The sequence below is a fragment of the Lactuca sativa genome, chromosome 5 (assembly GCF_002870075.4).
Source record: "Lactuca sativa cultivar Salinas chromosome 5, Lsat_Salinas_v11, whole genome shotgun sequence".
In the NCBI taxonomy this organism is placed as follows: Eukaryota; Viridiplantae; Streptophyta; class Magnoliopsida; order Asterales; family Asteraceae; genus Lactuca; species Lactuca sativa.
Window position 1 is genome coordinate 291025297 of NC_056627.2, and position 72089 is coordinate 291097385.

The 72089-nt window shown below is 36.5% G+C and overlaps 6 protein-coding genes and 1 non-coding gene across 8 annotated transcripts; 3 read left to right on the forward strand and 4 right to left on the reverse strand.

Moving 5' to 3' along the window:
* Positions 1 to 1408: 1408 nt before the first annotated feature.
* LOC111910323 (putative pentatricopeptide repeat-containing protein At1g17630) lies at positions 1409 to 3891 on the reverse strand. Its single transcript, XM_023906149.3, has one exon. The coding sequence runs from the start codon at positions 3743 to 3745 to the stop codon at positions 1598 to 1600; it is 2148 nt and encodes a 715-aa protein (XP_023761917.1). The 5' UTR covers positions 3746 to 3891; the 3' UTR covers positions 1409 to 1597.
* A 1984-nt stretch (positions 3892 to 5875) lies between these two features.
* Positions 5876 to 7318, reverse strand: LOC111910324 (mediator of RNA polymerase II transcription subunit 9). The gene is made up of 5 exons (XM_023906150.3): positions 6926 to 7318; positions 6774 to 6836; positions 6468 to 6548; positions 6212 to 6270; positions 5876 to 6137 (listed from the first exon to the last, which is right to left on the reverse strand). The coding sequence occupies exons 1-5, from the start codon at positions 7202 to 7204 to the stop codon at positions 6080 to 6082; spliced, it is 540 nt and encodes a 179-aa protein (XP_023761918.1). The 5' UTR covers positions 7205 to 7318; the 3' UTR covers positions 5876 to 6079.
* A 12242-nt stretch (positions 7319 to 19560) lies between these two features.
* On the forward strand, positions 19561 to 22873 carry LOC111910325 (glyoxylate/succinic semialdehyde reductase 2, chloroplastic). 2 transcript variants are annotated; one of them, XM_023906152.2, is made up of 12 exons: positions 19561 to 19831; positions 20136 to 20214; positions 20303 to 20368; positions 20735 to 20810; positions 20902 to 20957; positions 21278 to 21362; positions 21531 to 21591; positions 21666 to 21718; positions 21798 to 21868; positions 21988 to 22060; positions 22338 to 22442; positions 22565 to 22873. In XM_023906152.2, the coding sequence occupies exons 1-12, from the start codon at positions 19672 to 19674 to the stop codon at positions 22721 to 22723; spliced, it is 1044 nt and encodes a 347-aa protein (XP_023761920.1). In that variant the 5' UTR covers positions 19561 to 19671; the 3' UTR covers positions 22724 to 22873. The 2 variants fall into 2 exon arrangements, with proteins under 2 accessions (XP_023761920.1, XP_023761921.1); XM_023906153.2 differs by lacking the exon at positions 19561 to 19831 and having other exon boundaries at positions 20129 to 20214.
* A 15141-nt stretch (positions 22874 to 38014) lies between these two features.
* LOC111910326 (uncharacterized) lies at positions 38015 to 40775 on the forward strand. Its single transcript, XM_023906154.2, has 9 exons — positions 38015 to 38611; positions 38903 to 39065; positions 39136 to 39179; positions 39274 to 39351; positions 39428 to 39581; positions 39659 to 39811; positions 39906 to 40016; positions 40136 to 40201; positions 40320 to 40775. Exons 1-9 carry the CDS (start codon positions 38325 to 38327, stop codon positions 40416 to 40418), a joined length of 1155 nt encoding a protein of 384 aa, XP_023761922.1. The 5' UTR covers positions 38015 to 38324; the 3' UTR covers positions 40419 to 40775.
* A 1505-nt stretch (positions 40776 to 42280) lies between these two features.
* On the reverse strand, positions 42281 to 42937 carry LOC111910077 (uncharacterized). Its single transcript, XM_023905868.1, has one exon. The coding sequence runs from the start codon at positions 42935 to 42937 to the stop codon at positions 42281 to 42283; it is 657 nt and encodes a 218-aa protein (XP_023761636.1).
* Positions 42938 to 47228: 4291 nt separating this feature from the next.
* Positions 47229 to 48423, forward strand: LOC111910327 (uncharacterized). Its single transcript, XM_023906155.3, has 3 exons — positions 47229 to 47585; positions 47956 to 48052; positions 48139 to 48423. Exons 1-3 carry the CDS (start codon positions 47315 to 47317, stop codon positions 48209 to 48211), a joined length of 441 nt encoding a protein of 146 aa, XP_023761923.1. The 5' UTR covers positions 47229 to 47314; the 3' UTR covers positions 48212 to 48423.
* A 2827-nt stretch (positions 48424 to 51250) lies between these two features.
* TRNAN-GUU (transfer RNA asparagine (anticodon GUU)) lies at positions 51251 to 51324 on the reverse strand. Its single transcript has one exon. It is a non-coding gene; the product is annotated as a tRNA-Asn (tRNA).
* Positions 51325 to 72089: the final 20765 nt, after the last annotated feature.

The window sequence follows — 72089 nt, forward strand, 5'->3', positions numbered from 1 at the left end:
TAAATACTTGGCCCGAATTATCAGATAATGAAACATTGAATTATGAAGCCTAAGCCCTAGGGATGAGCAAAGAAACCAACCCGGCTGGAACCTACTCGGGAACCGAACTTGGTAGAAAAATAGGAACCGAACCCGACCAGACCACCTGTTCTTGTCGTGTCTTCAATGTTGGAACAGGTCCTTGAGATATAGCAACATACGGTTCTGATTTTTGCCGGTTCTACCGGTTTTTACCAGTTCTACATGTTTTGGTTCCTACAGGTTCCAGTTCCAAAAATCCACAAAAATATCGTCCCGGTCCTGGCCCGACCGGTTCCATTTGGTTCCGGTTCCGATACCGATTCCGGGCGGTTCCCTGGTCCATATGCTCATCCCTACTAAGCCCAACTTTCTTTAGGGTATACTCCCGGACTACCCGTAATCAGTAGATACCCAAGCTCGTGCTCCAGCATCCGCCCTCCGCCCTCTACCAACTCGCCAAGAGACACTGACTCCGTCTGCGACAAGCCGGCACCCCACCGACACCCCTCCATCTCAGGTTTGATATTATTCTTTGAGTTTCTATGATTTGAGGCGTCATTTTGAGTTTTTGGGATGCAAGTTTATAAGTGAGAATAATATACTGTTGGCTACTCTTCCAGCTCCTCTTAAGTTCCCAGAAGTCAATCAGGATGAGGCGCCAAAGATGAAAAATTGCATCAAATAACAAAACTACTTTGTCGTATTTATTTTGTTTATTTCATGCTTATTGATTTTGTTTGAAAAACTCATGTAATCTGAAACCGAAATTTTAGAAGCTTGCATGAAAATTTTGATTTATTGCATGTTTATTGATTTGCTTTGAAGTTTGTATATATACTCTTTAAACTCTTTAACATCAAGTATTTGTTTTTATGACAACAATTATATGTATGTATGATCTGTGTGACGTGTCTTCTTCTTCAAAAAATCAAACAAACCACATGAACGTAAGTATAGTTGGTAATTGAATACACTTCACCAAAAACCAACAAAATCACACTTTAAACACAGTTACAACCTAATACGTACTCATTGAGTTGTTATTTGTAAGTTCACATAAGATGCCACATAATATTTTATATGAGCATAAATTTTAAAAAAGATATATTTTAATTTTTTCTATAATTGGTAGAAAATTGTAAATTCATTGCTTTGGTAGGTAAAAGTTAAAGTTCGTTTGTTAAAAAAAAAAAAAAAAAAGAGTTAAAGTATGTTGCCCATAAAGGTTAAAAGACAGAGTATGTTACTATTTCGTGCAATTTACCTTATAAGTATATTTTAACAAAAACAATTTGCACTTGCAATAATCATTATTATAGATAACCAGCTTCTTAAGTTTTGCTTTGAGTTAAAAAAAAAAATATTCCCAACAGGAAAACAACAACCCTTCTTAAGATCAATCCATGTCAAAGATTTCATATGTTCCAACAAAATTTTCATATCTACATCTTTTGGCTTTTTTTTTTTCATATTTCAATATTCTTCATGCGGTTATCTTCTTTCGACTCACAACTCAAAACAAATTAAACACCACCAACCCATTTATATACAGAATCAATTTTCCAAGTCATCAAAATCATTCAAAGCCCAAATGCCAAATATACCCTTCCTTCATCTTCATTTCAAAACTCAAAATTTTGATCACCATCTCAACTTCCTTCATCTCACTTTCCACAAACTCCCCTGCTGTAAAAATACGCACTTTTTTGTTTAATTCAATCCAGCTTTGACCTGGAGTTTTGGTCAAACCCTGTGCCCTAGCTGACACTCTCACTTTTGCAGACTCCTCCCATCTACCATTTCCAGCATACATATTCGAAACCAACATATAATTCCCAATTCCAAAACTACCCTCAAGTATCTTTTCAACACACCCATCATCCCAATCTATCTTCTTTTGCTTTTGCATTTGCATTTGCATTTGTATTCTACTTGAGTTCAAAAGAGCACCCCAAACACATACATTAGGTTCAATCTTCATCTTCTTCACAACTTCACTTGCTTCTTGAAAAAGTCCACCACGTCCAAGAAGGTCAACCATACATGTGTAATGCTCAATCTCTGGTTCAATCCCAAATTCATTTTTCATTTTTTTATATATCTCACGCCCCTCACTAACAAGCCCTGCATGGCTACATGCAGAGAGTAACGAAACAAAAGTAACCCCATCAGGGGTATATCCGTCATTCACCATTTGTTTGAATGTTTTTAAAGCACTCTCACCAAATCCATGCATCCCATATCCTTTAATCATGGTGTTCCATGAGCATAAATCTTTGTTTACTATGTTCTTGAATACTATATGCCCTTCTTTCAGGCTACCACATTTGGAATAAACATTTATCAACCCGTTTCCAACTAATAAATTATCATCAATTAACATTAACCCTCTAATAACATGACAATGTATTTCCTTACCATAAACAATTGTAGATAAATCTGCACAAATTGATAACATGGTGGATATTGTTACCACATTAGGCCTCACTTTTTCAACTTGCATTTGCCTGAAGAGTTTTAAAGATTCTTCATGTCTACCCTTTGAAGCAAATCCATTTATTATATCACTCCAGGTTATTACATTAGGCGTGATATTTCCTTCTGATTTTTTCAACTCTAAGAATGTAGAGAAAGCCTCATCACATAGACCAAGTTGAGTATATGATGAAATCAAACCATTCCAACTCTCTAAACTCTTTGTTTCAATCTCTGAAAAAAGACATTCAGCAGCTTGTAAAAAACCGTGTCTTCCATACATACATAGAAGAGAGTTTTTAGCAAATGAATAGTTTTCAAGACCTGCCTTTATGACATATCCATGAAGCTCCCTACCCTTATTAGAATCATTACATATAGACACAACCACAGCAAGTGATTCAGCAGTTGCTTTGATGCCTTTAATTCTCATTACATTGTATAATCTCAATGTTTCCTGATGATGACCACATCTAGAATGACTAGACAACAAAGATGTCCATGTCACAAGGTCAGGCTCCCATCCATCAAGTTCCATCCTTTTAAAGATCTTCAGAGCGCCACTGGAGTTATTATTGAAAGCAAATCCGGAAACCATAGTGTTCCAAGAGATGTGGTTTCTAACATGCATTTCATCGAACAGTTGGTGTGCAAGGGCCATTTGCCCAAGTCTGCCATAAGCGGCCAACAGTTCATTTGCAACGTGAAGGTTATAATGGTATCCCGTTCGTAAAGCATGGCAATGAACTAAAGCGCATGAATATCGATTGCCCGTCTTAGCGCAAGCTCTCACTGCCAAAGGGAAACTAAACTCATCAGCTAAAACACCAAGATGCCTCATGCGGGTATAAACCTCAAGGGTTCCTCGACAATGGCCATTCATGACATTAGCTCTTAACATCGAATTCCAAATAATTGTGTTGCTGAAAAGGCATTCAGTTGGGACAGCTTCAAAAACTCTTCGAGCATCACAGAGACGTTCGAATCTTCCATAGACAGATACGAGCGTAGAGGACAAGAACGCGGTTGACAAGCCACCCAATAGCACGATTTGAGCATGTACTTGTTTGAATTGTCTGGAGTTGGTGCAACCTCGTAGAAGATGATCGAAGTGATCAAAAGCTTCATTGAGTGTATATGGTTCAAACAGGGTGTGGCAGCTGTAGCCATTGGAAATCCAACGCCTTGAAACTAATGCACAGGAGATATGAAGGAAACGCCTCGAATTTGAAGGAGAAACAATGATCATCAAGCTTGTTGATTCTGAGTGAAAAGATTTGGAAACTTTCTCATCAAACAGTAGAGGAAATCAAAAATCCAAACTTGTATTTTCAATGTGTTTGACTGTGTAAGTTCAATCTATGTGCATGTGTGATTTTAATAAGTTAACCATGTTTTGCGTACACATTTAGGAATAAATCTTTTCTTTTATATGTAATTAACTAATATTTGAAAAATTATTAGTCCTTTTCTTTTTTCTTTTGTGTGTATTTAATCATAACCTTACATAATTTTTTTTAAGTGTTCAAAAATTATGATCAACAAACAATTTACTTTCATTTCACAGATTTTTATTTTTTAACATTTATATATATATATATATATATATATATATATATATATATATATATATATATATATATATATATATATATATATATATATATATAATGTGTGTGTGACAACTTCTTGCCCCAATTTTTTTTTCTACATTTTTGTAAATGTGTGAAACAGTGAGTATGAAAGTACGTTCCAAACGTCACTTGACAATGACAATATAATTTTATATATTTGAACACTAAAGTCATTTTTTTCTGTATTATCCCAAAGTTTTATTGGATATCGTCTAAGGTAGTACAGAGTATGACTGACTAGATTAGATTATAGGTTATAACACGGTTGAAACAGTTTGGAGTATGATTTACTAGATTATAGGTTATAACACAGTTGAAACTTCGTTCTCAAAATTTGCATAAATCATAGGTTTTCAAAATGATGATTGGATGCGCTTCTTGGATCACAAAGTTCGGTATGCTTGTTGGAATTTTTTTTATAAAGTTAAGTTGAGAGACATTTAAAATAGCTTTTAGCCAAATTTGGTCTTAACCGTAAATTTATAGGTCAAGTACATATGAAAAAAGTAAACATGCTAAATGTTTACAATTACAAAAGTTGGTTACCCTCACAGCTTTATTGGTTGCCAGAAAAAAATAAAAAATCTTTAATTACAAAAGTTGGTTACCCTCACAGCTTTATTGGTTGCCAGAAAAAAATAAAAAATCTTTAATTGTCGGTTATAATGATATTTTTTGAACATTTTATATAAGTTTATTGGTGAAATATGTAAATAAAAAATGATTGAAAATATACAATTAAAAAACCTGGTTACCCTCATAAATTATTCTATATATCAAAACCAATTTAGCAATAATATATGTTGGGTTTGAGACTTTGACCACATAACTTTTTATGTTTTGTAGGTTTTACCCTTCATTGACATTTGACTACTTTCACCATTAGACAAGGGGCATATGTTGTGACTACTTCCAGGTTCCATCATTAAACAAGGGGCATATGTTGGAAGGTTTTACCTTTCCTTTGAAATTTGACTACTTTGACCATTACACAAGGGGTATAAATATCTTCCAATAGCTCTACAAAGGCTAAATAATAATGTCCTAGAATGTTAACCCATCGTTGTGTGAGTAATAACACTACATCAAATTATGCTCCCGGGATAACATCACTCTAGTTATATTAATTTTTGAATACATTCTGGGGGTTTTGAGGGCTACCAAAAGTTCAAAATAGGAACCATATGTAAGCAAGCAAGATTGTAACAAAAAGTTAAAACCGATTTCATTTACACTATAGATACCCCTCATCCAAATTTGTTGTGGATCAAAAGGTTAAAAGTTATTGAATATAATGGTGTATGTTGTTGTTGATCCACTGGGGAAGGATGTATAATAATCATCTTATGCCAGATTTGGTAGTTGTAAGATTTTCTTTGATATTTTTGTAGCTAGGTAGTTTGTTCGATTTTTTTTGGTAAACCTCCATATTATATTATTATCTTCTATTACTTGTACATTTATATCTAAAATTTGTGGTTAAAGTAAGTTTATCTACTTGTATCTTTTGTCAAATCAAAGTGTTTTGGTGAAGTTGCAGAATACAAGGATGGTTGTTTTATAATATAGATTACAGAGAGCAATACAAGCTACCAAAAGTTTTAGACTAAAACATGGATATACACTAATTAAAATTTTTGACCTTTTTAAGACAAAACTATAGCACTTTTTTCTTATGATAAAATAAAACTGTATTTTCAAATTATTTCTCATTAGAATATTATACTTTTGATGACATGGCATAGTTAATGATAACATAATTTGATATGAATCCAATTAAAACGATATGGCATACTAGAATTGTTATTTGAGAAACATCCAATTAAATTCATTTCTCACATTTAGTGAAGATTTACACTCAAAACATCCAATTAAATGTAACTATTATTCATTTTTCTCAAGCAAGATTTTAACAGAGACACCCTACTTTCTTGATATACTCAAGTAACTTACAAATCAGACTTTGTAAGTTCTTCAACAGAATTTTTGTACTTTGCAATTAGTTCCCTGGAATCATAAAAACATAAGAATTAAAAAAATTAGAAAGTACAACTATGAATAGAATATAGCAAACCCCATACCTTCTTTGATTTAGCATTTGTTCAGCTTCATCAACTTTACGTTTTTGCCCCTCCACCGTCTAAAATAATCCCAAAGAAGAAAGATGATTCAGAAATCAGAATGATATCATTTTTGCTCTCAAAGAATGTTTCTCTCAATCGTTTGGTGGAGCATATCTAGCATGCTTTCATTCTACTTCATATTATCCGATTTGCATATAACAGATAGAACAAACAACAGATAACATCTCAAATTATATACAAGCAACAAACATACCGCAGCTTTGGTGGCAATAGATCCAGATATTGTGTTCAAGAGCTGCTGGCATTTCTCAAAGTGGCTGCTCAATTCAGTAACCTTCAACAAAAACAAAATGTCATGTGATTTATGAGAATAGTACAAACAAAACAGAACAGAACATTGGTAACTTTTAGGGCTCTGATTGCAAGTCGTCTCAGAAAAACGATCAACTTTAAGTACAATAGAGTAATGCATAGAAGTTGTAATAGCAGCATGTCAAAACACAAAACTTAGATCGCATTGGATTAAAAAAGGGGGGAATTTAATTTTAAGAACACTCACCAGTGTATCAAAATGCTGATCTCGAGTTCCATTCTCAATCGCATCTGCTAAATTCTCCACCAACTATAAGAATGAAATCAAGATGACTCGGCCAATAATCAAAATGCCAATTCTACGATTAGGGTTTAATGATATCGAAAAGAAGGGCATACGTTTTGGAGGTGGAAGTGCGAAGCCAGTGATTGTGAAGTCTGTTGCTGTTGTTGTTGTTGTTGTTGTTGCTGCTGTTGTTGTTGAGAAATCTGATACCGTTGTTGTTGCTGCTGTTGTTGTTGCAGTTGAAACTGTTGTTGTTGATGAAATTGTTGCTGCTGTTGAAATTGCTGCTGTTGCTGGAGATATAGATGATCCTGGTTGGATGGCGTGGTAGGGTTGCTATGAGTTGGCATGGTTGGGATCATATTCCAGTTTCCTCCACCGAATTGATCCATATTCAAGGCTACGTAGTCGAAATCACACACTTTCTGGGCTAGGGTTTGTGTAGACGAAGAAAACAACCGAGAGAGATGAGAGTGAAAACAGAAAACCGGTTTTATGATTTTGTTTAAGCAAATTTTTAGCTGTTATATTTTTATTATCTTTTTTACTACGACTTAAAACATCTTAAATTCTGTTTTCAATTTGTTTATAATTATACTAGCTTATAATCCGTGGAAACCACGGTTATAAAATTAATTAAACTTTCATAGTAAGAATTTAAAATTATTAAATAATTATTTTAAATAAATTATTAATTAAAAGATATTTTTTAATTGTATAAAATTATAATCATTAATTTAAATAAATATGTGAATTTATATCAACACATTAATTTTATTTTAATGTTGTTAATTTAATGTAATTAAAGTGTGAAATTTAAAATTTAAAATTTGAAATAGAAAATTAAAAGGTTGTCAAATGACATGCATTAATTAGGAGGCTTAATAGGGTGCCACATGGCAAAAAAAGAAGAGGAAATTACACGAATGGCCCTTATGGTTTAGGGTAATTTGCGTGTTTGGTCCCTAACTTATTTTTTTAACTCAAAAGGTCCCTACTGTTTGTTTTTGTTACACGTTTGGTCACTGTCTTACCTAAAAAAACTATTTTGCCATTGATTCTTTAAAATATTTAAATAAACAAACCCTACCCCAACCCCCTCATCTTACCTTACTTATCTCACCATTTTTTTCTATTTAAATAATAGTCTTTTTAGGTAAGACAGAGACCAATCGCGTAATAAAAACAAACAATAGGGACCAAGCGCGTAACAAAAACAAACAATAGGGACTTTCCGAGTTAAAAAAAAATAAGTTAGGGACCAAACATGCAAATTACCCAAACCATATGGACCATTCATGTAATTTACTCAAAAAAGAATAAAATATGCATTAATTAGGAAGTTTAATATGATGACACATGTCAAAAGGAGATTAAAACTATTCTTTTATTAGAATAGGGATTACAAATTTGTTTATAATTACATTACAAGTAAGTTAGTTAATAGTGCTAAATAAATATAAAATTTAAATTATAATTTTAAATTAAATAAATTTTAATATTAAAATAGTATTGTTTGCTTTTATTTATAAAATTATATCTCTAACTTTTAACATTATTATTATCAATTTAAAGTCATAATTTTTGAATACTTTGTATAAAATACTTGAATCTTAAATCGTTAATTAAAAAAATCCAAAAATTAGTTTGTAAATAGTTAAAGGTTATAAATTATAATGTTAAATACAAAGTCTAAGTTATAATCCCAAATTAACCGAAAATGTTTCTAAAACTATTTTTATAATCATTAAGAGTTTTTAAATAAGTAGTTTAACAATAAGCGTACAACAACAATATTTAAAACTAACATTAGATAAAAAAAAAATTATATTGTTACCTTTAAAAAACCGATGGTTTGTGTTTTATGTAATTACAATGATATAAATTAAAATGTTTAAGTGATTTTTTTTTAATTAACTAATCATAACAACTATAAATTACATTAAACCATATATTATATTTAATTTTATTCATGAATAATTTGTGTGTGAATACAATTAATCCGATTGATATTATATATTAATAGATGTTTATCTTATCATATAATTCAAAATAATCAATGTTTTATATAAACCTAGTATAAGAATTATTATATCGAAGTTAGCAACAATGTCATTGTTATATTTAAAAAAAAACCATATATTTGTAAATATTTCAACTATATAGTTCTATTTTCGACAACACGCGGATATTCGTCTAGTTTTATTAAAAAACAATTGATTTGTATATAGAAAAGTTCATGTCTATAAAGTTTTTTGAAAAAAACTCATTTTTTATTAAAAAAAAAGGGTAAATTACACCAATCGTCCCTGGTGCAGGTGCAAAAAAACACGTTTGGTCCCTATTTTCAAAAATTAACTTTGAGTGTCCCTTATTTGATTAAAAGGTGCATGTTTGGTCCCTACAGACATAAAATGACTATCTTGCCCTTTTTCTTTTATTTTCATTTATTTTTTCAAGTTTTTAATTTATTTTATTAATTATAATTATTTAAAAAAATCATGTGGTCCTTATATCACCCCTAGAAAAACCCATCCGACAAGCACCACCCAATACCACCGACAACCACCACCTAATACTTCCAACAACCACCTGTAATCAGCTACTCCGACGATCCTATATCCATAATCACGGTGATAAAAAAGATCAGCGATTAAAGCTTTTATGTCTGAAAAACAAACCTTAGAACAGAGTGGCAAATAAACACCGATTTGCTGATAAACACACACATATGTATATATTTGTGTTCATGATTGTTTTTGGGATGATGAACACCGATTTGAAGCTTTCCAAATCTACACAAGTACTTGAAGAATTTCGTTCTAAAGGGTTCGATTTGCAGATGGGTGTAGTTCTTGAAGGCGCAATTGCAGATTTACATATCCATATTGGTGTGAATATTCGATATGCAACTCACTGAAACCTCTTAAATTCAAGAAAGAGGAGATGTTATAGAAGCATATAGGTGGCGGTGGAGGAGCTTGATCTCAAAACCTAAGAAACCGATGACATCTGTGATGAAACCCTAGCTGACGTCGATGGCGGCTGAGCTCGATCTGTCAAAACCCTTGCCGATGTTATTGGTGCCGCATAAACCCTAGTCGCCTCTTGTTTTTCCGGCGATAGGGTAGCGAATCTCCATCCTCCAAAAGCTTCTACCTTTCCATTTAGATATGCACTCCAACAAGAGGCTAGATCCTTTGACGATACTGATGATGGAATGGTGACAGGTGTAGTTCGAAGAGGTTGATTATCGGTTGCTATACAAAGAGGGTGGCGATGGTGAATGAGGTGGTGGTTCGTGGCTATTTTTCAGGGAAATAGGTTGTGGTTGAACTGAATTTCGGTGGTGATTATGCATTCCAGTGGTGGTTGTGTATTCCGGTGGTGGTAGTTGTGCTTTCTGGTGGTTGTGGCGGTGCCCAAGTCTTCTTCAATGAAATTGAAAGAGATAGATTAAATATTAGGTTTAATAATTAATTAGAAAAATCAAGAATAAATGAAAATTATATTTTAAAGGGTATTTTAGTCATTCCATATCTCATAAGGGATGAAGCATGCAAATTTAAACTAACGAGGGACGAAACGTGCATCTTTTTACCATATAAGGGACGATCCGAGTTAATTTTTGAAAATAGGGACCAAACGTGCTTTTCGGCACCTGCACGAGGGACGATTGGTGTAATTTACCCTAAAAAAAATAGTAAAGCAAATTTTTGTCGGGTCATTTTCCCTTATGCTTTTGCAATCTGACATGTTTGTATAGTCCTTGAGTTAGTTGTTTGTTCTCCCTGTATAGTTCTTCTCGGCAGTGGCGAAGCTTGAAGTTTTGATTTGGGGGGGCAAAAATAGAATTTGTATAAAAATTGAAGAACAGGGGGGGCCAAAGTCAGACTTTATAGTTTTTGGGCATAATATGTAACTCTTTTAATACTTATGGATTAATTATTTAAAAAAATGGGGGGGGGGGGGGGGGGGGGGTGAGCTCCGCCAATGCTTCTCGGTCTTTGATTCTAACTTTTTCAGCCTTCAAACCTCACCAAGGAGATATACTCTGAAATCCAATACCTATAAATGAAAAGATAGTAAAATAACTTAAAATTTAAAACCCTAAGAAAAACTATGAAACTTATATTTCAGTCAAAATGTTTGGATTTGATTCTATTACTTGAAATGGCAATGAACAATTTTTTTTGCAATGTTCGGTAAATTGCCATATAATTAAAGAAAACATCATGTGAGTGGATTAGAGGTGTGTAGGCCGTGTTGGTAAATTTGTGAATCCTCATCATGACCCTTTCTAAATTTATGCAAGATTTTGTAAACTTGTTTTGGCTATCCAACATACCCATTCCAGGTGCTCTTGGACTTTACCTTGAAGATCGTGTTTCCTAGATAACTTTAGAAGATTTTTAGAATGTTTCAAATACTTTGGAATGTTCTTAAATGTTTTGTAGGACCTTCGAAAGTCAATATGATAAAACATTCATGCAGTGTCTTGCAGATAGTTATTGATAACATTGCCACATGATTATGATAGAGAGAAATTACAACGTTCTCAATGAAAAGCATAAAGGCTACAAAAATAAAGCGGATATAAATACCAGCTAGACAAAAACCTAATGGGATAAAGACTAAAGGGCCCATAAATATGTGGTCTAATAATATATAGGCTAACATCCCCCCTCAAAGTTACAATGTCACAACAATAAGCATTGAGAGTTCGTCACATAAGAACCGAAACCGAGAAGCCGATAGAGCCTTCGTAAAAATATTTGTAAGCTGCAAGGTTGATGAAACAAACAGAAGCGATATGATCCCGAGTTGTAGGTGATGACGGGTAAAGTGACAATCAATCTCAATGTGCTTCGCCCGCTCATGAAAAACAGAATTATTCGCAATTTGTATCGCACTTTTGTCATCACAATGCAGGGGAGTAGATGAAGAAATGTGAACTCCCATATCCGCAAGCAGCCTCCGTAACCAGATAATATCACATGTAGTCACTGCCATAACACGATATTCAGCCTCCGTGGAAGATCTAGAGACAACGTCCTGTTTCTTGCTCTTCCATGAAATGAGAGACTCTCCAAGAAATACACAAAATCCAGTAGTGGATTTATGATCATGACGATCGTCATTCCAATCAGCATCACTATAGGCACGTAACTCAAGAGAAGACGTCGAGGGAAATAAGAGGGTTTGAAACTGAGTGACACGAAGATAATGCGGAGTACAACTCCCCGATAAATAGAGGTAGGAGCAGTAACAAACCGACTGACAACATGAACAACATAAGAAATATCTGGACGAGTAACTGTGAGATAAACCAAACTTCCCACAAAAGCGCGATAAAGATTCGGATCGAATGAAGGAACACCATCAGTAGGAGAATACCGTTCATTGGTTTCAAAAGGAGTATCAACAGTCTGATCGTCAGAGAGGTCCGTCCATGTAAACAAGTCATATATATATATATATATATATATATATATATATATATATATATATATATATATATATATATATATATATATAGTTTGAGAAACAAGATACCCTTTCTTAGACTGAGCTACCTCAATACCCAAGAAATAACGTGACAAGCCCAAATCCTTCATGGCAAATCGATGAGATAGATCATGCTTCAAAGACTCAATACCAGCATGGTCATCACCAATAATAATCATGTCATCCACATGTAAGGACAAAAGAATTCGTCCTGCACTCGAGCATTTAACAAACAAAGTTGAATCATGATTACTCTGGATAAATCCAATAAAAGTAATCACTATGAAGAATTTCTTAAACCAAGCACAATGGGCTTGCTTGAGACCATACAAAGCTTTGCGAAGTTGGCAAACCTCACTCGGCTGGCGTTGAATTCGTGGGGGAGGAGTCATATAAACCTCTTCATGGAGGTCACCATTCAAAAATGCACTATTGACATCCATTTGAAAGATCTTCCATTGTCGAACGGATGTAACCACAATCATAGTATGAACTGTCGTCATCTTTTCAACTGGGGAAATGTCTCCTCATAGTCAAAACTGTATTGTTGGGAATACCCCTTTGCTACAAATTTGGCCTTGTACCACTCAACAGACCCATCAACTTTTGCTTTTATCTTGTACACCCAATGAAAACCTATCGTATGTTTCCCAAGAGAAGGGAAACCAAATCCCATGTATGAGTCTGATGAAGAGAAGTGAGTTCCTCAGCCATAACATTCTGCCAAAGAGGATCTAAAACAACTTCTCTATACGATTCAGGTTCAGACAGATGATGGATGCTAGCTATAAATGAAGAAAATGGTCATGAGTATGTAGAGTAAGCAAAATCTGGAAGCTTGGTGGACTTGACATGACGAGTAGATATCTTGAAGGGTGGTGGTGGATCTTCAATTTCAACAGTCGAAGGAGCAGAATCAGGAACAGGGAGAGTCGATGAAATCTTTGAAGAAGCGAATGTGTCATAATCTGAAGGATCAGGTGGCATAGGTGGGTCTCAGGCCTTTATCTCTTCATCAAAAAGATCAATATGCAGAAGATATAACTTTGTTACATTATGGGCTGTAACAGGAATCGAGTATAAAGGAATATGTTCCAAAAAAGTGACATGCTGGGAAACATATAACTTTTGACTCACAAGATCATAGCAACGGTATCCTTTATGTCCAACACCATACCCCAAAATTACACAAATAGCAAATTTCGGCCCTGAATTTTTCCTCTCAACATGAGGACGAAGAACAAAACAAGTACATCTGAAAACTCGTAAGGAAGAGTAGTCTGTTAGCTGACCATATAGCTTCTCAAAAAGGAGACATTCCTGAATTCAATGAAGTAGGGATACAATTAATCACATAAACAACAGTTAGGACTGCTTCTCCCCCAAATGCACTAGGGACCTGCACATACAAGAGCAATGAACAAACCGTCTCAACAATATGACGTTTTCGTTCTGCCACACCGTTTTGTTGAGGAGTGTCAGTACACGATGACTGGTGTATGGTACCATCAGAAGCAAGTAATTAAGTAAAATCATTAGATGTATATTTCACCCCCTAAGTCACACCTGAAGCACTTAATCACGACCGAATGTTGAGTTTTAACAAGAGCTCTAAAATTGTTGTAAATGCCAATAAAATCATATTTGTGTTCATGAGATAAACTCATGTATATCGAGTATAATCATATATAAAAGATACATGATGGGTTGACCCACCCTTTGTGGATACTGGTGCAGGACCCCACACATCAGAATGAATAATATCAAAAGTACCAATAGAACAATACATACTTTTATTGAAAGGTAAAGGAGAGATTTTTTCTAGTTTACAACCACTACAATCAGAAAGATCACTAGTGTTCAAATAACCCAAAACACCACTAAATGCTAGAGAACTCAAACGTGATACATACATATGTCCCAAACGAGAATGTCAAAGATAAAAATCTGACGGATAAGGACTCAAACGAAAAGAAGACATGTACAAGATAATTAAGGACCTAATATAGCCGAGAAAAAAACCGAATAAACCGTATTAGTATTCTATAACCCGAACGTATGTAAGTTTTTTTTTTGTTACGAACGATGAGGACAAAAATGTGAATCATGATTTTGATTTCTGTTGATCAGAGAAATGGGAGGAGGAATGCTTATTTAGGTCAGGTATTTAGAACCAAATAATCACTTATTTGGGTAACCCAAACCGAATAACCCGATAACCGAATAAGCATAATATTTGATACCCGAAACCCGAACCGAATTGCTTGTTCGGGCCTAATTCGGTGCGGTTTGGTTTGGGTTTCGGTTCGGTTCAGGTTTTCGTGCCAAATCCTCATCTCTGGAGGGCAAATACTATCTAAAAGTCTCAAAAACCTTGGGATCCAATGCAGATGGTGGCATGTTTCCAACAAATTCTGTGTCAACTGGTGGTGTAGGAGCAACAACAAATTGTAGATGACGAGGTGTCTATGGAGGAGTACCAGAGGAACGTGGTTGAAACTTCTGTTGACCATACCTATTTTGTTGTCCCGACTGAACCCCCCCCCCCCCCCGGTAACCCCCAAGTGAACGTATCAAACCTCCGCTCTGATACCATGATAACATTGACATATGATTATGATAGAGAAAAATTACAAGGTTCTCAATAAAAAACATAAAGGCTACAAAGAATAAAGCGGATGTAAATACTAGCTAAACAAAACCCTAATGGGCTAAAGACTAAAGGGCCCATAAACATGTGGGGTACTAATATATAGGCTAACAATTATAAAACATGGCAGAATATTTTAAAACCTTATAACTATAAGACTCTAGGACCTTCCCTTTGATGATGATGTGGAAGGTTAAGCTAGCACTTATTAATAGGTTTCTCAAATCATCCAAAAAGAACACTCCAAATTCTGTTGTAAGCTCTCAATCTCTCTTGTAGCAATACAATACAATACTATATATATATATATATATATATATATATATATATATATATATATATATATATATATATATATATATTCTACCAATAGTTTATAACTCTCTAAGAAGTTCAATTTGAAGTAAGCTAGGTGGCACACGATTTCTACTAGTTAAAGAAGTCATCTTGTTATAGAGTGTCTAAAGATCAATTACATACATAATATTATAAAAACCGTCGAGGCCCAACCATAAACACGGTAAAACAAGCCACCATGTTGTTTTGATTCTAAACACCATCAAACCACGATCATAACATTACAACCATCACACTTACACGACCAGGAACCAAAATCGCTAACGACAAAAGTGCAAATAAAATTTTGCATCAGTAGTAATAATCTGTAATCATAACACAAATGGTACCCGAGTTTCAAAAAATTTCCAGCAAAATGAGACCAAGAATTAAAAACACAAAAACCATTGTCATAGAAAAATTAAGATTTTCGTATGTTGATAGATTTAGTCTATATGTTCTTATAAAACGTCTATGTTTATTTTTTTCTACAAAAATTGTCCATATGTTTAAAAAATTATAAATATAATCCCAATTAATAGAAAATTTATGGATTAGGACCCCATAAAAAATTATAATATCACCTTTGTTTAGTTTAATAAATCTCTCTGTTCTAATAAAAGAAAAGTTTTATTCTCCTTTTGACATGTGTCATCCTATTAGGCCTTATAATTAATGCATATTTAATTACTCTTTTGTCATGTGTCACCATATTATGTCTCATAATTAATGCATGTCATCTGTCAATAGAGATGACAAAAAAACCCGTACCCGATGGGTACCCGAAACCCTAACCCGAGTTGACCGGGTAAATCCCCGAGTTGACCGGGGACGGGGATGGGGATGGGTATTACCCGAATACAAAAACCGGGGATGGGGATGGGGATGATTCTACCTGTCGGGTACCCATACCCGTACCCGAAACCGGCCCCGATGGGTACCTGATATATATATATATATATATATATATATATATATATATATATATATATATATATATATATATATATATATATATATATATATCCGATAAGAAATTTTTTTTGGTAGGAAGGTAAGAAAATTTTTTTCGGCTTATTTTTTTGGCGAACAAAACAAATGAATCATTAGATGAATCAATAATAATATAATTCACAAAAAAAAATCCCGAAAAAACATTTCGATGATTCATTTTTACAATGATTTTGTTGATATTCACTAAAATTGTCATAAAAGTGAATTTTTTTCTTAATTTACCAAAAAATGAATCATTAAAGTGTTTTTTCCAGATTTTTTTTCGTATGAATCATCTAATGATTCATTTTATTTTTTTCCTAAGAAAATATGTGTATATAAAAAAATTCTTACCTTCCTACCAAAATTTTCTTTCTTATTTGATCTTGATTCTCTCTCTCTCTCTCTCTATATATATATATATATATATATATATATATATATATATATATATATATATTATTTAGGTTCTTATTTTTAGTAATGCATAAGCAAATGTTCAGTAGACAATGTAAAGTTTTTTAACAATCAAACATATAGTTTTGGGAAGACTTTTTGTGACTTTTTTAGCAAAAAATGATTTAATTTGTAACCTTGAATGTTATTGTTCATGTTTGAAGACATTCAGTGATTATAGTGTTTTATATTAGTTTTGTTAGTTTTTATTTTGTTGGTTAAGATATAATTATGAGTTATTTTTCATAAAAGTTTAAAACTTTGTAACGGGTAAAAATCCCCGATTACCCATTAGGGATGGGGATGGGGATAGATTTTTAATCCCCGATGGGGATGGGGTCGGGTATGGGGATGAGGATGGAGATTCGGGTATGGGGATGGGGAACACGAAACCCGGTATACCCGTACCCATTGTCATCCTTATCTGTCAATCTATTTATTTTTCATTTCAAATTCAAAATTTTCACTTTAATTACATTAAATTAATAACATTAAAATAAAAATTATAAAATGATATAATTTTACATATTTATTTAAATCAATGATTATAATTTTATATACCTAAAAAAATCTCTTAATTAATAATTTATTTAAAATAACTGATTAATAATTTTAAGTTTTTACCATAAAAATTTAATTAATTTTTATAACCTATCTCCGAGGGATTAGAGCAAACGGTGTGGGTATAAGATTTGCTTGTTGTGGCTGAGGTGGACGCCCACAACCGCATTGCATCTTGTTGTACACCACCCCGACATCTAGTTGCTTCTTGTCATGGGGCTTCTTGTTGCTGTTACAACCTAAAGCAACGAGTAAAAATGCGAACATTGCCCTCTTTTTAGCTTTTGTCAACAGTCAAAACAAAAAATAAAAAAATAAATAAAACATATTTATTCTCAAAATGTTAATGTTACATCCTGTTGACCATTTCTCCACTTGGTGTTATAACACAATTTGCTTATGTACATATGAGATGAAAGAACTTAATATTGTAACGGGAATATGACTTACGAAGGTAATTAACTTTTCGGTATGTTCACATCTGGGTAACTATCTTTTTTTTGTACAAATCTAGGTAACAAACTTGTTGGAAGTGTTCACATATAACCATTATGACCTGCTATAGCAGGTTAAATCCTAAATGTGAACAGTTTCAACAAGTTCGTTACCTAGATGTGTACAAAAAAAAATAGTTATTCAAATATGAACAAAACGAAAAGTAAAAATTAAATTACACGAATGGTCCCTGTGGTTTAGGGGAATTTGTGTTTTTGGTCCCTAACTTATTTTTTTTTAACTTGGATAGTCCATACTGTTTATTTTTGTTGCGCGTTTGGTTCCTGTCTTACCTAATGAGACTATTGTGCCTTATTAATTTATTTTTTAATTAATTTTCTTATTTATGTATTTATTTTTTGTATATTTAAAAAAATTAATAGACCACCCTACTGTTTATTTTTTAATTAATTTATTTTTTTTAACTCGGATGGTCCCTACTGTTTATTTTTGTTACACGTTTGGTTCATGTCTTACCTAAAAAGACTATTTTGACCTTATTAATTGTTTTTAATTAATTTTCTTGTTTATATATTTATTTTTTATATATTTACAAAAATTAATATACCCCACATATCTGTATCTCCTCACCGTAATCCTGAAACCACATTTGAGAAATTTAATTTGAGTCTTACCGGTCACCATCTCATCTCTCATCCTTCCAAACTTCTATTTCTTTTCCATCTTTAGTAACATCGACGTCTTCACCATCCTTCTTTTTTTGGTATTTCAACTCTAGCGAACCAACACCATAACCTACAGTCTTTTCATCTTTAGTGGGTTGCGGTATTGATTCGACAGAGTTGAAAGACCGAAAAAAGAAGTGATGATGAAGACGTCGATATCACTAAAAATGGAAAATAAATAGAAGTTGAGAATGATGAGAGACGGGATGGTGTGGAGATACATATATGCGGGGTCTACTAAATTTTCTTAAATACATAAAGCATAAGTACATAAACAAGAAAATTATTTTAAAAAATAAATTAATAAGGGCACAATAGTCTTTTTAGGTAAGACAGAGACCAAGCTCGTAACAAAATTAAACAGTAGGGACCATCCGAGTTAAAAAAATAAATTAATTAAAAAATAAATAGTAGGGATTATCCGAGGAGATACAAATATGTGTGGTCTATTAATTTTTTTAAATATGTAAAAAATAAATATGTAAATAAAAAAAATTAATTAAAAAATAAATTAATAAGGGCACAATAGTCTTTTTAGGTAAGACAGGAACCAAACGCGCAACAAAAATAAACAGTAGGGACCATCCAAGTTAAAAAAAATAAGTTAGGGACCAAAAATACAAATTCCCCCAAACCACAGGGACCATTCGTGCAATTTAATTTTTACTTTTCGTTTTGTTCATATTTAGGTAACTATTTTTTTTTTGTATACATCTAGGTAACGGATTTGTTGAAAGCGTTTACATCTAGGATTTAACCTGCTATAGCAGGTCATAATGGTTATATGTGAACACTTCCAACAAGTTTGTTACCTAAATGTGTACAAAAAAAATATAGTTACCCAGATGTGAACACTTCCAAAAAGTTAGTTACCTTCATAAATCATATTCCCTATTGTAACTTGTTGCCTAAACCTAATGGTCTTGTAAATTAAACTAGTAACAGTAATAATAATTTACAATACAGCAAACGAGATTCGATTATTTTAAAAAGCGCTCTTCATCAATATAAAACCAATCAACTACCTCCGTTTACCACAAATATGCGTATTTTAGCCCCTCGACTTTTAATCCCTCAACCAAACATGGTAAAATGTTATCCTTGATTAGGATAGAAACTGCATTGAAATGTGTGAGCACATTGGCGCAACGAGAGAGATAACAAAAACAAGCCTATGTTGATTCTGGCCAGAGGGGCGAATTACAGTCACCACTACGCATCCATGGCAGCAAGCTTTTGCCCCGCACTCCCCCACCACTTGAAACCAACACCCATATCCAGATTTCCCAAAGTTTCTTTCTCTTTCAAAGTATTTTCTTCTCAAACCTCCGCAGGTATCCATTTTTTTTTTCAATTCTATTTACTTCATTGTGAATTTGGAATTCTTAATGAGTGCGTTTTAGTTGTGATTATCAGTGGGGTTTGATGACGGAGTAGAATTCAGTTTATACTTCCTCGTTCCTGATTAAATTCCAATTTTGCTTCTGCAAATTTAGTTGTCCAATTGTAATCACATTAACCAACATAATGTTTAATCTGGGAAAAGATGCTGCGAGGGGGAATTTGTTTAGCAGATTATGACTTTCAAAGCACACATCCAAACACCCAATTTCATCTATCTTTTATTTTGTATGGCAGATGAAAACCCTACGCGTGTGGGCTTTCTTGGTCTTGGAATTATGGGTTCTCCAATGGCACACAATTTGATAAAAGCCGGGTAAGAGTCAAATTTTTACCTTATTCAACTTCTGGTTTTCATAAAATTGTTATATATTTATGATTATATATTGATTGGCTTGTTGTAGATGTGATGTGACTGTTTGGAATAGGACCAAGAGCAAATGTGATCCTCTCATCGATCTTGGTGCAAAGTAAGGATTCATGTGCTACTTTCAATATATTTATAGCACAACTATTGTATTGATTTTCCTGTTCTTTATGCTTAAAAGATGCGATCTTTGTGAGAATATATTTGAACTACAGATACTTGTTTAGAGTTTAGAATTCAAGTAAAGGGAAGTTGCTGAGAATAGCAATGTACTTTACTTTCTTTTACCAATATAAGATGGTTCCCATCATCCCATGACTTTAAAAAGACTATTTGATTTATCAAGAAAAAACAGTATGAACATAAAAGTTAAGATAAGAACATCATTTTATGAATTCCTATTTTTCTAATTAATATCATTTTATGAAGTCATTTGATTTGTGTAAATATTTTTGTTGTATATGTGAAGATATAAGGCATCTCCTGGGGAAGTAGCAGCATCTTGTGATGTCACATTTGCCATGCTGGCTGATCCTGAAAGTGCAGTGAGTATGTCATATTATCATGGTTTTTTTTTTTTTTTTTAATTATTTTAATGCAATTTTTGACTAATTGTGATAATTGTTTTACAATCAGATGGTTGTTGCTTGTGGTGAACAAGGGGCTGCAAGTGGAATGAGTCCAGGAAAAGGGTATATATATGTATATTCTTATTGCTTGTAAATAAAAGCATATAATAATCCGTTATTTAGGTTAATATAATTACTTTTTAAGTAGTAAAGTTCTAATTTTGGATATAAAATACTCATCAATGAAGACAAATTAAGCAAATCTTGTGGACCAAAGTCAATGCCTTTAGTTTATGGCAACGACTTCATAAGGGCGAAAACGTAATATTAGAACGATTTTTTTACAAAAAAAAGGGTATATGCCACATTTCCCTTTAAAACAACTTTGTGAAGGTTTATTATTATTGAGTATTTTAGTTTGTTCTTTAAATGGATACTTGTAGATATGTAGATATATCAACCGTTGATGGGCCCACATCCACGTTAATAAATGCACAGATAAAAGAAACCGGAGCACTATTTTTGGAGGTGAGTAGTTCTTGATCTTTCATCCGTGCAAAAGACGTAAATGCCCTCCTCATCCTCATCACTGAAAATAAAAATAGTTCTAGAATGCTTTTTAGTTTAGAGATTCACAAACAACACAACAATTTCTATTTCTTTTAAATTTTAATTTTTTTTTTTTTTTTTTTTTAGGCTCCGGTTTCAGGGTCTAAAAAGCCTGCAGAGGATGGACAGCTAATATTCCTCACTGCAGGTAATAAAAAAAAGTAATGATATAGTTCGTTACATTTAGCCTCATTTTAAATTATATAAATGTCTTTTTTGCAGGTGACAAATCTTTATATGATAAAGTTTCTTCATATCTTGATATCATGGGAAAGGTATCATATTTATAATTATATAATTTTTTACTAAAATTTTTAAGAAAAATTTATATTATTATTTATGTTATTGGTCCAGTCAAGATTTTACCTAGGTGATGTTGGAAATGGAGCTGCAATGAAACTTGTTGTAAACATGATCATGGGAAGGTTGTTCAAATCCAATTTTTTTATTTTTTATTTTTCAAAATTTTCTTGTTCACCAATTTTTTTCTTTGTGTATTAAATTTTATTCTTTTTTTGTTTTTTGTATTCAATACCATTTGCAGTATGATGACTTCTTTTGCTGAAGGATTGCTTCTTGGTGAGAAAGTAGGACTCGATCCAACTGTCATTGTTGAGGTACTCTACTACTCTCAAATGTATTACCTATTTATGAAATAATAATAATAATAATAAAAAGTCAACCGGTCAACCCAACCCGTATTTTTCTTTTTTTGCCTGTTTGACCAAATCCTATTGATATACATGATACACCATCAGAATTCACAACCTGTCCGTTTTGTCACATATACCAAAAAGATTCAGTTTTTCATGTTATTTGCTTATTCAATATACTTTTGACCAAATGTAAGCAGACATTTAAAAAAAAATATGTATTTGGTGTTTTTTTTTGTAGGTGATTTCACAGGGTGCCATTAGTGCACCAATGTTCTCAATGAAAGGCCCTTCAATGGTGCAATCCAAGTACCCCACTGCTTTTCCCTTAAAGCATCAACAGAAGGTAAAAAAAAAATATTCGACAAATAAAAAGGAAAAATGAAAAGTTATGACTTAATGGGAAAGCCACTCACTTTCTTTAAGTTATTAAATCTATAAAAGTAAAAAAAAGAATTGTTGTTGTAGGATATGAGGCTTGCTCTTGGATTAGCTGAATCTGTTTCTCAATCAACACCAATTGCAGCTGCTGCGAATGAGCTTTACAAGGTGGCTAAGTCTCATGGCTTAAGTGACCATGACTTTTCAGCAGTTATTGAAGCACTTAAAGTCAAAATAAAAGATTAAAAACACCACTTAATACTTAATTAATACTCCTGTATGTTTTGTGTATTCATTTAAATTGAACGGAAAAGATCCTTTTTTGTATAATCGACAAGTATATGTGTCTCATTCAACTTCAAATGTGAGGGTTTATATTAATTAGACTTTTGAGTATATGCTTGTTTCTTTATAAAAAATAACTATCTTTTTATTATTCTATGGTAAGTAACATTTGTTAAATGTAACCTGCAAAAGAATTATTCCCCTCCGACAATGAATACACGGTGGTTTTTAACAGGTTGTAAGTAATGAAGTGGTTTTATGACGTTGGAGACATAAACTATAAAACTAATTCAATTATGGTTGGTGGTGTATTTAATTTCTTTTTGACTATTTCTACAAAATACCAAAACCTGTCTTCAATTATTATCACTTTTATGCTTTTGCAACTACAAAGCAATATGATGACATGTGACACAATAAAGAAGTTGGTTACATATACCTTTGCAACTCTCTACTTTTTAACAAGTTTTATAAGGTTCAATATAATTTTTGGTCATTATCATTCTTAAAGATACGGGTGGTATTTTTCTTGGTACATAATCTTGAGAAAGCTGCAAAAATGGTTCTTGTCGTTTGCTGGGTTTTTTTTTTTGGATTGGATCCGAAAGTGTCATTTTTATAAAATAAATAAATAATAAAAAAACCTTGAGGAAGTTGCAAAACTTGGTCTATGTAGTTTGCTGTTTATTTGTAGATTGGATCCAGAAAAGTGTCATTTTTGAAAAAAAAAAAAAAAAAAAAGGTTCTTTTGACATGATTATATTGTGGTTTTGGTCTATGATTTTAACATTATGTAATTGTTGGAAAAACATGCTTATAAGTTGTGATTGTGTAATAGTTTTTTACACTTGTTTTAGGTTGATGAGACTTATTAGTGAGTTGATTGAATAATAAATCTTATTTGTTTAACATCCTATTGAAATAAACTCCTCAACCAAGTTATAAAGTTAACCAATTATAACAAGCTCTTCAATCGGAACTAATCCGCTGTATAATTATTGAAAAAGCTATCAATAATTATGTGAGAATTGCCTTAATGTTTGTACAAACTCGAAAAACCAACAATTTTATCAATGGATTTTGTAATGTCCACTAACATCTATAACGAAGACGATAACATAATTCACTACTTTAGTCAATGGCTGATTACAAAATCAAACCACCACCATAGAAATTCAATAATCTAAACCCATATTGAGTGATCAAATTCAAAAGAAATATAACAACAAAAGTTTGTTCTAACGGAATTATATGGATAAAAAAAGCCTAATCAACAACTTCTAATATTAAACCTAGTTACTCACATGATTACAAAATCAAATGCTGACACCAATAATTTAGCCATTTAAGACAACTAAACCATCCAAAACTATAAAATATTATATGAATAAGATAATCAAAGACTTATAAATGGAAGAAAATCAAGTGTTTTGGTAGTAAGAATCCTAAAAGTTTTCAAGTCGTTGTCCCCCGCTTGTTTCTCTCGTGAAAATGTGGTGCTAGAAACCAAACCTCCTATTTTTTCCGGAAAAAAATCTCTTAAAATTTGAAAATCGATGTTTTGGAAAAATGATTAACTTGGTCATGGTACGCCTAAAAACTAAACTATGTCACTCAAAATTATAACAAAGAACTTCATGATATGGTCATGTCGTGCGAAGGCCAAAAACTAACATGGTCATGTCACTCCAAAGTATGTTGTCATTTTCTTAATTTCTTTAACAGGCATGGCTATGTCTAAAATGCATGGTCATCTCAACTCCTTTTCAAAATTTCTTTGACTTTTTGTCTTCCGTATCATGCTTAACATTCACACATTACTTTTTCAGTTTGTCTATAATTTGTCTTCAAATTAGCTCGTGTCACTCTAAAGTGATATTGTCCAAATTAGTCATATATTTTGGGGTAATTATCTTAATATTTAGGACTTGATTTATATATTTAAATATAAAAGATACATATAATGCTTTGTTTTGAATAAATTTAGGAAAAAACATGGCTTGGAGTAAAAGGAACAAATTGGAACCGAAAAGAGCTAAATAAATACTGAAAAGAGAGAAGCAACCAAAATCACGTCGTGACGAGAAAGTAGTCGCACAACGAATTTCTACGATAACCAAAAATCAAATTCGACAACGAGAAGATCGAAGATTGACTTGAATGCAAATAAGGCTTAGCGCCACGAACCATTACCCTTAGCATTGCAAAAATATGCCAACATAAAACACTATAAATAAATGTTTTCTCAACCATAATTCTTGTGTGCAACCCTTGGGGACTTCTCCTGAGAGATCAGAAGGTATTCTAATCGTCCAAAAACTCGATTTTGAAGGTGGATAAGTAATTTGAAGCAAAGATTTGAAGAATCAGAGCGAGAAGCATTATGATTTTGAATCGATTTGCTTAATAATCATGTTTTGTAAATCGTTTCTTATGTTTTTATGTTTTAGTTTATCGATTATGGGGTAAAACTCTAATGTTTTCACTAGATTAGATGTAACCTAGTGATTTGGTGTGATTCAATCGTACACATATTGGTTATGTTTAATATATTAAAAAATCCTTGTGTTAAACAGTTAAAGTTATGGCTTTTCTTATTTATTGCTAAAGTTAGTAGAACATAGATCATCTGTAACGTCCCTAAAATAAGACCCAAAAATCTTTTATTTTAAATTAATAAAACAGTAACCATATCGTTGTCATAAAACCAATGTAATCAAATTTTATCAATACATCATAATAATCAGAGTGAACCACAAAATGCGGAATCGAGTGGTGTGTGCTCTGCAATCCTCTCGGGCTCTTCCCTTTGAAAAGAGTAGTACCTGAAACATAAACTAAAAACTATAAGCACAAACTTTAATGAGTTCTCCATACCACATAACACACATACATAAATAAACACATAATGGACCCCGCCCTTCATCGGGCTCCGCTTGGTATACAGATATGTAAGTCATCGGGCCCCGCCCAGCATACATATAAACATATAATGTAACGACCGAAAAATACAACCAATTTTAATTTTTCAAAAACATCTCGATTCCATTAAATCTTTACAAAAAGGTTTTCAATACAAAACATTTAACGTGTTCCCAGAATCACAATACAACAAAATCATGAGGAGCGGTACGATCACGCATTCGCCTTGCCACAGTCTCCTGAAGAACCTAAAAAACATGAAACCACAACTGTAAGCCCGAAAGCTTAGTGAGATATCCCCAAAATACCAACCACAAATACCATACACGCATAACATGCCATAACATATCCGATCACAGAACAACCATGCACTTCGGGTCTACTGTGTGACTGGTCCGCCGCACCGGCCTACAGTCCACCTGGTCCACCCTCCGAGTCTATCCACATACATCGAGTCTGCAGTGTGATTGGTCCGCCCATTCCCGGGCCTTCAATCCACCTGGTCCATTCTCTGAGTCTACAGTATGACTGGTCCGCCCACACCGGGCCTTCAGTCTCTCTGGTCCACTCTCCGAGCCTTCGGCACATCTGGTCCGCCCTTTCGGGGCCTACAGCCTATCCGGGCCGCTCGCTGGGCCTTCGGGACAACCGGTCCGCCCTGGGTATCTTGGCCTACCGCACACAGCAGGACCCGCCTCAACCCAACTCCAGTCCAAACAACCATGTGCACATATACATACAATCATATAGCAAATCACAGTCAACAAGCAGATCAAACAGATCACATAGCATATCATCCCCTAACCAGGATACCGACCTAACAGGTCACTAGCATAGCATCACCCTATCTCTCAGGATACCGATCTCAAACAGGTCTCTATATACCATCCTAGCTCTCAGGATGCAAACATAACATAGCAACAACATAACAACAACTACCCGGATCTCAATCCGATAAGGGTCGGCCTTGGTGCCTTAGACCCTGTTGATATAGTGAGGATAACTCACCTCGAAACTGCCGACTGAACAGATAACCCGAACTGCTCCGATCACTGATACGCTCTCCACCACTGGACAACTGCCAATGCACTGAACTCAAAACAACAATCAACAATTACCAAAATGCCCCTGGAAACCACTGGTCAACCCTTGGTCAAAGACAAGGTCAAAGTCAAACCCTGACTGACCCTACTCGCCGAGTCAACCCGATGACTCGCCGAGTCCCCATACTCAGAACTTCCTTCCAACCGCGACCTAACTCGCCGAGTCACCCCGAGATTCGTCGAGTCCGACAACTTTGAGTCCACTCACACACAACTCACCGAGTCATCCCTTGACTCACTGATTCTCGACTCGACCAGAAAAATTATTGGGATTCTTCGACAAGACTCGCCGAGCCCAAGAACATACTCGCCGAGTCTAAGGCTATCTTCAACCTACTCGCCGAGTTACAGGCAATCTTCATCCTACTCGTCGAGTTGTTCATACAACTCGCTGAGTTCCAGGCCATCTTCAAGCAACTCGTCGAGTTCACCCATGTGACTCGCCGAGTACCACCGGTCTGAATCCATACAAAAGCACTCCAGGCCATGCAATTGCTCCAAAACATAGATCTAGCCTCCTACAACTCATCCATCACGTAAAGTGGCAAACTTTACGTGAATCCAAAGAGATCTATGCATTTTGCACATTAGGGCTAAGGTTTGGGACAAGATAGCTTCATCCAACACTCAACACAGGGACTTTCATGCATTCTAACTCTTCTCCATCCCAGATCTGAGGTAGCAACCTCAGATCTAGCCTCTAAACTCCAATACATCCAAAGAATATGATCTCCACATCCCCAAAATGAAGAATCTAGACAATAGCAGCTCAAACAATGGAAAGGTACCTCAAAAGGAAGCTCTAGGGGAAGATTATCCCGAATCCTTGCAAAGCCCTTTGATCCAAGCCTCTTCTTCTTTGGAATCTCTTCAACAACCACCTCTCCAAGCTCTAATTTGCTCAACAATGGTGCTTCTCCACGATTTTAGGGTTTCTGGAACTCAAGGGGGAACAAAGAGGCTGGGAGGAAAACATAATGATGTTTATATAGGGCTCAACCCCGGGAATTAGGGTTTTCTCCACTCAGCATCTACTCGCCGAGTCCATCTCACTGACTCGCCGAGTCGGCTACTTAACACGCGACCCAGTCGCGACTCTACCCGCCGAGTCCACCCATGGACTCCCCGAGTCACTCTTTCCCAAAATTACTCTTTTAGCCCTTCTACTCTACTCTTGGTATTTCGGGATGTTACAATTCTCCTCCACTTAAATTAGGCTTCGTCCTCGAAGCCTACAACACTTCAATCTCAAGATACTCCCACAACGCGCCACCTGGCCTTAACCTGGCCAAGTCCCTCAGGGCATACCCATCGAAACTCAAACACACTTTCTCTTTCCTTACGGTGTCCTGACCACCGTATCGAGCCGGGCACCGGCTGTACCCTCTGATAATCACACTCAACAATCGAGAATTACCCGAGATGCATTACTGCTCCAAATCTCAAAAATCGCTCGACCCATAAGGGCTACAAAGCCATGAACCATCGGATCCCCGATCCGAATCCCACTCTATCCATTCCGCGACGACGGAAAGACCTATTCTCAATCTCAGAGCAACTCCCACGAGTTCTCCTCTTGCATTCACATACACATGCTAAACTTCTCCAACACCCTCAGGTTGGGAAAAACCTGATACACTGATGATATCCTCCAACATCCCCTAGGATGAACCATTAATACATATCCAATACCCTGATCAGAATCACACTGAGAGCCCAAGACTCTCCCGCCGCATCCCTTCCGAGTCTCTTGGCTCTACACCTGCGGAATTCCCTCCACGACCTCAGCAGACATCCCAACCCGGATGTGCTTCAATTCCACTGCCGCAAACACGCTGCTCAGAAACCATACTCAAGTTACTCTAATCGTAACTCTACTCTGCTTCTTTCACTTCCGTGAACTTGCACTCCCTCTCGGAGTTACACACCTCTCTCACTTCCTTTTCCAAGGAATCCACTTGGCCATATTGCCACTCCAACAAGTGCCACGGTGCTCGCCCAACGCTACACCACCCTTTTAGCGTATCCACTATCCATCCAACTCATATACTCTGACTCTCATCGCAGGGACTCTCAAGCCCATGCACTATCTCCACTAATCAAGATCACTACCCGGGGCCAGACCTTCTAATGCAAACGCACTGCAACGAACACAATCCATATCCTCAAACTGATCCAACGATACCTGCAGAGTCTTCAACATGACTGGACCGCCTCACCAGGTCTTCAGCCCATCTGGACCACTCTCTCAGAACCTTCAGTCAATCTGGACCGCTCTCAGGGCCTTCAGTTTGACTGGACCGTTCTCCGAGCCTTCGGCCTGACTGGTACGCCTACCGGCCTTAAGTCTATCCGGACCGCTTAACTAGCATTCAACATTCCGGGCTATCCTCCCGGAAAATCTCCCATGCATACCGTTCTAGCCCTCGAGGGGTTCCGAACTCTAACTCCATCATATATACTTGATCCCGGCCTGCTCCTAGGCCCTCCACAATCAAATGCCCTAGGTCTGTATCCCGCCCCGCATGCTCGATACTCACTCCTATCAACCAATACTCTGGGCTGACAGAACACTTACTGAATCCCAACAGCTAAGCACTTTCGATTACTCATCGATCTCCCGGAGAATTCTCCAATTCTCCCCCACTTGGGCACTAACTAACAACCACCGGTCGCCATCACCGACCTCCAAGAACAACTCTTCCATAAAGAAAACACTTACACGCGGACTGCTTCCCACAAGCACAATCAACCTCAACGAGATCTTACATCAACACTGATCAACCTGCTCGAAAGAACTCAATCTGCATCTAACCACTCCTCAGAAAACAGATGCTACCCGGCCTGCAACCCAATGTCGGGTTCCCACTAGTAATCCTCATGAATGATAACCAACGGAATTCCCAAAACAATACCCCATAACCAAAACTACAACCCGCAAAAGACGAATACCACATCGAAAACCAAACAAATTACCAGCTCATAAACATAATACCACAAAAAAATCACAAGATAACAAAATATAAAGGAAGAAACATACCCGCAGCTGCATCCGGCACTGCTCTGACCTCCTCTGCTGCAAGCTGATAAGCATGACCCTGAGCCCTTGGGGGTTCCGCTCCACCCTGACCTCCACCTGTGATCCTCAACGTGGCCGGTGCTGGAGCCTGCACCGGTCCTGCAGCAAGCTGTGGACAGTTGAACCTCAAATGCCCAACCTGATGACAATGATAGCAAATCCTCAAATCCCGAACTGGCGCTGCCTGCTGACAATCCCTCGCATAGTGCCCCTCCTTTCCGCACTTGCGGCATGCACCACCGGACCTACAAACCCCGGTGTGACCCTTCCAACACTTCCCACAAGTGTGACTGCTCAGATCCCCCACTCTAACATCAATGGTCTTGGACCGTTTCGGCGCCGGCTGCGACTGCACCGGAGCCTGCCTCAGCTCACGCATCTGCAACTCAATCTCTAACTCACGCCGCCTAGCGGCCTCCTGCAACTCCAACAATGTCCCACACCTCTGCGCAGACACAAACTGCCTGATTTCCCTCTTGAGCATGCTCAGATATCGAGACATCTGAGCCTGCTCCGAAGCGAACTCTGGGCAAAACATCGCCCTCTTAGTGAACATCCTGGTGATCTCAGTCACCGACTCCGAATCCTGCTTCAGCTCAAGGAACTCCTGAGCCAATCTCTCCCTCTCAACCTGCGGAACATAACGAGTGATGAACATCTCTCTGAACTGATCCCATGAAACCGCAGCCCTCTGCGCCTCTGAATATGACCCCGTGGACAATCTCCACCAATCCTTCGCCCCGAGCCTCAACAGGTTCAGAGCACACCTCACCCTCTGATCAGCAGGGCATGAACATGTGAAGAAACACCCCTCCACGTCTGATAACCACCTCATAGCAACAATCGGGTCCTGAACTCCATCGAACGTGGGAGGCTTCGTATTAGCGAAGTCCCGATACTGAAATCCCCGACTAGATCCTCCCCCTGCCGCTGCTACAGCCGCTGTAGCCGCCGCGGCAACCGTCTCAGTGAGAGCCGCATAACGCTCATAAAAATACTCAACCATGGCGGTCTTAATCGACCCAAACAGCTCTGGCAACTCAGCCCGGAACAACTCAGCAATCTCATCACGTAGGATCTCACGAGTCATCGCATCCAGCTCACTCGTACTCATCTGACCGATAACCTCGGGCGGCACCGATCCGCCCGGAACTCTCTCTCCAGCTCCCGATCCTGATCCGGATCCACTCTCATCATGCCTCGGAATCTCCATACTGAAAAACACCACACACAGAATCTCAGACTCTTCCCACAACCTGGGATCCAACTCTCTCTCAACCCAACCCTAGAGATCATGGTTTCCCTGATACGCGTATGGGTCCTGTGCTTTCAGTAGTACGGGCCCATACTACCTTCCACACCTACCCATATTTGTATGAAGTACTACCACAATACCCTAGATAACATACATAACAACTATCAACCCTCACCACTAGAGGAACACTGAGAATCTCCCATAAGGGACCCTAGGCTACAGGCATCACAAATCAGGCAACATATCATGAAATCCTGAAGATCCCTAGCCTATCTCTAGCATGCTGTTCTATCAAAGCTCAAAAACAAATAACATGCATGGTATTTTGGGGTTACTTACTGGCTCCGGCTGATCGTACCTCCGCGTCCTCCCTTAATCATTTTGAAAACGATTTTGAATACTCTTTTGAAAACTCTCCTCGATTTGAGGCTGGAGTCACACGAATGTTCCTCCAATTCACTCAAACCAAGGCTCTGATACCAACTTGTAACGACCGAAAAATACAACCAATTTTAATTTTTCAAAAACATCTCGATTCCATTAAATCTTTACAAAAAGGTTTTCAATACAAAACATTTAACGTGTTCCCAGAATCACAATACAACAAAATCATGAGGAGCGGTACGATCACGCATTCGCCTTGCCACAGTCTCCTGAAGAACCTGAAAAACATGAAACCACAACTGTAAGCCCGAAAGCTTAGTGAGATATCCCCAAAATACCAACCACAAATACCATACACGCATAACATGCCATAACATATCCGATCACAGAACAACCATGCACTTCGGGTCTACTGTGTGACTGGTCCGCCGCACCGGCCTACAGTCCACCTGGTCCACCCTCCGAGTCTATCCACATACATCGAGTCTGCAGTGTGATTGGTCCGCCCATTCCCGGGCCTTCAATCCACCTGGTCCATTCTCTGAGTCTACAGTATGACTGGTCCGCCCGCACCGGGCCTTCAGTCTCTCTGGTCCACTCTCCGAGCCTTCGGCACATCTGGTCCGCCCTTTCGGGGCCTACAGCCTATCCGGGCCGCTCGCTGGGCCTTCGGGACAACCGGTCCGCCCTGGGTATCTTGGCCTACCGCACACAGCAGGACCCGCCTCAACCCAACTCCAGTCCAAACAACCATGTGCACATATACATACAATCATATAGCAAATCACAGTCAACAAGCAGATCAAACAGATCACATAGCATATCATCCCCTAACCAGGATACCGACCTAACAGGTCACTAGCATAGCATCACCCTATCTCTCAGGATACCGATCTCAAACAGGTCTCTATATACCATCCTAGCTCTCAGGATGCAAACATAACATAGCAACAACATAACAACAACTACCCGGATCTCAATCCGATAAGGGTCGGCCTTGGTGCCTTAGACCCTGTTGATATAGTGAGGATAACTCACCTCGAAACTGCCGACTGAACAGATAACCCGAACTGCTCCGATCACTGATACGCTCTCCACCACTGGACAACCGCCAATGCACTGAACTCAAAACAACAATCAACAATTACCAAAATGCCCCTGGAAACCACTGGTCAACCCTTGGTCAAAGACAAGGTCAAAGTCAAACCCTGACTGACCCTACTCGCCGAGTCAACCCGATGACTCGCCGAGTCCCCATACTCAGAACTTCCTTCCAACCGCGACCTAACTCGCCGAGTCACCCCGAGATTCGTCGAGTCCGACAACTCTGAGTCCACTCGCACACAACTCACCGAGTCATCCCTTGACTCACTGATTCTCGACTCGACCAGAAAAATATTGGGATTCTTCGACAAGACTCGCCGAGCCCAAGAACATACTCGCCGAGTCTAAGGCTATCTTCAACCTACTCGCCGAGTTACAGGCAATCTTCATCCTACTCGTCGAGTTGTTCATACAACTCGCTGAGTTCCAGGCCATCTTCAAGCAACTCGTCGAGTTCACCCATGTGACTCGCCGAGTACCACCGGTCTGAATCCATACAGAAGCACTCCAGGCCATGCAATTGCTCCAAAACATAGATCTAGCCTCCTACAACTCATCCATCACGTAAAGTGGCAAACTTTACGTGAATCCAAAGAGATCTATGCATTTTGCACATTAGGGCTAAGGTTTGGGACAAGATAGCTTCATCCAACACTCAACACAGGGACTTTCATGCATTCTAACTCTTCTCCATCCCAGATCTGAGGTAGCAACCTCAGATCTAGCCTCTAAACTCCAATACATCCAAAGAATATGATCTCCACATCCCCAAAATGAAGAATCTAGACAATAGCAGCTCAAACAATGGAAAGGTACCTCAAAAGGAAGCTCTAGGGGAAGATTATCCCGAATCCTTGCAAAGCCCTTTGATCCAAGCCTCTTCTTCTTTGGAATCTCTTCAACAACCACCTCTCCAAGCTCTAATTTGCTCAACAATGGTGCTTCTCCATGATTTTAGGGTTTCTGGAACTCAAGGGGGAACAAAGAGGCTGGGAGGAAAACATAATGATGTTTATATAGGGCTCAACCCCGGGAATTAGGGTTTTCTCCACTCAGCACCTACTCGCCGAGTCCATCTCACTGACTCGCCGAGTCGGCTACTTAACACGTGACCCAGTCGCGACTCTACCCGCCGAGTCCACCCATGGACTCCCCGAGTCACTCTTTCCCAAAATTACTCTTTTAGCCCTTCTACTCTACTCTTGGTATTTCGGGATGTTACATATAAACATGTAAACACATAACAGATGCAATAATCACGAAGATACATAACATACAAAATGGTCATTGAGCCCCGCCCTGTAAGCATACGAGTACATATCACATGCAAGAGTCACACATACATCTAGCATCCTAACATAACAAAATCATGGGTCGGCATTGGTGCCTTCGACCCGCTAAACATGGTGAGGAAACTCACCTCGCATTGCTGAATCCCACAGATAAATATTTGGTTGCTGGCCCGCTAGAATCCCCGCACTATCAATCACAAAATAATCATCCAATCAATAATTGGATCTCAACTCACACAAAGAGTCTAATCCAAGGTAAAATACCTTTTTATCTTTGGCCCAAAGCCTAGGCCCAAACCAATTGTCCAAAAGCCCAAATTCCAAAATAATCATCTCAAGCCCAATTATGGCCCAATGTTCCAAATTGGGCCTAAATCTCTTTCATGGGCCTTTTCCAAGCGAACCCAAAACAAACATTAGCCCAAAAACTTGATGGCCCAACAAGGACCTATGCATCTAAGTCCAAACATGGCTCAAACCAAAAGCCCAAGCGTCTGAAGCCCAACCTGTTGAGTACGATGGATGTACTCAGCACATACGTGCAACGTACTCACTCTAGGGCTTGTACGTTAAGCGTACCTACTTTTACGCCCATCGTACTCCCCCATTTGTCTGACTTCCATTTTTCCAACTCTTAATCGATTAAGACCTAAACCAAACTCATATATGACTTCCTTAAGACGGTTTATCACGTAACATTGCCAACTTTACGTGCTTTTATGGCTTAATGAGGCTCTTAGAGCTCAAAAGAGATTGATAAATGACTTAATGCATGCATGAGACCATAAACACCATAAAGTTTGCACCTTTAAGCTTAATGAGCCATCCAAACATCCATATCTACAAGATTTAGCTTCTAAAACGATCTTAGCTCATCAAGACCAACCAAAAAGGACTAAAATGGCCATAAATAAGTCCAAAAGAAGATCCATAAGAGAACCTATCAAGATAAGATCTTTATACCTCAGATGACTTGCAAAAGGAGTGATGATTATGGATCTCTAACCTTCACACTAAGCAATGAACCTTTAACCTTCTTCCATCCCTTCAAAATAAGAAAATAAGCACCAACTTTTATTCTCAAGAGCTCAAAGACACAAAATGATGGCTAAGGATTGAAATTTAAGGTTTAGGAGGTATGGAGGCTAGTAAAGAGGCCAACCCTATGGACTTGAGGAGTTTATATAGAGTGCAACACCCTAAGATTAGGGTTTCATTAAACCCTCGTACGCCCAACATAACCTTCGTACACCCAACGTACGAGGCTCGACTCCACGATCATATTTCCCCCTTAGCTTCTCAGCTAGTACGCTAAGCGTACCCTATGGTACACCCTGCGTACTAATCACATTTTTTTAACATTCAAAGCAACCCGTGAAATTTTTACATCTTATTCGAAGCTTGTGGTTAATTTGGTTTTCATGATATAACTAATGTATATTTATACATTATGGTTTGAATGTAAAAAAAACACCTTGTATTTAAATAAAAATGTGGTTTTTAAACGAAAAAAAATGTATTTTTACGGTTTAAAATGTAATAAAAAATATTTATACGGTTTCAAATGGAAAATGACAAAATTGAACAAAATTGGAAAAATGATGTTCGATTTGGAACAAAAAAATAAGGTGTCAAAACTAAATGAAAAAATTAAACTTAATCTTAAAATCGAAAAAAGTTAAAACTTAATGTCTTTTGTGGAAAAAAAATCAACTTTAACACGTCAGCATGGCATGTCAGCATGCCACGTCAGCTTGTGATCGGGTTGATCGGTCAGGTGGTCATAATTGTAAAAAATTAAAAAAAACAGTGTAAACTTTGAGACAAAAAAAAACACAGTGTCAAATTAAAATTTTGGTGTAAACTTAGTGTAACATCCCAAAATTTGAGGTCAAAAATTCTATTTTTAAATCAAGTAAATGATAATTTATGTTACCAAAGCATTGTCACTATTTCATCATTCATAAAATCATAAAATCATGTCTCGAAAACCATATCATCAGAGTCTGATAACTACTCTTATGGTATAATGACTATTTTACCCCTGACCTAGTCAAAGTCAAGCCAAAGTCAACTTCTAGTTGACATGACTCGCCCAGTTGGGCCGCCAACTCGTCGAGTCCTTATCCATCCAATTGTCCTCATTCTCGTCCCTACTCGTCGAGTTAGGAAATGACTCAACGAGTTCTCCTTCTATTTGAACATCGAATAATCCTTCATCCGACTCGCCGAGTTGTATGAACAACTTGCCGAGTTCATCTTCATCTGAAGAACAAGTCCTGTCCTTGACTCGTCGAGTTGTATGAACAACTCGTCGAGTTCATCTTCATGTGCTGGGAGATAGCCTTGGACTCGCCGAGTCTGTTCATGTACTCGGCGAGTCCTATGAACTTCAGGTCTAAGGCTAAGTCCAATACGTTGGGTCACTCTTTTGGATCCTCTAAAACTCTTACATCACCCAACTGAGTTCCTTCGAACCCTAACAGAAAAAGAGAGTCAAGTCTCGGACTCGCCGAGTCCCAAGAATGACTCGCCGAGTCGATAACGTCCAACTCTATGTCTTCGATTTCTGGTGTGCAACTCTTGTCCAAATGATAGATCTATGCCCCTAAGATCGATCTAGCACGTAAAGTTACAAACTTTACGTGTATGCATGGGACTTTGAGCCTAAAATGCCCAAAAAGAAGCTCTTAAGATGCATGGAGCCTTCCATGGGTGCAAAAGCAACCCCTAACTGCCTTGTGACCCTTCCAAGGTCCTAGATCCGAAGCCTTGACCCCTCCAACCATGCTTGCAGTCATGGTTGGTTACAAAATATGGCTTAAAAGCCCTAAATCTCCCCAAAAAGGGATCTAACAAAAGAACAAGCAAGGTATAGACTGTATACCTTCTAGAAACTGCAAATAATGAACCAACAAGGACTCATTTGGTCTTCTCTTGATCCCTCTATGTTCTTCCTTCTTCCTTGTGATCAAAACCACCAAAAATCACCACAAATGCCTTAGATCTTCACACACACACACAATTAGGGGGCTGAATGAGATGATTAAATAGGGTGCAAACCCTCAGATTAGGGTTCTGTCCAGTCAGAGTCTACTCGTTGAGTTCGGCCGCCGACTCGACGAGTCCACCACTTAAACCCCGGGTCTAAACTGCTTCTACTCGATGAGTTGGGCTGCCAACTCGCCGAGTCCTAGGTCAAAATGCAAAATTCTTAAATAAAAGAAATACATATCAGGAACTAGGTGCTACACTTAGGTGCCATTTGTTTTTTTTTTAAAGCAAAAATCTATAAAATATGCGGACCACCTCTGCAACCCTCTGCAGCAGAAGAAGTGGACCAAACGGCTGCAGACTGTAATAAGAAGCGTGTTTGTTTTTTTAACATTTGCATGGTGCTGCATATATTAAAAAAGTAAAATAAACTGATTTTATAATCCGAAAATAGTTTTATAATACCGAAAATTTAATAATATATGACATTTCAATAATTTATGATATTTCAGCAAAAAATAATGATATTTAAACAAAAAATAAAGATATTTTAGCATAAAATAATGATATTTCATCAACAAATTATTATTATTATTCAATATTAAAAAAAATTCAACAAGAATAAACAAAAAAGAATAAGACTTCAGCAATATATAATCAATATTTAAACAAGAAAAAGAAGAAGAAGAAAATGTAGGAAAATGCAAAACAAGTGTTGTGCTAAGAAAAACTGTAAATAACAAACAACTGCGAGATAAAATGTGTTGCGCATGTGCTGCGCCGCAATAAAGGTCTGAAGAAGTTTTTTTTTTCCAAAAAACAAACACCACCTTAGTATCCTATGTGCTATTTACCCTTAGTGACATCTTGTGTGCTATTTACCCTTAGATGACTTTGAATAAAAGAAAAAAAAAGCATAAATAATGAGTAAATATTAAATAATTAAAAATAATTAAAAATTAACAAGTATTCAAGTTATATATAAAAAAATATATGTAACAAAATAAATCTAATACACTAGAAATATATCTACGAAGACAATTTTTATTTGATATTCACTATATGAAAAATATTCACTATATGAAAAGAGAGGAAACTGTAAATAACTCCGAAGGGTGAATGAAGGATATCCCCATCATTCATTATCACACTGTTTCTTTATCCTTCCCTCTTCCTCTCCCTCTCCCTCTCTTTGATTAGTGGTACCCCATTCAAGCAACATTCTTTATTTCTCTCTCTACATCTCCATCGCCATTTTTATATACACGCCGTTTGAATCGCTCTATCCATTCCTTCCATCATCAATCACACTTTTTCCTCAATCCCTCATCACATTCTCTCTCCCTATCCTCCCCCCTTTTTTCTCTTTTCTCTCTCTAGGGTTTGATTTCCCTAACTTTCTATCTTTGTTTTGTAAAAAAGAAAAATAATGACGACTCCTGGCATGAAGTTGCCTCCAGGTTTGGTTTCGAATCTACAGGATGTTCTTAAGAAGAAAGGCAACCCTGCTCCCGAAGAAAATGATGACAAATCGAACAATAAAAAGGATGATGAATCCGCCGTTCAGTCTTCTGCTCCTGTTGATGATTTTGACCCTTCCAAGCCTGTGATTTTTGTTACAAATAGTGACGGGATCGATTCTCCTGGTCTCATTTTTCTCATTGAAGCTCTTGTTAGTCAAGGCCTCTATAATGTCAGTGTCTGCGCCCCTCAAGTGTAAATTTCTTCACCCTTTACATTATACATAAGTGATTTACCGAATTAGCTCTAATATGTTATAAATCCCTCCCTTTTTTTCTGCTTGATTCTCTGGCTTATGGAATATTGGGAGGTGTCTGGACGTGCTTTTCGAATTTGATCATGTGATGTTAATAATTCAAAACTAATTTTACTTTACATCTGGATTTGTTGTCGGTATCAAACACCAAAATCTATCCTTCGAATCAAAAAAGATAATTTCTTTGCAATCTTGAGGTTAATTGATACATTTATCCATGGGATTTGCAGTGATAAATCATTATCTGGCCATTCGTATACATTCCAAGAATCAATTGCAGTAAGCCCAGCTGAAATCAAAGGTGCCACTGCTTACGAGGTTTCTGGTACTCCTGTGGACTGTGTTTCTTTAGCCTTATCTGGGGCTTTGTTTGCATGGTCAAAACCACAACTGGTATGTCTTTTTAGGTTTATCAATCCTCATTTTCATCATAAATTTTGACTCATTTTGGTATGATCATCAGGTGATTGTCGGAGTCAACAAGGGTCCAATTTGTGGCAATGATATGTAAGTACTTCCTCTATGGCTCTACCCCCAAATATTCTCAAATTTTAATTTACCAAAATCCAAAAAAAAAATCATTTTTTAACAATCAAAACAGGTTTTCCTCGAGTGCTATAGCTGGAGCTAGACAAGCCTTAATTAGTGGGATACCATCTTTATCAATCTCCCTAAACTGGTAAGTAACCAATTCTCCTTTAGATTATTAGTTTACACACATTTAATAAATCAAATCAAATGTTCATATGTTCCAGGAAAAAAGGTGAAAGTCAAGAAAATGAATTCAAGGATGCTGCATCTGTTTGTTTACCTGTTATAAACGCAGCCATAAAAGATGTAGAAAATGGGACTTTCCCCAAAAGCTCTTCCTTACATATCACAGTTCCTTCTTCCCCTTTAGAAAACAAGGTTTGTTATATATATTTTACACGTTAATCACAATTTTATCTTTGAGGGACTAAAACCGTTACTTTTCATATTTGCAGGGGTTTAAGTTGACAAAACAGAGTTTATGGAGGTCAAAACCGGTATGGCAAGCAATTGCAGCCAATAGAAACCCTTCAGCTGCAAGGTTTATGTCAAATCAACCAGGCATGGGTTTGCAACTTGCACAACTTGGTCGAGATGCATCTGCAGCAGTAAGTAATTTATATAAAAGCTGTTAAATTTGTATAAAAGTTTGTATCTTTTTTTTTATAATTTGATTGATTTGTTGTGGTTTATATGTTGAAGGGTGCAGCAAGAAGATTAAACTCACAGAAGAAGAATTTGGAGGTTGTTGAATCAGTTGGTGTATCAGGGAAAGTTGACCCCAATAAAACAGTCAAATACTTCAGGCTAGAGGTAGGCTTTTTAATTTTTAAATATCAGTTATCATATATCGAAGAATGGATTTCAATCATAGTTTCTAGCATTATTTATGTTATGAAAATAAAAAGCATTTTATAATTAATGATATGCAGTTTCAAGACACTCCCCAAGAAGAAACAGATGAAAATCTTGATTTCAGAGCCCTTCTAAGTGGATTTGTAAGTCCCCTAAACTTATTTCAAGTTTTCAACATTAAAAAACCAACTTCTTTTTTTTTTTTTATTATAAAAATTGTGAAAGTACATACACTAAATCTGTTTAAATGTTTTGAAACAGGTGTCAGTTACTCCCATATCTGTATCTCACATGATTGAGCCAGACATTGAAAAAGCTGCATCTGAATGGATTACTGCTGCACTTCAAACCGATAACTGAGGTGGAGTGGAGTAATTAAATTAATTATTCCATGTATATTTGAAGAAGATGAAAATTGGTATTTAAGCTTTTAGCAATTATTTGAAGGAATTGGACATCATTGCTGAATTGTGTTGTTGAGGTTAGATTTTTCAACTTTATTTATTTATATTGGGTGAGAAAATCATTCCCCACAAGATTGTGTGACATGTTGTAAAAGACCTTTTTGGTCTTTTGATTATTTATTGCTGACAATTGTCACCATTTTTTTTAAATGTAACTTTGAATTGGAATTGTAATTTTGTAGTTGTTTGTTGTCAAAATGGATATACATACTGCTACATTTTAAGGTTATTTATTTATTTATCCTTTTTTTAATTGTTTCTTTTTTGTATGGAGAAAATGGATCGTAGGTGTTTTTAGGTGTTTGATTTTGAAATTTTGTATCCAAACTATTATGTTCAATTACTAATTATAAATGATGTTATAATTAATTATTTTTGAAATTATATCATCATCTTATGTCAAATATTGTTTTTATATAATTGATTCATAAATCAATGATTTGTTTTTGTCATTTTAAATTATCATTAACAATTTTTTATTAAACATGTATTTCAAACATCCATTATTTTTCCCGACAAACATTTAATCCAAATAATGCATTCCTAACAAAATAATAATGATAATAAATAACAACCCAATAATCTATATGATTGTTATAGTGAGAAGACAATTTCTTGACAAGATTGCCCTTTATTAAGGGCAAAAGTCAAAATCTTGACTTGACAATTCCTGTTAAGGTGGTTGGTGCCATTGATGAGGGTCATAAAGACGTGGAATGTGTTTTTTTCATGATTGTTAGACATGATTTGGCCAAGTACTTTCTTACCTAGATTAAACTGTGGAGAAAGGCCCTTTTAAAATGATTACACTTGTTTGGTGTAATGGTCAAAAATCTTGAAAAGTAAGTTGAAGCGAAGTGTTGATGACACTTCCCTTTTTAGGCAAAATGAGTGGGTGGAATAATAAGTTATGTAATGAGTAAGTGTGAGTTTGAATTAAAAGGGTACTTTTTAGGGTTTGTTAAGATATAACGAGTTGATCTGTCAATTATTTTTTTTAGTTTGCATGGGGACAAGTTCATATATTGATAAAAATGAAGCGAAAACAGAAGAATTTAGATGAAATCTCCTGTTGTTAAAATATTAGTTTGTTTTTTAAATACACATTTGAACGCATTCCGCAGAGCTTAAATCTATTTTACCTATGGAGTAGTGTGACAGATTGAGATTGCCGGAAATTTATCAACCTTTTGAGTTTTGGAAGAAAACTCAAATGGACACATATAATTATAAGGTAATCTGTTTAATACTTTAGATTGTTGCCTCTAATTTTTCTATGAGCTATCAACAGATGAAGCGTGTTTAGTAATAAATTAAATAATGATTTAAAGTATATTTTTTATGTTTTAAAACATTTTTTTGGTGTCTTGTGATTGTTTGTGTCTTTTTCCTCTTTATTTTTTCTTTTGCTTTTTTATGATGTTCTCTTACCAATTATTACTATATCTTTTCACCTACATCTCTCTCATGTTCTTTATGAATTATTACAAGTATATATTTATTTACTTTGTCTTATATATAAAATAGTACCTGAATTATTACAAGTATATATTTATTTGCTTTATCTTATATATAAAATAATTTGGAAGAGTAAAATAGTACCTCATTTGTTGCAATACAAATTATTCTGAAGGGTAACATATGTATTATACTTGGACAAAGAGATCGAATTTCAGTTAATAAGGTCTTTTTTTTAACCAACGATTGTATTAAGACCACTGCCAAGAAGCAAAGGCAGGGCAAAGGGAGAAACAACAATTACAAAATGTTTAACAGACAACAACACCAATTAGCCCAATTATAGTTTCCAAAATTACCCCCAACACTCACCCAACTATACACCAATGTAATCACATTATCAACCAACTTTGAGGAAGAAGTATGAATTTTGTTAAAAACCATGTCACTCCTCGTCTTGCAACAACACCAGAGGAAACCGTGCCAAATAGAAAGAACTATCTCTCTCTTTTTGGGATAATGTCCCCATGTGCCAGCAAAATTGACAAATTCCCCGATCGAGACAGAGCTTTGAAAAGGAATATTGCACCACTTGTATAACCAAACCTGAGCTTCAAGGACAACATCACACCCAAGAAGAATGTGATATGTGTCGTCTCTCCCATAATCACAGAAGGGACATGAAATGGAGGCAGGTTGAATGCCCCTACACGAGAGAGCCACCGTCGTAGGGATTCGGTCCATAAACGTGCACCAAACAAAACCAATAACCTTTAGCGGGACAATTTTAATCCATAATGTAGGATTATCCACCGGGGTAGTTAATTTGTTGTCGATCAACGCCCTGAGATCTTTCACATAAAACTCATCGTCTCCGGAGATTTTTGACACCCAATGATCCATACCACCATTCAGAAAAAAGTGGTCGAGTAAATTATTAGCCTCCTCCAACTCCATAATTTCCTGACTACCGAAACAAAGCCGTTTCCAATCCCACATAACACAATTGGGGGGCCATCATCTCAACAACATAAGCATATTTTTTCTTATCCAGATCAAAAATGGCAGGGAATCGAGTGGCAAGCGAACCGACTCCCGTCCAGTAAGCGAACCGACTCCCGTCCAGTCTTCAAGCTAGAAAAGGGAGTTACAATCAGAGTCAATTTTCACCTTTAATAGGGAGGCTTAGTCAATGCCTAGAGAGTCAAGGGAAGCAACATACTTTACAATGTTGTACCAAACTCCATATAAAGTCTTTTTTTCCCCATAAATTCATTGGTTTCCTGTAGCAATTGTGAATCCCGCAAATTATGCAACCCCATAAGGCGTTAGGCTCATTTTTGAATATCCAAAGCCACTTAATTAACATTTAACAATGTTGCATTGATAGAGATTAACGACCCAACTCCAAGGCCTCCTTTTATCTTTTGGGCTTAAAACCACACTCCAAGCAACCTAACATATTTTGTTTTTATCATCATTACCCCCCCCCCCCCCCCCCCCCCCCCAAGAAAATGACGCCTTAATTTCTCGATGGTATTAATAATCGAAGCAGGGGGCTTAAATAAGGAAAAGTAAAAGAGCGGAATACTACCTAAAACCGACTTGACCAAAGTCAATCGACCTCCAAATGATAGAGTCTTAGCCTTCCACGAGGAGAGGCGGTTTTCACACGGTCAATAATACGTGCCCAATTATTCTTTTTAGTCATGTTAGCCCCAACTGAGACTCCAAGGTTGCTAAAGCGGAACCTGGCTGCCTCACAACCAAGGATACGAGCGCAACTAGCCACTTTACCCTTCAAAACACCAATGCCATAAACTTTAGATTTGTGAAAGTTTACCCTAAGCCCGGATGATGCATGAAAACACCGAAGGATTCTAGAAAGATTTATAAAGTTTGAGCTATTCCAAGAACCCGAAAAACATGACATCGTCCACATAGAAAAGGTGAGAGACCGAGGGTCCATTGTTGGGATATTGGATGCCTTGGTAAAGAGATTTGTGACATGCATATTTCATGACAACTTTGAGGCCTTCCTTTGCAATTATGAAGAGTAAGGGCGAGAGCGGGTCACCTTATCTAACCCCTCTAGTAATAGGAAACTCTTTCATTTAGATATTGATAAATTTTAAAATTAATATTTTCAAAAACGTATTTGTTAATTTGCTGCAAACCAACTATAGTGTTTATGTAAGGGATAATGACTTGAGAGGGTAACCAATTATACCGTTTGTATATATATTTGGTTACTTAATTTTTTTGGTGCCCTGTTAGCCATTAAACTTGTTATTTCGTTCAAAAGATACCATTATTACCGGGTATTGAAGGTTTAACCGGTCAAGTTGAATTTTCCGACGAAACTATGAATTTTCCGGCGAATACAACCTGAAATCGAACCCTAGGTTCGAGTTCTGGCCCTTCATCCATGGCACCTTTGAATACCCATCACACCTCCACATCTGTCTTCTTACATGGCAGATCTCGAGTTCATCATCTGTTCATCATCCCTCTTCATCATCTCCATTAATAAATACACATCACACCTCCACCTGCAACACCTTCGAATACTCATCATTGTTCATCATCTCCACTAACGAACCTGCAACACCTTCATCCATGGCAGATTTTGAATTGTTTCTGACCCTTCATATTCCTTAAGTTTAAACCATACAAAAAGCCACGAAATCATTTTCTAGACCTTCGATTTCTGATGAACAAGATGTTAGTGTGTGTGTGTGTGTGTTCTAGAAATAGTTTTGAAAAATCGTTTGAATTTCTGGACCTTCGATTTATGATGAACGAAGAACTCGAAAACTAAAACTGTTTTCAGAAACAGATGAACATATGACAATGTGTGTTCTTGAAATCGTTTTTAGATCTGAAATTGTTCCTAAAACCATTTGGTCGGAACACCGCCGAAGAAGATGACCGAAATGACATACTTGGCGGAAACCTTCGATACCCGGTAATAATGGTATCTTTTGAAAGAAATAACAAGTTTAATGTTTAATATAGCACAAAAAAAAGTTAAGTGACCAAATATTTACAAAGGGTATAGTTTGTTACCCTCTCAAGTCGTTATCCCTTTATGTAATGTAGAGAAGAAACACTTGATTTTGCTAGAAATGACTTGGATCAAGCTTGTGGACTATTCTAAAATATCTTTGGTAACACTAATTTTTATTTTTTATGAAAAGGCAAATTGATACACTCATAAACTACACCTAATTACATCTATGTTTCACATGAAGACTTGAACCCTCGTTCCAAACAAAGGAAATCAACACCTTATATCGGTGGGTTAGAAACTTTTTGGTTACTAATGCCAATTAATTACAAATCACTAGGGATTTGATGTGCATTCTCAACTTGATTAGTGTAATGTTCAAAATTAACATGCACTATAATTATCAAAGATTAGAGACGGTTCTTAAAACAATCTAAGATACAAAAACTTACTTAGACTATTGTTTTTCACGTGTAATAGTCTCTTAGCAACCCACAAATAGATTTTGATATGCATTTTATTAACAAGAATTTGATATAATAGTGTTTCTCATTATTTCGAACAAATAAAATGTGTTTTTTTTATTTTTTTATAGATTCTAATACTGAAATTCATTAACAATATAAACAATAAAAGAACATGAGAATTATAAGTCAAAAGAAAATTCCCACTCAAATGGAAACAAAAATTAATTCTCAAAAGATTGTAATGAGATTATTATGGATCAAATTACTCCAAGATTGAAAACGTTTATAATCAAGAAAACATGAAAGTTGAAATTAGCTTCCAACAAAATTGCCACATGTGAAGTTCAAAGTTTTATTATTATTATTATTATTCCCCTAAAACCAGAAGATCAGCGGTAAACTTGAAAAAAAGGAAAAAAAAGAAAAAGAAAAATGCAAGGCCTTTTGAGGAAAAACATAAGTTGAAGTTTAATTCGAAAAAACTCAATATAGTGTCTTTTATTGTATTAACCATTTCGATTATTAAAAGGGCAAAATATAGAAAAACACAACCATTTATCTAGCAACATTCAGAAAAACTCTTACATTTTGTTTACATGCAAAAAACCACTACGTTTTCAGTTACTTTTAGATTTCCCAAATATCTGTCTTCTAAGAAGCTACTGGTCTTTTGTGGCATGATATTTATCTTGTTCGATTTTAGGTTGATAAAGAAAAAAAATAAACGATGTCACTTATTTTTGCTTGAGTAAATGACAGTTAAGTAAATGATATAGTTATCGTGTTTTACCTTAAACAAGAGGAACATACTTATTTTTGTTTCCATGTTAATCTAAAAACAAAAAATATAAATGTCATCATACAAAACAATCGGTAATTTCTTAAAAAAACCGGATATCCGGGTTATTGTTAACGGTAATTGAAAATGTAAGGTTTTTATGCATATAAACAAAATGTAAGAGCTTTTTTCTGAATACTTATAGATAATTAATTATGTTTTTCTGTATTTCATCCTTATTAAAAAAATTATATAATTTAACATAGAGACCGGTGTACTTGACCAACTATAACCAATCCATATTCTTATCATGGTTTCTCTAACCAGATTTATTTTTCAATAAATTTTATTAATCAGTACGAGAATCAAGAACACAAACATGAAATTTGATATTCAAGATTACAAAACATGAAAGCCGGATACAAAAAATTTGTCGAAAATACATGATAGAAAGCATTTTGTGTTGAACCAAAGAATCTCATCCCTATTTAAACACACCCTAAAAGGATAAATAGTCATAAATGTACCAAATTTTGACTCAATCTATTTGCCACATAGACGGTTACATTAAATTTGTATCTCTTCTTTCATTTCCATTTTCTTTGTAACCCATAATACAAGGGATCCATTTTTTTAAACCCTCCCAAGTCTCAACCGACTTCTTAATGTACAAGTACTAAAGCCAAATATACAAGTTGAGAGGGAAAGATTTAGCAGGCTACTAAAGCCGCTCACTGCCGCCATTCTGAACCTGTTCAAGGGGAGGAGCCATGAGCTTGAAGGCACCGTATTTACATTTTACCCCCACTCTGTCCATATGGATATTGGAATTTGGAAATTACCCGACCTTTTGGGCTTTCTTGTACCAATGTTGGGCCAAACCCGGGCCCTAATAGGCTAACCGGGTATAACATAAAATAGAGTGACTCCGTTTATAGGAAAACATAAAATAGAGGGACTCAGTATTGAAATATTCTATAGTTTAGAGTCTATACCGAAACTTTCTCGTTTCTACAAAATTTAAGATCGCCGTCGAAAAATCCCTCTATCACCCTTTAGCCCTCTGTTTTGCCGGAAAGATGTCGTCTAAAACCCTAATTCGCACCGGAGTTTCGATGTTGAGCCGTATTATGAATCCGTTTGTTCATCCCGACCCGGCTCATAAGTTCGTTCCCCAGATCTTTGAAATCGCACCGAAGCTTTCCACCCCACAGCCATTTCCATCTCTTCTGAATCTACAGAACCCGCTGAATTTGATCCAAAACGATGCAGAAACCCTAAAAAGAGTTCTTGCAGAAGGGTTCTTGTATCCCTGCGGACTTCCTTCTCTCCGATTCTTCCTCCCTGACGGTAATTACCTGTTTCCCGATTTGAAATCGTGCAATATATGTTCAATAGAATGTAGACGCTAAATAAAAATTAGAGAATTTGTCTAATACTGCGATTTGAACATATGTAAAAACTTACTCTTACCTATCGAATTATTACTTTGTTGTCTTCACGACATTGATGATGCTTAATTTACAGTTTTCATTACCTACAAAATATAAAGTAGGTCATCGGTGAAGAACAGGGTCTTGTGTAACTACGAAATTTGATGAAAAATGAAATTTTCAACATGGAATTTAATGGAAACTTGATAAGGCAGAGTTTAAACCATGTTTTGATTCTTGTGAAGAGGGTTAGAATTAGGGTCTCATATTTGTTTCTATTTGTTCAGGAGATGATTCATCATCAAGTGAACCTTTGTTGTGCATCAAGAGAACTTATCAACCTAGCAACCTCAGGAGGAAAAGGGTTCATGGTTACCTGGCTAGGTAGATAAGAATTTAGCTTTCATGATCTTGTAATTACACTCTGCATGTTGGCTGCTAATAGCAACTTGGTGTTGAAATTTATGCAGGAAAGCAACAAAAGGAGGTAGGCGAGTTATTGCTAGGAGGATTGCTAAGGGTCGATCTAGAATCACAGCTTAAAAGAGGTCATGCTAAATCTTTGAATCATTTGTAATGGCTGTCAATGTCTGCAATTGATTTTGATGCATTTGCAACTAATTATTAGGGCTTTTGTGAGGGAGATAGGAAATATCATGTTGATTTTTGCGTAAGTTTGTGTTATTTCTTTTTGGTAATTTCAGCAATAACCAAATTTGTCCCTTATGTTAATGGATTAAAATTTCGGATTATAATTCCGGGTGTGGCATGAAGATTGCTTAGTCAGCATAAATGTTTGTCATGTAAAGGAGATGGAAAAAGATAAGGGCAAAATAGTCATTTATGAATATAAAGGCTACACCGTTTTGTTTTAGGATGGAAAGAGCAGAAAATGAAACTGTTGCCATATTCACACAAAAAAAAAAGATTAATAAGTGGAATGTATTTTGTTATGTAGTCATTTCTTTTTACATGGAGTACCTATGCTTTATAGTTTTTGTTCATGTCAAATATAGTTTAGAGTTTGATCATTAGCAAATGAAGATATTTTTTATAAATTTTTTTACAAAAGTAAATTGTCTAAGAATGATAATTGACCTAAACATCAAGTTAGTTGGCATCATGTGTATTTTCACCTTAGATACTTGAAAGAAGTATGTTTATGAATTGATAGCAATACAAATTTCATCATATTGCGCACGAATTCTTGATCTTTTAGAGAAAAAACATGGAGATTTTCCTTAGTAAATATTTTAATATTTCATGGTATTAAATTGTTTTATTTTGTAAACAAATTTTTTAGATGATAAATAGTTTGTTGGAACTATTTCAATATATGTAGCATATATTATTTACATGCAATGGAATATTTTTATATTGTAGTTTATTTAAGGATATGCCTTTCTTTTATTAAATATTGCTTTTTTAAAATTAACATTTTTTTCTTTATCAATTTACGTTTTTTAGTTTCTATCTACACCTAACAAACAACATTTTTGAAGGCGCGTTTAATTTCTTCGAGCCAAAATGATCAATTTTATTACACTATTTATTTCATTACATTGTTTATTCTACTATTTTATGATTTAATTCTATAGCCAAGTAGACAATATCATCCTATAGTTTGAGCCACGCTCACTTTTTGTCCATTTTTTTAAATATGATTACATAAAATAGGCAACTAAAATAATATATGTTATGTTCCTATAAATCGATCTAGAAGCGTGAAATCATTTGAATAACAATCTAGAAAATTTTCAACCAGTTTTAGTTTGATTTGTTGTTTGAATGGGACTTTTAATTCGTGGAAGGTAAAATATAAAACAAATATATCTCTTATACATAAATCTAATAGATCTCTCATACATATAATAAAAGAATTGTTATATCTATTAGGGGTGTGAAATATTTGATATGAGACCCCAAGAAACTGAAAATCAAACCTAATCGACCTCGAATTTTAACCAAACTAAATTTTAAATTCATATTTTTGTTTAGTTTCATACCAAACTAATTATGACTTGGGTTATGGTTTGATTTATGGTCTGGTGGAGTTCGTATCAAACCAAACCAAATTACATCATTTAATTATTTTTTTTTATTAAACTAATAAATGATTTATAGTTTACACAATGAAAAAAGAAAATTTTAACATTAAATACATATTAGTTATTTTTAGAGTGGCAAACACAACACACTCCTTATAATACTCCTAAACCTAAACTACTCATTTTGTTTCTAGCAAGACTTGACCCTCAATTTTTGGTAAAAACATCATTCCAAAAATTGGAATATACTTGATATCACTAGGCTACAAGCCCTTTAATAAATACATATCAATTAGGGCTCTAAATTTCAGTGGGGAGGCTAGCGGGTGCCTCCCCTAACATTTTTTATTTGATTAGCCAAAAAAATTTGTTTCCTTTTCATAGCATTGAATTTCATCACTTAAACCCATGAATTATCATCATTTAGCCCACTTGCCCCATGACCCAGTTGTTTAATTTGTCTAATGTTTTAAGAAATTCGGCAATCACACAAACATAATCCTTTTTATAATAATCATCAGCGGACACAAACGGCATCGCTTTTACCCTCTACTTTACAAACATCAATTTCAATAACAAGTCATTTAAATTCTTATTAATTATTGCACACTTAAGTTTTCTGTAACTTGTAGTTATTTTATTTAGCAATATAATTTGTAAATGATGTATTATGATTAGTTTTTTATAATCTTAGGCTAAATGATAAAATCATAGAGTATATAAAACAAGAACAAGAAAGAACCATTAATTCATTTTTCAAATGAAAATAAGATATTTATTACCTAAAATTGCATATTATTAGTAATAATAATATGGAAGATGTTCATAATACACACCACAACATGAAATGAATAGTAATATTGAAAAACCAACTAATATTGAACTTGAAAAAAAATCGATTTTAAGAGAGGTAAATTTTTATTAATTATTACTACATAAAGCTTATGTTGAAACTATTAAATGACTCATGTTTCGAGCATGTGCTTTTAAATTTGCTTGCTTTTAATAGCAAGAATATTAAAGATCTTGTGCTTGAAAATACTTATTAGACAATTTTTCCTTGTCAAATTCATCGTCTCTATTAAGTTATTGAAATATAAAATACACTTTAACATCTTATTAATATAAAAATACATTTTAACAACTTATTATAATTCAAACCCCTCTTGTTCTAAAATTCTAGCTCCGCCCCTAATTATCACATCAATATTATCGCATTAAATCCATTAAATCCAGTTGTCTTATGTCCACATTTCACGAGTTCCATAGCAACACTTCAATTTCTATTATCAAATGTATGTCTTTTGTGTTTGGTGTGGGATTTGTATGTTATGTTTGGTTTGGAACGTTGGTTTTTATATTTAGAACTTCGGTTTGGAATGTTTGGATTTTATATTTGATACTTTGGTATTTATGATTATGTTTTCAGTTTGTTTGGATTTTTTAAAAAAAAATTGACAAAGAAACATAAGAACTCATGAAACGAACCGGGGTTAATCTCTATTTAAGAGGGAAAAAAAGAGTTGATAAAAAACGCTAGAAGGAGGGCTTGAACCTCCGACCTTGTGGTTAACAGCCACACGCTCTAACCAACTGAGCTATTCCAGCTGAATGGCATTAACGTTGGGTTAATGATCATTATCCATTGCGGTAGGACCATAGGACAGGTTTGTTTGTCGGTAAGATAAATACTAAATAATACTCTTAGTTAATAATTATGATCAATAAATTTGTTTGTAGTTTTAATAATATACAATTAATAATCTTGCTAAATAACCAACAGATAGAATATCTCGTTTTCCTTTTGGCTGCAGCTCCTGAACATTTATATTTACCAAACCATCACTGAACTAAACTAGCATATTTTACATGGTAAAAATACAGGAAACAATTATGATTCGAAAAACGTAAAAAATACCATCATTTTTGTAACACTTGAGAATTTGAAACGAGTAATTATGAGTTATATTTTGGATTGGTAAGTATTTTTATGAATGGAGTTATTGGAGGATCTATTAATACTTTTGGATCTAGAAGTTTATCTGAGAGTTAATAAGTGATTTATATATATATATATATATATATATATATATATATATATATATATATATATATATATATATATATATATATATATATATATATATATATATATATATATATATATATATATATATATATATATATATATATATATATATATATATATATATAAGAATCGAGTTTCTATTTATCAACTTTTGAGAAAAATAAGATGTTTTGTGTAAATGAAGAATAGATAAGAAAGGTTCTATAAGTCAAATCATGCTAATGTTTCAGTATAAACAAGAAGTAGGATTTGCAAATACACCATGCACCATAAGTTTACTTGTGATGATGTAAAGTTCATGATCATTTTGTGGATCAGGAATTTCAGTTGATATCAATTTGTTAATTTGTGCTCGTGGTTTGATTTTATGTGGAAGTGAAAGGATAGGGGTGACAATTGATGACACGACATGAAACGAAATTGTGACGAAACTAAAATTCGAATTCATGTTCATTGCATGTTTGTGTCAAATGTAAAAAACACGACTTCGTGCCGTGTTTGTGTTCAAAATTCGATAAGAAATTGACATTATTTAGAATTTGTTTTTGGTGTTTGTCGTGTTATGTGTGATTAAATATTAATTACATAAACTTATTGTTATTTTATGTTATTTTTTTCGTGTCCGTCGTTTTTTAATTGGTTTGTTTTCATGATAGTTAAACAAATACGACAACGTGTCGTGTCATGTTCGTGTTCGTGTTAAATAAAAGTTAAAATCTTGTCGTGTCTTTTCGTGTCAGACAAAAAAACATGACAAGATTGCTTGATTTCCACACATAGGTGAAAGTGAAACCCGAAGTGTATGACAATGGGGAAGACCCTTTTAAAAAAAAAAAAAAAATTCTATGGCATATAAATTTGTAAATGTATACAATGAACATAGTTCTAGTCATTTTAAACGACCAAAAGGAATATTATGTAAGATTTGAATAATTGTAAGGTACGTGTAGATACATCGCCGAATGGTTTTTCATTTTTCAGATAGGCAACAAAATGATGTACTTTCATCTGAAAGATTCTTATAGCAATGATATCACTCATATCTTCGGCATTCATTTATGGTAATCTTTGAAAATGTCTTCTAATCTTTAGATGTTCAAATAAATGTAATAAAACATTACGGAATTTTGTGTACCCTACATATTGCAGAGCTTCCTAGTAATGCTTGTACATGTATCTAGGACCGCCAATAAAAAAAGGTGATGGTTTATCCTTTTTCCAACATCGTGGCCATTAGAGTCGTCTTTTTTTTATTTTATTTTATTTTTTTTATTTTTTATTTTTTTTAATAATGCATCATGAATAGTTGAATACCTTGAAGATACTCGTTTCGCAAAAGACCTTCTACCGATTCAATATATTCCAATCTATTTTGTTCAATAAAGATGTCAGCGATAATTGAATATTGCTGAAACAATTTTCCTCCTTGATTTAACAATGTATGCAGATTGTAACGATCATGAAGCTGGTAACTATAAAACATATTCATGGTGAGTTACTTGGCACCTCGTGAACATTCTTCGAGCAATTTTAGTTTAGGTGACCATCCATGCTCACCAAATACAAATAATAGTGGGAATTGCAACGCCATGTAAAAAGGCTACAATTTGTTAACTCTTTGAGGTGTGCTATCCTTTAAGCGAATAATGAAGTCAAAATCGTTTTTGTTTATAGGACTGTCGTCGAAAACAATTGCACCTAATGTACCAAAAGCAAGGGGATTATAACATGGTTGAGTGTCATTGTTTATATAGCCCCACAATCTTATACATTTTGGTTTAAAACATCCATATTGTATTTTTTTTTTTTTTTGGCTTTTTAAGGGTACAAATTCACAATTTACTTGCTTCTAAGGTCATTTTCTACAAAATGAAGGGGTCGCCCGGTGACCCCCTTCCTAATCAGTCGGTTTTAGTGTACATGAAATTAAAAAAATGCCAAATTGGATGCCACCTAATCTATCGTTAATTGAGCTACATAACCCTTCCTCTAGAAGATAAAGGACACATTCTTCTATAGTCGCTTTCTTCTGCGGCTTTATTCTATTTTCTTCTAATGTTCCTCGCAAAAAACTCTCCACTGTATTATTGCTATGGTCGTTTACATGTAGATCGATCTTCATTTTGCTAGTATGTTTACAAGGTACCCGGTGATTAGTTACTCAGATGAAGTGGAGCAGAGATTTGAGAATGTTGATTTTTCTGGTAGGGATGAGTAGTTTGTCCCAAATCCCGATCCCGTACCAGAACCAGAACCGAACTGTATCGAATTTAAAAATATGGGACAGTACTTGCTATTCCAAATACATGAAATTCGAGAATCAGTACCGCCGGTACCGATACTAGTACCAAAAACCGGTACCATTCCCGGTACCGATACCGGTGTTGTTAATTCGGTTCGGTACTCGGGATTGACTTTCGACCAAATTCGGTTTTCGGGAAATCGGGAACAGTACGGGTCGGTACCGGTTCCGTTCCACGCTCATCCCTATTTTCTGGAATGGACAACAACGAATTTGTGGTTTTCCTTCAAAGATTCACAAACGAGACATGCATGAATGTATACTTTTGCATTCCCGATATTAAGTTTCCTGATGGATTGATGATAATAGCGACTAAAAAAAGACTACCGGGAGTTGATCGAAGTATGTGGTTGTGTAATTTTTATGTACATAGATCATCTTGGTCTCATTGTCCATCAATGGATTGTTGATGAGCAAACTGAAGTATGCACCCTCGAGGACAAGCTCTCTAGTGTAGGTGAAGTTATAGAAGAGTTGCATGCTGAGAGAGAAGTTGACATTGACATAGATGAAGTGCAAGGTAATTTGGACGTTGAATATGTTCATTGCATTCCAATGAACAAGACCTTCAATGATGTGTTTTTGAACAAGCTCTGCCCCAAGGTGCAACCAACCTCAAACAATCTACCTTATGACGATCCATATGTTCAGATGGATGACAACGAGCCAATACTTGAGGAGGTAATAACTTTTAATGAAAATGTACATTGGAAAAAGTAAAAGCTTATATAACATCCCAAAAATACAGATAAAATTTTGTTTTTAAATTCATTCAAAACATAAGATACTCATATCAAAACAGTCAAAGTGTATTATAGCCACATGTTATCAGAGTACAAATTCCCACAATATCAAAATGTGGAAACCGTAGGGTGATGTCGTGCGATCAGGTCCAACCCTTCCCCTTCGAACTGGAAGTACCTGAAGCATAAACTGAAAATTGTAAGCACAAAGCTTAGCGGGTTCCCCCAAAATACCACGTACCATACAAACATACAACCAAGCATATATGGGTGTTTGCACTCCCCTTCAGTCTATTTCAACCGGATAGTATCAAGCATATATGGGTGCTTGCAATCCCCTTCGGTCTATTTCAACCGGATACTATCAAGCATATCTAGGTGCTTGCAATCCCTTTCGGTTTATTTCAACCGGATAACGGGTCTATTTCACCCATACCACTTCCATATAATATCATAACAAGAATCACAGAGTCATCAAGCAAATACAGGCATAACTGACAGTTGTCATGAAGATAATGATCATACTACATAATGAACTAGTGGGTCGACATTGGTGCATTCGATCCACAGATACAGTGAAGGAAACTCACCTCATACTGAAGGTGTCAAATCGCACTCAATGGATGACTCGCGAAATCCTCTCCCTAAGGCACAAGTATAAAACCCTAATTAGAAATTAGGTCAATATTCTAACCCGAAAGTCCAAACCCTCATTTTTAACTTTAAGGCAAAAAGGGTTTCTTCACCCTTGCCTCATTGGGCCTTCCTACCACCAAGGACTAAATCCATACAAGTCCAAAAAGGCATCCAAGCCCAACCACAAGGCCTTTAAGGCCCAATATGGCCCCATAGTACCCAACATGACCCTAAGCCCACAAATACCTTGCTACAACAGGTGGGCCTGAGGCCCAAACCTAAACAAGTCAAAAGCTCAATAGTACTTGAGCCCAAAAATCTTCTAAGTCCATAGATTGCTTACGCATGACGTACATGGCTCGTACACCCAACATACGCATGACTTTAGAGCACGCCCGACGTACTGGCCAGCCATCCCAAACTTGCATCCAAGTCTTAATCCATTAAGCCCTAACGTCTAAAACTTAGATCCAAGCTCATAATAGTGTCTTAAGCCATAAAGTTGCAAACTTTATGCACTTCCATGCCTTAATGGGACTCAAACCGTGAATTAAGCCCTCTAACTCTCTTAGGTGGTCACTAACACATGCATTATTGAGTCTTAACCTCCAAGATATGATTTTTATGAATCCATGCACTTCCAAGAGTCCAAAAGGACAACTCAAATGGCCCGGAGTATCCCATACTCCAAAAGAGCAAATTATGGGACCAAAAGATGCTAAAATCTTCCCTAAGTCTAGATTTAAGCTTAGAATGAACGATTTTCAGACTTTATACCTTCAATAGGCTAGAAATGTTCCACAAACTCTGGATCTACAAGTTCCTTCTTCTCCTTTGCTTCTTATCAAACTTCCTTCTTCTTCTTCAAAACCACCAAAGAACACCCAAACACATAATGCAAGCTCAAAAATGCACTCAAGATGGCTAGGGTTTTTGAGATTAGCACTAAAAGGCAATGGAGGATGAAAGGGTGATCCACTTGAAGAACTTAAGGACCTTAATTAGGGTGCAAACCCTAAAAATTAGGGTTTTCCTTGGTTTGAATACGCCCAACATACGCCAGGATCACCCCGATGATGCGTATGCAAGGAGTACGTCGTACGTACCTAATGTACGCCCATCGTACTCTTGAACTTGTTCACCACCTTTTTGTTTAATTAATAGGATAATAGATTAATTTCATACCCGACGACTCAGACACTAAAATTCTCCCCCACTTGAACCAGACTTCGTCCTTGAAGTCTGTTACCGGAAATAACTCTGGGTAATGCTCCCTCATCTCGTTCTCTGGATCCCATGTACATTCTGAACCCTTACGGTGCTGCCACTACACCTTTACCAACTTAACAACCTTGTTCCTCAAGGTCTTCGTCTTCCTGTCGAGGATCACTAACGGCCTCTCAATATAGTTCAGGCGGCCGTCCACCTAATTATCCTCCAATGTAACCACTGCGGAATCATCAGCCAAACACTTCCACAGCTGAGAGACATGAAAAGTACTGTGAATCTAACTGAGTTCGTCCAGAAGATTTAACTGATACGCTACCCTACCCACATGGGCTATAACCCTGAAAGGACCGACATACCTAAGGCCCAACTTGCCCCGCTTCCCGAATCAGATGACACATTTCCAAGGTGACACATTCAGGAGAACCATATCTCCAACCTGAAACTCTAGGTCTGATCGGGACTTGTTGGCATAACTCTTTTGCAGACTCCAAGTTGTTTGAAGTCTACTCCAAACCTACTGAATCAACTCGGTGGTCTTGAGTACCACTTCGGTACTCACCATGACTCGCTGACCGACCTCGCCCCAACATATCGGGGTCCTGCATTTCATCCCATAGAGCATCTTAAAAGGAGGTCGATCAATGTTGGCGTGGTAGCTATTGTTATACAAAAATTCTACTAACAGAAAATACGTATCCCAGCTACCGCCAAAGTCCAGAATACACTTCCGCAGCATATCCTCCAATGTATGGATGGTCCACTCGCTCTGACCATCCGTCTATGGGTGAAAGGATGTACTAAAATGCAGACGGGTACCCACCTCCTCATGAAAAATCTTCCAAAAACTGGAAGTAAACCTAAAATCCATGTCTGAAACCACCAAAACTGGCACCTCATGCCGTGCCACAACCTCCCTGATATAAATTTCAACCAATTTCTCCACAGAGAAACTCTCCTGAATTGGAATAAAGTGCGCGCTATTGGTCAATCGATCCACAATGACCCAAATCGAATCTACTCCATGCGCCGTCCGAGGCAACTTCGTAATGAAATCCATGGTAATCTCTTCCCATTTCCAAACGGGAATGTCTAACGGTTGCATCTTGCCGTGAGGCCGCTGATGTTTGGCCTTGACTTTCCTGCAAGTCAAGCACCTCTCCATATACCAAGCTACGCCCCGCTTCATATAGGGCCACCAATGATCAGGACGAAGATCTCTATACATCTTCGTCGCCCCATGATGAATGAAGAATCTTGAATTGTGTGCCTCCTCCATCAGAACCTAACACACACCTCCCCAATAAGGAACCCACACTCTCTGATGGAGAGTCAATAAACCCCGACTATCATAATCAAATGAAGCCACATGACCCACTATGCACTCCCTCTTGTGGTGCTCTTCCTTCATAGCCTTGACATGAGCCTCTCGTATTAGATCCAAGAGTGGAGTAATCACTTTCATCCTCATACAGATATCCCTGATCGGAGTCGTGACCACCTTGAGGCTGAGAGCATCGGCCACCACATTGGCCTTCCCCATATGGTAAATGATCTCATAATCAAAATCTTTCACCACATCCAACCACCGAAGCTACCTCATATTTAGATTCGGCTAGTCCTTCAAGGACCTCAAACTGTTATGATCCGTATAGATAGTACAACGGACCCCATAGAGGTAATGTCGCCAAATCTTGAGGGCGAAAACCACAACCCTCAACTCCAAATCATGCGTCGGATAATTCGCCTCATGAGGCTTTAGCTGCCTCGAAGCGTAAGCTCTGCATCAAAACCGTGCCCAATCCCGTGATAGACGCATCACAATAACCACAAAATCCTTAACACCCTCCGGCAAGGTCAGAATTGGTGCCTCGCACAATTTCTTTCTCATGGTCTCGAACGTTGCCTGCTGCTTAGACACCAACAAAAAGTGGCAGTGTTCTTTGTCAGTCGAGTCAGAGGAACCACTATCTTGGAGAAGTCTTGGGTGAATCTCCGGTAATAACCTGCCAACCCAAGGAAACTCCGAATCTCAGATGGAGATCTCGGAACCTCCCACCTCATCATGGCCTCAACCTTGGCCGGATTGACCATAATACCATTTTGGTTGACAAGGTACCCTAGAAACTGCACCTCACGCAACTAGAACTCACACTTAGAAAACTTCGCATATAGTCTCTCCCTTATCAGGGTCTCCAACACCTCCCTCAAGTGCTCCTCATGCAATCTTGGTCTTGGAATAGACCAAATGTCATCGATGAATACAATAATATAGCGATCCAATATCGGTCGGTACACGTGGTTCATGAGGTCCATGAACACGACTGGAGCATTAGTGAGCCCAAATGGCATCAACACGAACTCGTGATGACCATAACGAGTCTGGAAGGTCGTCTTCTGCATATCGTCCTCTCTGACTCTCATTTGATGATAACCCAAACGGAGATCAACCTTGGATAACCAAGATGTACCCTAAAGTTGGTCAAACAAATCATCAATAATTGGGAGTGGATAACAATTCTTCACCGTTAGCTTATTCATCTCCCGGTAGTTAACACACATTCGATGCGACCCGTCCTTCTTCTTCAAAAACAAGATCAACGCTCCCTAAGGCGAACTACTCGGTCGAATGAACCCCTTATCTAACAGCTCCTGCAGTTGTGTAGACAATTCATGCATCTCTAGTGGGGCTAACCAATATGGTGCTTTGGCTATCGGAGCCGCAGCAGGAACCAAGTCAATCCGGAACTCCACCTGCCTCTCTGGAGGCACTCCAGGTAAATCATCCAGAAACACATCCGGGTACTCTCGTATAATCGACACATCATCTACCATCGCCTTACCCTTCTCCCGGGTATCCATAGCATTGACGATGAAACTAGAACAACCCGAATGAAGATAACGCCTAGCCCTAGCGGCTAAGCATAGGACTAGCCCTTGTTGAGCGCCCTTTCCATGGACCACCAACTCTCCCCCACTTGGGGTCCGAACACGCATCATCTGATGCTCGCAATCAATCACCGCCCCATTAAGGCTCAACCAATCTATTGCCCATTTATTACAGAACCACGGTTTATCCCCTAATGGGTAAGAAAAACCGAAAACATACAATATAATTTTGTTATGACTTATGCAAGGTGATCTAAGACAACTTAATCTTGTTGTTTTCGTTTTTTACCCTTCTATATCCTTCGACATAAACATGATGATATGTTGTCTTTAATATCTTGTTTTTATGCCTTCTTTTATCCATATATAACTCAACAATATATCAAGATGGACCCCTTCATCCCCACGTGCCTTGATAGTATTTTCTTTTCTTCTCTTAATTTCGGCACTTTCTCTCAGCAAGCAAAGCAATCCCATGACTACATATTGTTTCTTTTCTTTTATTTTGTTTCACTAAGTATAATATCCTACAAAAGAAAATATTACAAAATGTGAACTTTTAATAACACACCATGTTGACTTTTTGCACTTTTCACGATTTAAATTGGCTAATTTTATATATATCCCCAACTGCCTGTAGGCTTAAATGATTAATTAGTTAAATATTACTTAAAAATCTAAAGTAAATAGGAAATGTATATAAAATGCTACTATGGTCTGGATTTCAAAAATGGGTGGTTGTGGACTATTAAAATTTATAAGTCACTGTATCTAATATTCTAATTAAAAGTTAACTAACTCGAAATACATATTTAAAAAAATGAACATAAGTTAATGTACATAATTATTTAATTTGGTGTTATAAACTGGAAGATGCTAAATTTTAGTTTAAGGTAATAATGTGTACACCAAATATAGTGAATGTGTTTAGGTCCTCATTGAAGAGTCAAGGAGATTACAAAAGTAGGACAACTTTTACTGCAATATAAGGTGAGTACAAAGGGCCCCAAAATTTTGGTTTGCTTAGAGCCTTCAAATTAGTTGAGCCGCCCCTGATACATATTGTACTACCGACTCAAATGGAAATACTAAATGTATATCTCATTTATCTACTCTTGACCCTTCTCATCAACCTCCTCATCATGAGTATGTTTTGCACTCCACAAGATCTTGCTGAAATTTCCCATTTCCAATGGTGAAGTTCAGTTCGTAAACGAAATTCTCAACATGTTTTCTTAATGCTCTATTAGCAACATTGAATCTGAAAGTCAATAAAATCTCTCTACTTTAGATGATTTATCCATCTCATCTATGTCCCATGCCCAAGTGGCATCTAAGTACACCATCGATGACACTCCTTGGTCCAGAACTAAAGCAAGAGTTTTCAAATCTAATGATCAATATTCCTCAGGTTTCGTTGTTAAAAGAAATTAAAGTTATAATGTTAAAAGAAAGAATTTTGGAACCAGAGTTTGTTATCGGTGTGGTGATGCTTCTCAATGAGTCAACGAGCGTACATTTGAAGAAATCTTTGTTCGCGCTGACAACATCATGACTCAAAAAAAGAAATGCTTTAAAAGGGAAACTCATTAAATTGTCTCCCATGCTTGTTATCATATTTTCTCTTAAGTGGCCCATTGCAAGATGGGTTAGTGTATACTAATTGTATATTTTAGTTTTTCAGGGTAACGAACATATTTGGTACTTAGATAGTCGTTGTTCAAGACATATGACCAGATTCAAGTCACTTTTGGATGAGTTCGTAAAAAAGGATGGTCCAACTGTTACATATGGAGACAATGGTAAGGGAGCTACAAATGGATATGGAACTATTAAATCTAAATCTATTGTATTCAAGAATGTTTCATACGTAAAAGGTATTCATCATAATCTTATCTCAATCAACCAACTGTGTGACGCAGACTATGAAGTTCATTTTAACAAAAAAGAAGGATAAATTGTTGATCAAAAGAATGTCATTGTACTGACTGCAAACCGACAAAATGACACCTATGTTATGGACATGTTTTTTGTTGACAACTCTATTCGAATCTTCTTCTTCTCTTGTGCTAAATCTCATCTGAATTGGATGTGGCACAAGAGACTGTCTAACTTGAACTTCAAGAACATATAAAAGATTTCTAGGAATCAGCTTGTGCGAGGAATTCCTAAGATGCAATTTATTAAAGATAAACTATGTTCAACGTGTGAAAAGGGAAAGAAAACAAGTCATCCTTCAAGCCAAAGTCATGTTCCTCCATCACCAAACCCTTTAATCTCCTCTATATGGACCTGTTTGGACCGGTCCCAATCAAGTTGTGATATGGGAAGAAGTTCACCCTTGTCATCGTGGATGAATATTCAAGATTTACATGGGTGATATTTTTGAGAAAGAAAGTCATGCTACTGATGAAATCATATCACTCATCAAGCAATAGGAAGTTCTTTATGATTATAAAGTCATGAAATTACGTAGTGATCAAGAAACTGAATTCAAAAATTCCTCCTAGAAGATTTTTGCTCAAATTCAGGAATTTCTCAAAATTTATCTGCTGTTAGAACCCCTCAACAAAACGGCATTGCTGAAAGAAGAAATTGGACTCTCATTGAAGCTAGGAGAACTATGGTTGTTGAAGATGGTCTTCCTCTATCCTTTTGGGTTAAAGCTATCAACACAACTTATCACACTCAAAACCGTTCCATCATTGTAAAACGTCATAGGAAAACTACCTATGAGGTGGTTAATGGGAGAAAACCTGTCATTTCTTACTTTCATGTGTTTGGATGTGTCTGCTACGTTTTGAATCAAATAGATCATCACTCAATGTGCAAAGCTAAAGCTGATAAAGGAGTGTTTCTAGGATACTCTAGAGTGTCCAATTTCAGGGTATTCAATATTTCACGACAAACTATTGAGGAAACTAGTCTTGTCATATTCGATGAAGACTCATTCATCCATGATCAGATTGATCATCATTCTTCCATTCTGAGTAGGCTCACTTTCAGTCCATTAGACCATGTTCCTGAGTTATTTCCAAATGTCACTGAGCTTGTTGTTCCTAATATGGATCAAATTGTCAATTCTCATTCTAACTCTGAAGATTAGGCTGCTATTTCTGAAGAAGCTGAGCCATCAAACTCCTAAAATTAGGAGGATTCAGTCCCAAATAATATGAATGAAAGTACTAATCTTAGAATTCGTTCAGATTATCTTGGATCTTAAATCTTTAGAGATTTCAATGATGGCATTCTCACTCGCAACAGATTCAGTAGTAACTTTAGCATGCTTGTGAATTATGTCTTGATGATCGAATCAAAGCTATGCAAGACGAGCTAAATGAGTTTGAATGTCATCGCGTGTGGACTCTAGTTCCTAGGCCTGAAGGAAAGACCATTATTGGTACTTGTTGGGTGTTCAGGAACAAGATGGATGAAGATGGAATTGTTATTATAAACAAGGAAAGACTTGTGGCTCAAGGATTTTGTCAGCTGGAAGGTTTGGACTATGACGAAACCTTTTACCATGTTGCTAGACTTGAAGCAATCTGTCTGTTCCTTGCTTTTAGAATTTCAGGTCGGATATATGGTACTCCTGAAGGCGTTACTGTTGGATAAGGTGTCTAAGTCCATAACTATATTTGGTATGTACTTGAACCGACCCGACATGGTCCATTTGGGTTGCATGGCATCATGCATTTGGATAGACTAAATGAGAGAAATAACACTTGTGGTTTATTAATATATTATACGCTCTAATATATTAATAGTATTATTTAATTAGTATTGATCAAGAATTAATTTGGAATTAATTAAGTGATCAAAAGATGACTAATTAAATATATGGGTTGATTATGTAAATCATCCATAACTTGTATAGTGGGCTAAAAGGCTCCATGGATTATCAAGTTGGGTTAAACCCATAGGATGCTCCATGGGAGTTACAAACCCATGGGTCATGGAAATGAAGAGTCATGTCACATTAGGGTTTACATGGTGTAACCCTAGATGTGAGACACTATATAAGCAACATGTTCTGTACCAAATTCGGCTACACTAAGTTACAAGAGGGCTAGACCGATTTTTACAAGTGTGTGTATTCTCTCAAAGTCATTCCAAAGCATTTGATGTTGTGTGAAGCATTTGAGGCATCACACTTGGAGTGCTAGGCTCTCAAGGTTTTCAAGGAATCAAATCAACTACAAGGTATGTAGTTCTAGCCATCTTTTAGATTAAAAGTTCCCCATGTATGCTAGATAGGATTATGAACCTTGGAAATCATATTTTGCATGTAGTTTTAGACAAACATCGATCCAAAGTTTTGTAGGGTTGCATGTACACTTAGGGGTATTAGAATGCTCAAAACCCAACAGTGGTATCAGAGCCTAGGTTTGTTTGTTAATACTTGATGCAAAATAGTGATAAAAATTGAATTTTGAGCTGTCTGCATAGGGGACTCGACGAGTCCAAGTGAAAATGCATCCAACTCGGCGAGTCAGTTCGTGCACTCGACGAGTTGGCCAGGCAGAGTGCATAATTTCGATTTTTGTTGCTGGAAATGGACTAGAAACATTACCCTAAACTGTTTTGATGTTGTAAAACTTGTTTTAGATGGTGTAATGGTTGTTCTAATCCATTTACAATGGCTAATATCAATTTTTCATGATCTTATGTGTTCATATGTTCTTGAAACTTTGATATGAATATTCATGTTCTTATGAGTTTTTTGATAGATCATAGGAATTACTTGTTTAAATGTTATTCATGATCTTTATGTGTTTTAATGGAGTCCATAACTTGTCCTCAAGTTATGGATAACCAAAAGTCTCTTTGTTTTGAAAGCCATTAAAAGAACACATAAGTTATAAAATGAAGAGTCTTCATTTTAATAACTCATAAGTTATGAATGTTAAAGGTTTTGTAAAGTTACAAAACTTGCCCTCAAGTTTTAGAACATGTAAAGTCACTTTATAAACTTTAGTTCCAACCCCTAGATTTTTAAAAGTTAAAAATCAACCCTTATACTTTATAATATTATAAGTTAATCATATATATATATATATATATATATATATATATATATATATATATATATATATATATATGTGTGTGTGTGTATATATATATATATATATATATATATATATATATATATATATATATATATATATATGTATGTATGTATAAGAGCAAGTCGTCTTACCATTAGTAGGCCTCATTCACGAAGCCGATCTATAAGGGGGGGGGGGGGGGTTATAAGATTGCTGCCTATAAAATGGCAGCTTAATGGGTGTCCACTCTCACCCACCGCTTCCTTGATCGGTGGAGGGTCGTTAGCCGAACGGGTTGGACAAGGACTTATAAATTCTCATTAAAAAGTATGATGAATATTATAAATTAACTAAATGTTTTATTAAATTCCCAATCTTAGTTACTTTAGGAAAATGTGAATAAGGTGCTAATCCATGAAATTACACTTTACATTTTGATTAAGTCGTTAGTGGAGCGTGTGTGGTTAACCGGCACACTAACCTGGACTTAACAAGGTAGGTAAAGGGTGACTTAAAGTTTATCAAAGTATCGGTGGAGCGCGTGTGGTTAACCGACACATCGATTGACTGATAAGCATTAAGGGTACCAAGTGATTTTCATAGTTACTTCACACCTCGTTTTGTGATCCTCGGTATCCTAGTCACAAAACTTGGAGGGCACACTCAAGATTGAAACATGCCTTTGAAAAGTTCATAGAATCTCAAAAGAATCTAGGAATTTCTAAGAACCAATTAAAAACCTAATAGTTTATATTTCGTTTTTTGGTGGAAATTGGTGAATCGTCATTCACCTACCTTTCAAATATTTTATAGCTTAGATTACGACATACCTCTTCTAAGTTATAATATATTGTGATTGGATCCTAGCCTTAATATGACATTTGGGTGTTTTATTAAGGAACCTCTTTATATCTAAATTAAACTTGTTCTCTTCTTTTTTAGATGTCTTCCAACAACACTGCTTCTGGCTCAAATCCTACTGGCTCCTTCTCCTTCATGAACCTATGTGGGAGGGTCATCTTTGATGGTTCCAACTTTATGGATTGGATCCGGAACATCAGGATGGTGACTCGTTACGAGGACAAGGAATATGTCCTTGACAAGGAGCTAAAGGAGATCGATGAGTCCACTGCTACTCCCCATGAGATCGCTGACTTCCGGACGCATGAAAGAGATTCCACCAAAGTGGCATGCATCATGATGGCCACCATGACAGCTGGACTCCAGAAGTCCTATGAGGACTACTACCCCTTTGAGATGCACCAAGATATGATGGAAAGATACCATCAGAGTGCTCGTCAAGAGCCGTATGAAATAATATCCTCCATGATAACAACTAGGATGAAGGACGGAGAATCCGTCACGGCCCACATGCAGAAAATGAAAAGGTATGTGGATCGTTTGCTGAAGCTTAATGTGATCTTCCCCGAGGAGCTTACAATAAAAATCACTTTGCACTCTTTACCCTCGTGTTATTATCAATTCCACATGACATACCACATGAATAAGGAAGAATTCACACTCAGCAAACTTCAGGGACTCCTAAAGACCACAGAAACAGGTCTTAAAGGTAAGTCGGTTGTTAACACTCCTACTCCAACTCCAAACTCCGCCCCTATCTTGGCAATCGGGAAAGGTAGAGGGAAGAAGAGGAAGAGCTCTTCGAAGGGTACCAAGGCTAGGACCCTTGATGGCTCTTTTTCAAGTGGAACCAAGAAAGGTTTCGTCACTCCTTCTTCTAACCCAAAAGTGTCACACCCCAAAACCGGAACGGCAGAAACGTTCTGGGGTGGATGGCGTCATGTCAAGTATCACAACATATGCAGTATGGTAATCAAAGTACAACAACCATTGCATTAATAGTAATAGTTTTACATAAATTACAATTCATATAGACATTAAAGTAATACAGAAACAAGTAAAGATGCAGCTCGGTTCTAGGTTGGCTTCACAGAAGCTCCCGAGTGTACCTGTCTATTGCTGACTTGAGAATACAAGTTATTTTGAAAGCGAGTATCAGCATTTTTATAAATGCTGATGAGTTCATAAGTATTTAGTGTCATTTGTGTAAGTAAGCATTTTATCCAAAATAACTTTATAAAAAGTAGTAGTTTAGAGTCTACAGTGTATTAGATACCTTTCCAGAAAATCCTATATTTTCTAATTAAAAGCAGTCTTCTACCAAGACTCGACAGTGTTATGTTTTAAAGAGAAATTTTCCCTGAAATACTATCATTACCCAAAATACGGTATTTGACTTTAAAGAAAGTAGGAGAATATCACTAGTAAAATACAAGGGGAAAATAACATATGCCTCAGCAAAAAACACTGCTGACTAAGGCAAAAGAAATCATAGACTTCAGGAGAGTATCGAATGAATGATACGCCTGACTTAGTATAACAAAAGGAAACACAGACCCCAGACGGTATCAAATGTATGATACGGCTAGCAAGGTCTAAAACAAAGAAACACAGACCCCAGACAGTATCAAATGAAAGATACAGCTAGCAAGGTCTAAAACAAAGAGTGATCCTAAGAGTGTTGTTTTAGAAATACAGTGTTAATTCTCATTACCTTAAGGCCATGAATTATAAGGTAAATATGGAGATACCCGTAACCATACTGATTGACACTAGAGTACTTGATGCCCTGCAAGCGTCGGAATAAACATGACATTTGTCACCTCTTGGCTTGGTAGGCCGTGGACTGTAGCTAGCAGTCAGGGTGCGGGGGTGTCAATCTCGTATAGATCTATACACACAATGCCCGCTCTCCCTACAGGAGACTCTGGTTACCAACTTGACAACGGGGAGATCCGCGTCTTGAAGATGCATCTCGCATAGTGAATTCTGATGTAAGTGCTGGACTAACGATAGAGACTCACAACTGAACTGACTCCTTTGGAATTTACGTACTAGAAAGAGTGAATAGAGCTTCCTAACTATTCCTGTAATAGTTACTAGTGTCTCTGATCTCTGAGTGACGAGTGGGAGGATGCCCTTGCTACCCAAGGGAAATGAACCGATCGATGTAAACCTTCATGTCTATACTTGTATACATGATATATAATTAATGATTAAACGACCTTTGGACGAATATTCGATCCCACCAGACCACATCCAAACGAGGAAAAGGAAATAGGGCGAACTAGCCTTCCTAAGTCCTTTAAACATTATTTATATAACTATACAAGTACATGCATGCATTTAACGAAGTAGAAGCGCTTAACGAAGTAGAAGCGTCTAACGAAGTAGTAGCATTTAACGAAGTAGAAGCTTTTAACGAAGTAGAAGCGTCTAATGAAGTAGTAGCATTTCACGAAGTAGAAGCGTTTAACGAAGTAGAATCGTTTAGCGAAGTAGTAGCGTTTAACGAAGTAGAAACGTTTAACGAAGTAGTAGCATTTAACGAAGTAGAAGCGTTTAACGAAGTAGAAGCGTTTAACGAAGTAGAAGCATCTAACGAAGTAGTAGCATATAACGAAGTAGAAGCTTTTAACGAAGTAGAAGCGTTTAACGAAGTAGAAGCGTTTAACGAAGTAGTAGCATTTAACGAAGTAGAAGCGTTTAACGAAGTAGTAGCATTTAACGAAGTAGAAGCATAGAAGCATGGAAGAAAACATTGATGAAAACTTTAGAAAAACCTTTACACTTAAGAAAATCATGACTTGGCATCCTTTTGTAAAATAAGTTTGAAGACCTTTAGAAATCCTTGAAATCTTTCATAAACAAGTATTGAATATAACTTTGATAAAACAATATAAGTAAAGAAAAACCTTTGTTTCAAATACTGCTGTAACTGGTTTTGAAGTAAAACATACAGCGCGAGAGTCAAGTAAAGACGTTTTGGAAAACCATTTATAGTACCATACTTGGTAAAACAGCTGACAGTGTAATAACTCCTTGTGCATGCGGGTTATCAATCACATATGATTGATATGATAACTAGCATGTTTTAACTTGTATTCCCCCCATAAAAGCATGTAAAAACATTTAAAAGGTTAATTCAGGGGTATGAACTCACCTGTTGTAAGCGGATCGAATGAAACTGTCGGTTGGATGGCTCGGTGTCAAGTGAAGACTTGAACACACTTAGTGACCTATTAACATATGATGACATAAGTTTACATACAGTTAGTAATTATAATAATTAAAACACGTATACGCATCCTAAAATGCGGAAAACACTTTGGTCAAGTGCTAGGAGTGTCCCGGGTAACATCTAGGGGAGTGTATGGCCCAATTAGGGAGTTTACTCTTCAAGAGTAAACTCTTTATAGAGTTTACCGCCCTATGACCATATCCCCATGAGTTTACGGCCATAAACTCATGGGTGGTGTGTTATTTGATGCATTAAGGTCTTATAACACTTGTGGAATTAGGCTAGGTTCAATTCTAGGGCATAGGAAGTGGTTTAAGCTCCAAATGGACCATTTTAGGGAGTTTACGGTCCATTGACCACTCTTGAAGAGTTTACGACCGTAAACACATGAGTTTACGGTAGTAAACTCATGTTGGTCCATTTCTTTTGTTGTTTGGTGGTTGTAACTCATGCATGTAAGGTTCTAGTCACTCATATGAGCATAGGAAGGTGTTAAAGGCACTTAAACACCTTGGAAAGGTGTTTACGGTCTAAGAAGATGTTCTTGGGGAGTTTACTACCTTAAACACATGAGTTTACGGCAGTAAACTCATGTTAGTCCATGAATCATGTTTTTGGTGCATCAAACGGAGGATTACAAGGTTTTACGCACCCATGGAAGCTTTTGGAGGTGTTTGAGGGGTAGTTTAACACTTAAATAAGTGTTTTATGGCCTATGAAGATGGGTTTATGGTCTAAGAATGTTTTTAGACCATAAACTCATGTTTACTCCCCATTTGTCCTGATTTTGGTGTTCTAAGTCCTTTCTTGTAAACCTCTAAGTCATTGCTAAGCTCCATAAGTGGTTTGGAAGGGTTTTTGAGCATTAAACCCCATTTATGAGTGTTTACGGTCCATGAAGGTGTTCTTGGACCGTAAACTCATGTTCTTGAGGGTTTTGGGTAATTTAAACACGAATTTGTAAGCTAGATAAGATAAACAACAAGCTAGGAAGGTTAACTTACCGATTTAGAGCTCGAAGGGGCGATTTTTGACCAAAACCCGTTTTATAGAGAGAGAAAGTAGAGAGAGTGTGTCTAAAGTGGGGGAAAAAGGGTGGGAGTGAAACCCACTCAACCCTTATATAGGGTGGAGCTTATGGCCTGGTTGGGGTTCACCTGACACCAACCACGAACGGGGGTTTTTTTTAACGACTACCGTTAAACACGACAACATTTTAAAATTATATCACCTTAATTTTTGGTTCGCTTGACGAATATTATTTAAAATATTCCAACGGATTTAATTCCGGTCAAAAATATTTTTGGGATAAATTTAGCTAATTTTTGACGTAATTAATTTCGACGTAAAACTAACGGAAATTTTTGGGTTGTCACATCATCCCCCCGTTATAGGGAATTTCGTCCCGAAATTCAGGTTTAGGCACGGAAGTAGGTAGGAATGATCGAGTAGATGTATGAGGGCGCTTCCTATTCGGTTGGTCCTCGCATTCCCAAGTGAACTCTGGCCTTCGCTTGGCGTTCTAACAAACTTCAGTTACGGGATGCGGATTTTGATTCGTGCAGTTCGTCTATGAAGTTAGGGTTCCCAATGGTTTCTATCAAGATGAGTGGGATACAAAGAGTGACGTCGGGCAAACACTTATCAAGTCTAAGAAGTTGATTGATCTAGGTGAAACTTGTGAAATTTCTGAAAGTAGTAGTGGTCTGACGAGGGTTGGACCAGTCTTTGTAAAGAATCTCGGATGGTCCTAAGCTCTCGGAAGGGTAGAGCTTTTCAGTACTTAGAACATAGTGTACTTATATGGCGAGATCATCACTAGCGTGACCGCCATTCCGAAGTTCCAAACGTTCTCTCATACTGGATGTGTAGTCCTTCAGGTTGGTTCTTAGAAAGCTCGTGTTGTCCTTGGATTTGTGTTCCCTGTTGATTGGCTTCCAGAGGTTTTCTAGATCATTGGATGGATTGCGTGTCTACGGGTATCTGTTTGCTGCAGAGTGTCTATCTCAATCTTGTGCAAAATGAACATGCACTTCTGATTCTTGAGATATTTCTAACGGAAACCCTCAGGGTCTGGGAGATAGGGTTTCACCAGACGAGTGTTGGACTATCTCGGGAGGTGGTTCTACTATTTCTGTGCGAGATAGTATTCGTGGAACACCTAGTAGTCCAATGAATCTCTAAGACATGTCCTACTCTCCATTGCGTTGGTTTATTTTAGTTGCAGAAAGCGCGTGCTCTTGTATAACCCATCGACTAACACCTAGACTGGTGTCAAGTCTATAATCTCTTCGGGATCTGGGTTATAAGGCTTAACACAACCTACTCTCTCACTTTATTCAAGTATTCATGGCTGCAGAGGTTATCCTGTGGTTCTTGGTATTCTAGTGTTCGCTTCGGAGAATCCAGTCTATCGTCTACGGGGCGACAGTGACTTATTCAACGTAAGAGGGGCGGAGTGTCCTAGGCACTATTCGTCGGTAACGGGTGGACGAAGTGCCTGAGTAGTGCGAACATCTTCTAAAACTACTCTTCCAAAGGTTCTGAGTTTTCTCGATCTAGATCAAATCTAGTGAGTATAGGGTTCCATCACTCGGAACTTTAATTTCCTCATCCACTCTTCTCAGAGTTTAGCTTATCGAAGCTTCCAGGGTTCCTGGATAACCGCTGAGATGCTTAATTCGTGGGATTAAGCATGAATGGATGATCGTAGTCAATGTCCTTGACTCTTACGACTCAGATTTCTTTACCAACCGAGGGTGTTAGCTACTATGCTGGCTTAACCGGGATGACAACAAATTTCGGATTTGTGGTCATTATAGTAGCTCAACCCGCCGTGGTTCTCTTGACTCTAGCTCCTATTCTATGGAATAGGATGAAGGGTTTTACTATGAGGTTCGTGGTAGAGCTCATACTTGGCTTAACCACTAATACTTGGTGTATGCAAGCAGTATATAATTGAGGTTGGCAGGATGTTCATTTGTGCGACTCCACCCCAGACCGACAACCCAACGAGGAACAAGGAGTAGGGAGGAAGCACACATCTTAAATCTTTTTGATCTCAATTATATACCACCTTCATGCATATACTCAGTTATAGTAGTCAGTCCCATGAGTTCTATCCTCTTGATTCACGAACCTGATTGTGAGGTGCCAAGGGTCCTTCTGGGGGATCTACAGAGTATGCTTCGGGTGGTTATCGTCTTCTGGAATACATGCAATGTCTTCGCTTAGGTTTCTTTCTGTCTAAGAAGGGTTGGTTAACAGCGCGCGATACTCTTCTCCTAGGTACTTCGTAAGGTTTGAAACAAAAGTGACGACTGACGGATCGCATTAG

Bases quoted from the DNA above. Each gene is read 5' to 3' on its own strand.
- LOC111910323 (XM_023906149.3), bottom strand. From the start codon at position 3,745: ATGATCATTGTTTCTCCTTCAAATTCGAGGCGTTTCCTTCATATCTCC.
- LOC111910324 (XM_023906150.3), bottom strand. From the start codon at position 7,204: ATGGATCAATTCGGTGGAGGAAACTGGAATATGATCCCAACCATGCCA. The intron at 6,837-6,925 runs GTATGCCCTTCT...TCATTCTTATAG, and splicing joins CGCACTTCCACCTCCAAAAC to TTGGTGGAGAATTTAGCAGA. The intron at 6,549-6,773 runs GTGAGTGTTCTT...TTTTTGTTGAAG, and splicing joins ATCAGCATTTTGATACACTG to GTTACTGAATTGAGCAGCCA.
- LOC111910325 (XM_023906152.2), top strand. From the start codon at position 19,672: ATGTTGATTCTGGCCAGAGGGGCGAATTACAGTCACCACTACGCATCC. The intron at 21,592-21,665 runs GTAATAAAAAAA...TCTTTTTTGCAG, and splicing joins GCTAATATTCCTCACTGCAG to GTGACAAATCTTTATATGAT. The intron at 21,869-21,987 runs GTTGTTCAAATC...TACCATTTGCAG, and splicing joins GTAAACATGATCATGGGAAG to TATGATGACTTCTTTTGCTG.
- LOC111910326 (XM_023906154.2), top strand. From the start codon at position 38,325: ATGACGACTCCTGGCATGAAGTTGCCTCCAGGTTTGGTTTCGAATCTA. The intron at 39,812-39,905 runs GTAAGTAATTTA...TATATGTTGAAG, and splicing joins GTCGAGATGCATCTGCAGCA to GGTGCAGCAAGAAGATTAAA. The intron at 40,017-40,135 runs GTAGGCTTTTTA...AATGATATGCAG, and splicing joins TCAAATACTTCAGGCTAGAG to TTTCAAGACACTCCCCAAGA.
- LOC111910077 (XM_023905868.1), bottom strand. From the start codon at position 42,937: ATGGAGTTGGAGGAGGCTAATAATTTACTCGACCACTTTTTTCTGAAT.
- LOC111910327 (XM_023906155.3), top strand. From the start codon at position 47,315: ATGTCGTCTAAAACCCTAATTCGCACCGGAGTTTCGATGTTGAGCCGT. The intron at 47,586-47,955 runs GTAATTACCTGT...CTATTTGTTCAG, and splicing joins CCGATTCTTCCTCCCTGACG to GAGATGATTCATCATCAAGT. The intron at 48,053-48,138 runs GTAGATAAGAAT...AAATTTATGCAG, and splicing joins GTTCATGGTTACCTGGCTAG to GAAAGCAACAAAAGGAGGTA.